The following is a 72,089-nucleotide window of genomic DNA, read 5'->3' as shown; positions in this document are numbered from 1 at the left end:
AGATGAATGGACAAAGAATTATTATTAAGTATCTTTTATATATATATATATATATATATATACAATGAAGGATTATTCATTCATAAAAATAATGAAATCATGTCATTACTTACAGAAAAATGGATAGAACTAGAGATCATCATGTAAAGTGAAATAAACCAGAGAAAGTAAAACATCTCATTTTCTCTATCATATGTGGAATCTAGTCCTTAAAAATGAATGACAGGAGCTGGGCACTGATGGCTCTTGCCTGTAATCCTAGCTACTGAAGAGGCTGAGATCTAAGGATTATGGTTCAAAGCCAGCCTGGGCAGGAAAGTCCATGAGACTCTTATCTCCAATTAACCCCCAGAAAAGTGTAAGTGGTGCTGTGGCTCAAAGTGGTAGAGCACTGCCTAGAGCCAAAGATTTCAGGGGCAGTGCCTAGGTCCTGAGTTCAAGCCCCAAGGCCAACAACAACAAAAAAAAAGATATATCACTTGTCAGATTCACCATATGTTGCATTTACCATAATGTTGGATTCAGTAAGTGTCTATGCTCCAACCCAAATCATATAATAATACTACATACTACATTGTTATCAGTCTTGGCTAGCCTGTGTGGCCTAGGGAATTGGGAATGCAACTGTTTTGTGGCTTTAAGAGCATGTTCCCTACCCAGTGAAGCATGTTAAGCCATGAAAGGAAGGCTGTCTTCAGAAAATGACTTAGAATGGTGTTTTCAGCCCCTTCCTTACAACTTGCTCTCCTCTTTGTTTATCTGATATCCATCCAGAACTCCCTTCCAGAGCAGTAAGCTGCTTGATCCATCTTCTAACTCATGACCTTCCTGTTTGCCGCCCAGCTATAAACTCTATTCTTCCTCCAGCCTTTTTCAGACACAGTTCTCATTTGTTTCAGGCTGTGCAATATAGCTTGAAAATGCCTAGGTATACCACCTTCCATCAATTATTCCTGAAATCTCAGGTCCTGTCATGGAGAATTGCCAAGATCAAAGTTGATTTGGTGTCTTAGTAAACTTCTTCCACCACCATGATAATTGACCACAGACAGACTTTACATTGCTTTCCCATTGTGTGTGTCATCCTTATCACCTCCACATATACAGCTTCTTGTTGGTGATTTTTCTCAACTGAAAACAAGCTAATATCTGTATCTATACCAACTGCTAGATATGTGGACACATTTTCATGCTTTGGAAATGGGCCACAGGAAAATCTTGTCTAAAAGATTCCAGGGCACGACTCCAGGCAAATGGCAGATCTGGTAGCAGAGTGCTTGCTCTGCTGTGAGCCACCAGCAACCAGCTTAAAAATATATTTTTTTTAATCCATGAAAATAAGTTATTTGACAAAGACAAGAGTTCTGATGCTAAGGGGGAATGGTGTGAATTGTGAGAAAGAGGATAGGATGTCACTTCTTTTGAAACAAAGCAGAGAGAAGTTTTAACCTACTGCAATATATTGCAATGCTAGAAGATCTTCATGACCTCAGCCCAAACCTCATCCTTGAGTCTCCAGAGGCTTCACTCCTATTTCTTCAGCAACTCACAGCTAACTTGTATAACTTCCTACCCGTTTTATTACATAGCTTTATTCGTAGCTTTACAGTTTTCGGGCACTGCTTACCAATTGATAGAAGGTACCATGGGATATTTTATGGATATTTCTAGAAAAGTCAATGAGTAAATAATGAATTCACAAGCATAAAGGCATGGTCACACAAAATAATCAAGTCTTTTCTTGATTCCACTTAACCTACCCATAGCATGTTGTGCTGCAGGGGTGAGATTAAGCATGTCTGGCATCAAAACCTGCAGGCAAAGGCAAGGAAAGCAAAGGTGTCAGACATGTGACGGACAGGAACCCTCCACTTGCTGTAGCCATTACACACCAATGACTGGACACTTTGAGAAAACAACCACATCTTCCCTCGGCCTCATTTCCTGCTAGGGTACGCAGCAGCTAAGTACAGATCTGCAAAACTTTAATGTGTGAACACTTAGAAGAACAAGGACACCTTATTACCTAAAATGTCAATATCTCTTCCCATTTGTCAAAATCCAAAGCTGCTAACCAAGAGATATGACCTACGGATGAGTGTGAGATAGGTATTATCTAGAAATAACCATTTTAGATATGGCGACCTACCAGCCACCAGAGTTCAGTGTTTTGGGTAGTGTTTGGTGGGGTTGTCCCTGGTTGTCCCTGATACCACTGATTGGGACACTCAGCAGAACACAGCCCTTGTCAACATGTCATGCTGATTGTGGCAAGCAGAGAGAATTCATTGATGAAAAATTGTATTTTTTTCCACAAGCATGTATCAAGTCTGTACAAGGGACAGAGTATACTTAGAAGACACAAGTACCCAAATTGTCATCTAACTAGGAACCACAGTGAGCTCAGCGCAGAAGGGAAATATCCATATTCCTCTCTTCCATCACCATTTCTTTTGGACTTAAGGTAGTATATTTATAGAAAGTTTATATGTACCTTACCTGCGTAAAACATGATTTGTTGTAGATAACATATGATCTTATAATTGAGCACATAATCTATATAGCTTCTATTTTTAATAACTTGAAAATTAAGAAAGCACTCATCAACTAGAACCCTGTGTATGTCTCCATATGAAAATGTACATATATAATAACCAAGAAAGTACTCCAGTGCATGAAGCAGTAAGGACCTAATTTGATAAACATATCCTCAAAAGTAAATGAAGGTTTCAAGAAACCTGACACATCCAACCCTGAAAGGAATTATTCATAGAAAGAGCTTTGTGAAAATTTACATCAAATTATGAATACAATTATATAATCCAACAGCTATATTACTTGTTCATGATTCCAATATTTTGTTTTCAAAGCTGAGTTCCTGTGAAGAAACAAATCCCAGAAACAATGCTTGGATTAATTCAGTCAATCCATTCATGGCTTCCCTTTGCTTTTTCCCTGGCCCTGGGACCCATTTGGGAGCTCAGAAGCAATTAGTGCTGTCTCTGTGCACTCCAGTTAACCATGGAAGAACTCAATTCACAAAGTCCAACTGTTGCTCACTCATGCCAATTAAAGGACTCTGTGCTTAAATCTGCTCCAAGCCATCTTTTAGAGATGAGCCTTTGTGACCAGAATTCTCAGAGGGCGGGGGGAGGGGGGAGGGAGGGGAGGCGATGAAAATTAATTAGTACTATTCCTAGTTACCAGCAAGGAAGCTGCTCTGCCACTGTGCTTTATGAAAGCTCACCTGGGACTCAAAACTATGCTCAAAAATTGCACTATTTCATCTATTTTCTAAGTTGCTTCTTATAAATGACAGATACTGGCAGGTCAGCACAAACAGGCAATGTAAAATTCAAACATCCAAGAACTAAACATTGGGTAAAACCTTCCATTCACAATACACATCATCTTAACCTTTGTTTTTTTTTCCTTTTTTTTTGAAATTTTATTGCCTAGGTGAGGTACTGAGGAGTTATAGTTACATAAGTAAGGTAGTGATTACATTTCTTGTTGAATTGCTATCCCCTCCCTCATTTTTCTCCCACAAATTGATTTGTGGATCAAGGAGGGGTCTTCAGAAAAGCAAGGGTATGGAATCTGCTTTGAATTTGCTATTGCTGATGACATTTAATGGTGACAAAGGGAGATAGCACTAAGTCCTCTTTATGTGACTTGTTGAATGTCAGAATAAGAGATATTGTATGTTTAAATAGCTATTATTTCTTCCCTGGTGCTCATTTATCTATCTGTATCTACCCTGTGCTGCTCCTTTCCCACACAAATTGGCAAAGTACTAAATTGACCTGTCATGATGATGGAGTACAGTAATGTCTTAATTATAATATATTGTATTGGCTAGAACAAAAAGAGGTTCCGTTGTAATATTTGCTTTGACATGCTGTCACTGCCCAATTGTACTCTACAAAATTGTGAGATTATCACTCACCAAACTTTAAAAACATATGAGGGAGGAAAAGCATAGAAATGGAGGGACAAAGGGTGAACAAAATGCAGCCCTGGTACTCACTAGACACTGTGTTGAAAATGAGCTATACAATTTGTTATTACCTGACATATTTAATTGCAACCCCACTATACCTTTACTCTCTATAGATAGATAGATAGATAGATAGATAGATAGATAGATAGATAGATAGATAGATAGATAGATAGATAGATAGATAGATAGATAGATAGATAGATATGGAATCTCCATGGGGCACGAGGAATCTTATACAATTGACACTGAAGTCCTTTCAACCCATTCAGGGAGAGCAAAGCCTAATAGAGTGATGGAACTCTATGTTCATTCTACAAGTATCATTCTACATTTTTTCTTTTTTAAAGATTTTTATTAACATACATTAATGGTATGAGGCAAGTTTCATTGTGACACTTCCACAGAAGCATAGAGTGATCATTCTCACCTTTCCATCACTCTCCCTCCTCCCTCTTCATAGAACAGTCTCAATAGGTTTCAGTGGCTGATTTCCATATTGCATACAAAGTACATCAATTAGATTCACCTTCGTTCTCCGTCTTGGTTCACCCACCTTCTTCCTGTTAGTACCTGCTCCTGAACAAAACCTGTGTGTGTGTTATATTGAGATGTTTCACCCTTTCACCCTGGTATTTCACACGTGTTTATATATATATATATATATATATATATATATATATATATATATATATATATATATAGTCAGAATAACTCTCTCTAGTGCTCTCTGTCCATCTCTCCTACTTTCCAATTGTTCAATAGTTTGCAGATCCCTTACGACTTCATCCCACAAAGATCCAATGTACTATGATATTATTCATTCATCATCATTCTCTTTCCCTCTTTCTGCACCCTCTCATCCCCTTAAGTAGTCCCAAAGTTTCATATGCCATATGTGTGTGTTTCTGTGTGTGTCTATGTACATATGTATATATCCATGTGCATGTTTTAGCTATAGATTCTACACATGAGGTAAAACATGATATATGGCATTTTAGCAGTCTGGAAACAAATGGACCCAGCAAGGAAGTTCTGCTCTGCTTTTCTCCCTCGCCTGGAGATATTGCCCAGGTATCTGCCTACTTCATGGCCTCAACTCCTTCAAGATTTCTTTTTTTTTTAAGGAGAGACACTTTTAGTTTTTATTCATAATCATAAACTTAACTCTGCAATCCAGCTAGATTTGGAGGGGAGGTAAGGAAAACATGGAACCCAAACAACTGCAGTGAGAGCACAAAGATTACGGGATATTGCAAGCAGATGAGGTGGAAGGGTACACTCCTGAGCTGCAGAAGGAATGGTCTGGTGGTTATGGTAAACCAAATCGAATGTATTAGAGTTGTCCGCAGTCGGTAATGGTGACCTTCTTGCTGGTCTTGACATTCCCGGACCCAAAGCCCTGCATGGCTTCCATGACTTCCATGCCCTCTTTCACCTTCCCAAAGACCACATGCTTGCCATCCAACCAATCAGTCTTGACAGTGCAGATGAAAAATTGCGAACCATTTGTGTTTGGTGCAGCATTTGCCACGGACAAGATGCCAGGACCTGTATGCTTCAGGATGAAATTCTCAACCTCAAATTTCTCTCTGTAGATGGCCTTGCCACTAGTGCCCTTATGGCATGTTTAGTCACCACCCTGGCACATGAATCCTGGGATAATCCTGTGGAAGCAGGAACCCTTATAACCAAATCCTTTCTCTCCAGTGCTCAGAGCACGAAAGTTTTCTGCTGTCTTTGGAACTTTGTCTGCAAACACCTCGAAGCAGATGTGGCCCAAGGGTTTTCCGTCGGCGGCAATGTCGAAGAACACGGTGGGGTTGACCATTGCTGGCAGCTGGTAACCACAAGCGACAGTGGCGTCTGCAAAGCCTCAAGATTTCTTTCTAATGTTACCCCTCTTAGTGGAACTTCCCTAGATAACAAATTGAAGGTTGTAGCTTCTTCCATACAACTACTCCCACCTACTTGTGCCTTCCTTTACTCTATAGCACTTACCACCAATACACTGGACATTTCTGTCCCCCCCCCCAACATATGATGACCTGTAAAATGAGATCAGAGACTTTTTTCAGTTGCATTCCAAGCACCTAGGACAACATAGCTAGCACATAGTGAGTACTCAATAAATATCATTTGGTGAAAATCTCAAAGCAAATAGCCAATTCAGAGTAGGAATAAGGCAAATCTATTAAAGTACCTGTGCATTGAACAACGTGTGTACACTAGTCAATTATTCAATTGTTTGGATTTAGATAGGAAAAGGTAACTTGAGCTTGTTAGCACTGAAGGAATTGGGGCAGGAAAGAGGGTAATGTGGCTAAACAAAGGTGCCACCATTCCTTGGGGTCACTAATGAAACAACCAGGGGCAATGGTATACAACTGATGCTTCAAAAATATTGTACCATTTGTAAGGAAATGGAAATATTAAGCAAAGTCAGACAGGCCCAAAGAACATAGACTGCATGGTTTCCCTCATTTGTTGTACCTAAAATGTGCCGATAAATCTACAAGTAAACATAATGGATGGTAAAAGAAAAATACACTGGGACATGATAAATTATACATACATTCACACATACTGACACCAAAAGAATATATTCTTAGTAGAGGATCACACAGGCACAATAGGTATGTGTATCTGACCACATAAAATAATACTTATTGAAATGAATGGAAATGAGGGTGTTTTGTTGCTGTTTTTGTTTTCTTTATAATTTGTCTTATTTGTTTATCTGTCTTTGGGAGGATTAGCAAGGGCAGCACAGAAATCGTAGGATGAAAGGTAAATAAATGCAGCAGTGACATTCACTAGACCCTCTGTCGAAAATGAACTATACAACTAAGATACAGGTTTACCAATCACCGGAGAGAGAGAGGCAGGAGGGGGACAGGGAGAGGAAGAGAGAAAGAGGAGAGAGAGAAAAAAGTATGACAAAACAATAAAAAATGAACTCACAGACCTATAGCCATCTAATATTTGATAAAGGAGCCCAAAACCCAAGATGTAAGAAATATCACCTCTTCAACAAATGTTGCTGGCAGAATTGGCAGTACATGTGCAGAAAACTGAAGCTAGATCCTTACATATCACCCTGCACCAGAATCAGTTCCAAATGTATCAAAGATCTCAATGTAAGCCAGATACCCTGGAAATATTACAGGAAGAGTTAGGGGAAACACTGTGGCTCCTTGGCATAGGATGAAACTTCTTAAGATCGAGAATCACAACAAATCACAGAAAGACTAGACAAATGGAATTACATCACACTGAAGAAATTCTGCATGGCAAAAGACATAGCTAGCAAGATAAATAGAAAGGCCACTGAATGGGAGAAGAGCTTTACTAGCTATACATTAGACAAAGGCCTCATTTCTAAAATATACTTAGAGCTCAAAAAACGAAACCTTCCAAAAATAAACCCTCAAAGAAAAAACCCCTCATTAATAATAAATGAGCTAAAGACTTAGACTTCTCAGAAGAAGTAATAATGGCCAATATACATATGAGGAAGTGTTCACCATCTCTGGCCATAAAAGAAATGCAAATTGAAACAACATTGAGACTCCACCTCACCCCAGTTAGAATGACCATTATCAAGAAAACTAACAATAATAGATGTTGGCCAGGTGTGGCCCAAAGGAAATGCTACTACACTGTTGGTGGGAATGTAAGAAGCGGTCAACCACTCTGGAAAGTAGTATGGAGGTTCTTCAGAAGATTAAACATAGAACTTCCCTATGACCCAGTAATCCCACTTCTGGACATTTATCCAAATGAACACAAACAAGGCCATACTAAAGCTACCAGCACAACTATGTTTATCACAGCATTATTCACCATAGCTAAGATATGGAACCAACCCAGATGCCCTTCAGTAGATGAATGGATCAAGAAAATGTGAGATACACACATACACACATACACACACACACACACACACACACACACACACACACACACACACACACACACACACAATGGAATTCTATGCCTCCATCAGAAAGAATGACACCATCCCATTTGTTAGGAAATGGAAAGACTTGGAAAAAATTTTAAGTGAAGTAAGCCAGGCCCAAAGAAACATAGGTCTCATGGTTTCCCTTATCTGTAATAACTAGCATATGTCTAGGACACGCAGAAAAGGTCAAAAGCTATGTACATATGACCATATAAGATGATGCTAAGCAAAATAAACCCCAAGATAGAGACACAAGAGGTTTTATCTTTGTTGATGTTGTTTTTAATGTACTCATAATATACTGTGTGATTTTTTTGTTTCTTTTGTATGTTCTTCCCCCATGGAATAACCCCTGTCTTCACTGTATTTGATTCCAGTGCCCTGAATCTTATATATACATTGTTTTTTCTAATTTGGGGAGGGGAAGGGAAACAACAAAAAACTGAAATAAGGATATAGGTTGACCCATTGTAACAATGAGATGTACAAGACACTAGGTTGAAAACAAACTTTACAGTATGGGAGGGGTGGGAGAAGTTGGAGAGGTGGGGAGGTGGGGAGGTAGGGAGGGAAGGGATGGTAGGAGAAAACAAAGGAGGGGGTAACAATACTTGATAGGAAATGTACTCATTACCTTACTCATGTAATTGGAACCCCTTTGTACAGTATCTTTACAATAAAAATAAATATTAAAAAAAGAAGAAGAAAAGAAATGTACTCAGTGCCTTACTTATGCAACTGGAACTCTTCTGTATATCACCTTTACAACAACATTTTAAAAAAAACAATAAATACATTTAAAAAAATAAATGTTAAATAATTAAAATGTAAAGACAAATACAAAAAACTTGCAAAGTTCATAGTAAAGTACTATTGACAACTTAATTTGCCATTTCCCAAAAGACATATTTATCTAAGACTCTGCTGAAATGTTCTCATTTTATTGCATAATGTGGCTATAATCAGTTATAGATATAAACAACATTACCAAGTCTGATTATTTCTTTTATGTGATAGTACACCATCAATAGCAAAACAGACTCAATAGGAGAAAAATATGGTTTCACAATGAATTAATAATCATGTTTGTCCTTTCTACTATAAAGCCTTGCTTTCCTCATCTCTCATTTCTGTCACTTGAGTAGAAAAGTTATCTTGGCAAGAAGTTTTTAAGTCAAGAACTTCATCTCTACTTGCATTTTCTTTACCTTTGATATTTTCCTTTCATGACATATTTACCCTGACAGGATTTCTCAGATGAAAGCAGAGTTCAAGATAGGTTACTACACACATCTAATTAAAGACTTGAGAAAATAGGTCTTTTGATCCAGCAAGAACTCAAAAATGTATTTATTCATTTCCTTCCTTGTATACTAAAACTTGAAAGGTAGACAAATTATAAGCCAGAACATCAATTCATTTTGAGGAGGATGGCAAAATTGGAGAATGGTTAGATCACTGGCTAGGACTTGGCTTCCATGCCAGAAGAATTGCTACACGAATCAAATATGAAAAGGAATGGCAATGGGCTCCGTCCGTTGAAAATACTGTCCATTTGCCAAACTACTGGGAGAAGTAGGGAGTTCTTCCTTCTACTTTGTCCTCAAGCTGAGTGTGCAAATGGAATTGTTAAACTACAAAAACGTTTGGCACTTGGAGAAAAATAAAATGCTTTTAAAGGCAAAAGAATCTTCATAATGAAGCACCACAGTAGTGTCGATGGGGTGGGTGAATTTAAAAAGAAATGGGTTAAAACACAGAATATTCCAGGAAACGTGAAATGAATCTGGGGTGAAGGAATAGGTAGGATAGGAGAGAATGATGGACGGGGTAACAAGAAGCAATGGACACTTAGATGGGTATATTAAATTGTTCCCCCCCCCACTTGAAGTTTAGAAAATAAGACAAAAAAAAAAGAAATAAAGTATACCATATTTACCATCAAGAAAAGACAAAAGAACTTGATTGTACTGGCATTGGGAGGAGAGAAAGTGGGAGACAAATGAGGGAGGGGGTAACAATGTACCCACTACCTTATGTACGAACCCATCTATACATCACCTTGATAAGAAAGTTAAATTTTAAAAAATTCCTGCTATTTTTCATCTGTTATAATAGCTTTGAGATAATATGATGATTCTCTTATAAAAATGTCACAGTTTCGAGGACAATAATTTAAATTTTTCAGACAAATAAGGAATTTCTCTTAAATATACACTTTTTGTGGGGGGGGGGCAGGTTTCCGGTCGTGGGGCCTGAACTCTGGGCCTGGGCGCTGTCCCTCAGCTCTTCAGCTCAAGGCTAGCGCTCTACCACTTGAGCCACAGCGCCACTTCTGGCTTTTTTATTTTTGCTTATGTTGTGCTGAGGAATCGAACCCAGGGCCTCATGCATGCAAGGCAAGCGCTCTACCACTAAGCCACCTTCCCAGCCCTGTACACTTATTTTTAAATGACCAAGTACAAATCCTTTAGCTTGAATGTATGCTATAACAATTGATAATCACAGTAGCTGGCTGAATTGTAACTGGCTATATCCTACCAATATGGCTCTTCAATAGAAAACAGGGATGCAACTTGGAAATGAACTATACAACTTTGAGGGGGAGGGAAATTGGAAGGAGAAAAATTGGAAGAGAATGAGGTAGGGCATGACACTGTTTAAAAGGAAATGTACTCAATACTCATTACTCATGTGACTGTAAACCCTCTCTACATCAACTTGACAATAAAATGTTTTAAGCCCTGAAAATTTATCTGCTATTATTTTGATGTCCCAAACTTTATAATCCAACAGATTCAAAGGTATCCTCTCTGTTCCCTTTCATCCTTGTAGTCACAGTATGGTGGATAATTGCATCTGTTTTTCCCCTGGGCTCCTTTGCTCATTTGAAGATTCTTAGTAAGGGCCCATATAGTGCTTACCATCAAATCATCCAGTTTAGTGCATAAATTAAGAACAAATTAACATTTTTCTGCCATTGACATCTAAGTGTGGTTACTTTACAAATCATCCACTAGTGCCAACTGAATCACAAAACTGTAATAATGGAACAAGTCTAAACTTTATGCTGTTAAAGTCTGACCTCCAGTAAAATTGTATAAGCAGGACTAGCAACTCTGTCCTCTGTTGCTTTCCCTGATGCTTTTTCTTGATCCCCCATTAAGAGGTAAGCAAAAATGACTGATAATAGCTATACATTGTAGCCCCTACCCTTGGTTGATATATACTTAACAGAGAACCAATTTTTAAAAGGTCATAAGAGGAAAGCAATATTTCATTAAGTACCTACAAGGGACAAGGTATATGTATGTATGCACAGATAGACAGACAGAAAAACAGACAGAAAGACAGATAGACAGACAGACAGACAGACAGACAGACAGACAGACAGACAGACAGACAGACAGACAGATAGATAGATAGATAGATAGATAGATAGATAGATAGATAGATAGATAGATAGATAGATAGATAGATAGATAGATAGATAGATAGATAGATAATAGATAATTCTAGATGTAAGCCACTGCTGATTTTCATAGTTATTGCATTAGTTTACATTCTCACCAACACCATATAAGCATTCCTTTTATCCCCAAGCACTGGTGTCTCAAATCTATAATCCTAGTTACTTAGGAGGATGAGATCTGCAGATTGCAGTTCAAGGGCAGCCGAGACAAATAAATCTGGCAAAAAGCAAGAACTGGAGGTATAACTCGTGTGGTAGAGTACCAACCTTGAGCAGAAAAAACTACGCCAGAGCACAAGCTCCTGAGCTCAAGCCCCAGTACTGGCACAAGTTTCTTTTTTTCCCACCTACCTCCTCACCAGTATTTATTGTTGTGCTTTTGATGCACTATATTTCTGAATAATGAAGATGTCATAAAAAATGAATAGGAAGGAATAGTGGGGATGGGGAAAATGAAATTTAATGAGATCAATCTAATTAAAATGCCATGTAAGCCTGTGTGTGATCTACCCTAGTGAAACCCTTTTGAACAATTAGCATACACTTAAAAACTTAATGACAGGAATGTAAAATAGGTCCTGTTGGTATTATGGCTACCTGTGGGAGGGGAGAAGGCTAACAGAGAGGGTGATAGAGTGAATGCAGTTATAATACCTTATGTACATGAGTGAAAAATGGAACAATTGAGCTTTCTGAGATTGGTTTAAGCAGGAAAGTAGAGGATGAGAGTGTCAGAGAGATTGACTCTGATCAAGGTATAGATAGATAGATAGATAGATAGATAGATAGATAGATAGATAGATAGATAGATAGATAGATAGACAGATAGATAGATAGACATATATAGAGATATAATATACATATGAACATATGTATGGTATATATGTGTATATATGTATGTGTGTATATATATATATATATATATAAGGACATGTCAAAATGAAATCCCTATGTAAAACTAATTGATGGCTATAAAAAATTCATATGTCCCCATACAATACAATATCATTATTCATCATAGCCCAAAAGTAGGAACAATCTAAATATTCATCCGTCAATGAACAAACAAAATGGGTTATGCCCATATATGTAACATTTTCAGCATAAAAGATTCACACATGCTTCAAGGTAGATGAACCTTATAAAAGCAAAAGATTCCAAACACAAAGACCACATTTTATGGTTCAATTTACATTAAAGTAGGGCTGGGAAGGTGGCTCAGTGGTAGAGCGCTTGCCTTGCATGCATGAGGCCCTGGGTTTGATTACTCAGCACCACATAAGCAAAAAGAAAAAAGCCAGAAGTGGCGCTGTGGCTCAAGTGGTAGAGTGCTAGCCTTGAGCTAAAGAGCTGAGGGACAGCACCCAGACCCAGAGTTCAGGCCCCACTACCGGACCCAAAAAAATAAAAAAATTTACATTAAAGTTTCTGACTAAGCAAGTCCATACACACAGAATGTAGATTAATGTTTTCTGAGTAGAATATTGGAAAGGACTGGCATTCTATTAGGGGTAATGAAAATATTCTAAAATTAGATAGTAGTGAAGGTCCAAAACTTGATTTACTGAAAATCATTGAACTGTACACATGAAAAACATGAATGCTAAAATGTAGAAATTATATCTTACTAAAGTTGTTACAATTTTAAGGCTAACTGTACATTGCCTAAAATAGCATATATAAAAAATGAAAGGAACACAGAAAAAAATCAAATGATTTTAGAGTGAAATTATAGGAAGGATAAAGTATTCGAACACTAGCAAAAAAAGAAAGCTGATTGCTATAATTGCACTAATATCAGATTAAGTAAATTTAAGGCTATAAGCATAATTAGAGATAAATGGCAACATTTCATGCTGAAAATAGGTCAAAATCCTTTAAATACCTTTGCAACAGCTGACAGAATCGACCAGAAAAAAGTCAGTATACACACAAAGCTTTTGAAGTGCTCAATTAACAAATTTGATGAAAGATGCATTTATAGAACACTACAGCTAAAGGGTTATATTTCACTTTTTTTTCCAATGCACTATTTACCACAAAGCAAATCTCAATGAATTTAAAATATCAGAACCATATGAATAGGTTTTTAAAACAAAGTAGAATTAAAATATAAATTGACAATGGCAAGATAAATAGAAAAAAACCAACTGGATGGATATGAAAAATGATACAGTGCAAACAAAATTACTGCACCCCACACTACAACATGGTTTTCAGGTCTACCAGCGACTCATGGTGTTCATTCACAAGATTAGACCTTCTCCACTTTCCTTACTGGGAATTATCCTTTGCTTTCCAGTCATAATGGCTTAGATTGTTTTCCTTCAGTCTCGTCAGGAGTAAAGCACCTCTACTTGAATTTTTCTGCCTTTCCTACCCTACCCCCACTGAATACCCAAGGCCTGCTTTTAGGTGAAAGCCATGCAAACAAATATAGCCCAAAAGTCACATAGATGCCCTTCCTTTATTTCAAGTTTCCATTGTCTTCCACTATTTGTCTATCTACATTTTTTGTCTTCAGAATCTTCAGGTAGTTATCTTTTTATTTCACCCAGAATGAATAATTAGCAGTGGGTAACGTTGATCTGTTGAGGGGTTATAATAACAATAAAAGCTAGTCATGCTACATTGTGGTTTGAATTTGCTTTTTGATCTGAATACTAAGACCACTACATTCTCATCAGAAAATATTGAGTATATTAGATAGTATAATAGCAAATTTAAAGCTATAAAAGAGAAAAAAAAGATTTGCTCAGAATTTTACCAGTATAGTCCAGTGAAAATATTCAAGAATAAAAGTGTAATATATTTTCAGGAAGACAAAAACTAAGAAAAAATGCAGTATTCCTCAAACCAAAGGAGAAGAAATAATGGAGGAAAGCATATATCACTGACATCAAATTCACAGCATTAAAAATTGTTTACTTCCTGAATTCTTTCAAGTATATAGTGCCATTTGAAGAAAATGCATAACATTTGTTATGTAGGTAGGTATAATCACTATGATCATTGTAACACTAAGGAAGGTTCTGGAGATTAAAGGGATGTATGTGATTAAAAGTTTCTTCATTTTATGTGAAATTATATCAGTAATTTTCAATTAAACTGGTAATGTTGAGATATATAGTTTTTGACTTGCTTTTACAACCACCAAATTAATGGAAGGGCTTTATAATGAAGCAAAGATACTAAGAGATTGATTGATTTGTCCAAGGTCACTTAGCCAGTAAGAACCTGAGTAAAGTTTTGAGCTTATTAAGTCTAAAGCACATTCTCCTCTCACCACAACATGCTGCCTGCTTAAACTAGCTATAATCAAAACTATAATCTTTGAATTTCTATGCACTAAGGCACAGAAGCTCTGCCTAAGGCAAAACAGGAAACACTACTATTTGTCTTAGAAGCATCAGTCTGCTGGCACTCAGACCTGTAGATCACTAGATGTTCTGATGCCCTGATATATTATTTTACATGTGAGGAATACTTTTTAGTATTTCTATGCATAAAATATCATAGGATTTTATCCTCCTTGGGACAGAGCAATTCACAAAATGTTCTCACACTCATTCTGCCAAGTACTCTTCCTACTGCTACCATGAGGTAGAAAACTATGATCTCCTCCCATTTTTACAGACAAGGAAATTATGATTCAGAATATGATTCGCTTAGTCAAAGCTGAAAACTGAACCTATAGCTTTGGTCACAATAGTCTGCCTCTAATTTACTAACATACCCTATATAATGAGACTTGCCATTACATGGGCTGTAAAGGAAAAACTTGCAGATCCTACAAATGATCCCAGAAGAGACAGTTGCTAACTGTAATTAGAAAAAGCAATATTTTCCTACTCTTTCATGTAATAATACCTCTCACACATGAGAATGATAGCCAAGTTCCCACTTATACAACATGACCAATAATCAGTGCAAGTTCTCAGAAAAGAGTACATGGAGAGGAAAGATTGCTCCAGACATAGACTTCCTTTTTTTCTTTTTTTAAATATACACTTTTTATTGTAAAAGTACTGGACAGAGAGGTTACAGTTACATGAGTATGGTAATGAGTACCTCTCCTATGAAGCACTGTTACCTCCTCCTTTGTTTTTCCCCTACCATCCCTTTCCCAACTCCTCCCTCCCCGCCCCAAGTCGTAAAGTATATTTTCAACATAGTGTCTTGTACATCTCATTGTTACAATGGGTCAACCTGTATCCTTATTTCAGCATTTGGAGTTGATTCTGGTACAGGGTGATATCTAAGGATCTAGCTTTAGTTTTCTACAGGTGTTTAACCAGTTTTTACAGCACCTTTTACTGAAGAGACTGTCTTTCTTCTATTCTATTTTTTTTAGCTCCCTTATAGAAGATTAGGTGGTTATAGGTGTGTGGGTTCATTTCTGGTTCTTCAGTTCTATTCCATGGGTCCTCAGGTCTGTTCTTGTGCCAGTATCAAGCCTTTTTGATTACTACAGACATACAAAGCTCTAATCCTTGAACAGAATAGTTGACAATCCACCACATATAGTCCATAGAGTCATGGCACCAATTTCCGTAGGGCAAGACAGCTGGCAGCATACATTAACATGGCCAGATTTGAAACCATGAGCAGCTGGGATCAGAAAATCAGGCATCCAGCTCCAGGAAAAATGTAAAGGAGACTATGGATTGGTAGAAAGGGATTTAAAAGAAAGTTGGTGATCCAGGTACAGGAAAATGAGGCAAAAGCTGAGTGAAACTGTGTGCTTTAGGGGTTTACCTCACTGGCACAGTGGACAAAGACCCCAGGAAGAAAAGAAAGCTCACAGCTCACCTGATGACAAATGACATTTCCTATTGTTTCTGCATCAAAAATGTCTGGGGCTAAAGCCATAGGCCAGAGGTTAAAGAGAGCAAACACTGACAGAACTTTCCAGGGACAGAGAGAATATCCAGTAGTTTACTGAAGAGTAAATAACATGGTTTTCCTATGGCGTCTGATGTATTGGAATGGAGCATTTCAAAGATGTACCATTTTGCTCCTGTAACATCAACTCATGACTTAAAAAAAAAAGAAAGAAAATAAATTTTAAAAAGCACACACTTATTTCCGACAGATTCCTCCACCTCTTTTCATGGGCAGTTCTCTTCGCGAAATTCAGGAGGGAATTTCAACTGAATGAGATTTAGGGCAGAATGTTTGAGGTTGTCTCTCCCTAAGCCACCTAAGTCCTAGACAGAAACAAAAACAATGAGATGAAATCTTGAAAGCAAAACCCCAAGAGATGACTAGCCCAGCACAGACTGGATCTTTTGCCTCTCCTTTTCTGAGAAAATGAGATGGTTTCAGATGGCTTCTCTTATTAACCAAGAGACTATTTGACAGCCATAATTATTTCCTAGGTATCCTTCAGTGTGAGGTGTCTTTATTTTGTGGTTGGCTGAGTCAATCTGGAAGGATGAGTCTAACACTATTTTCTTTGTCACAATGCAGTTGTTCTAATGCAATTTTCAGTAACTGTTTTCTCTACCTCCAAAAGAAAATGTCTTTATTTTAGTCCTTTGTACATTTAAACATTCTTTTGGCCATAAAAGTTCAATGTGGAAAATTTTCACAACCTTTTTTGTTGTTGTTGCTGTTGTTGTTTGTAGGTCGTAGGGCTAGAAATATGGGCCTGGACACTTCAGTTCAAGGCGACCACTTGAGCCACAGAACCACTTCCAGTTTTGTGGTGGTTAATTGGAGATAAGAGTGTCATGGACATTCCTTCCCCAGGCTGGCTTTGAACTGTGATCCTCAGATCTCAGCCTCCTGAGTAGCTAGCCCCTTGAACACTGACCAAGTTCTGAGAGCTGTGTCCACATTAATTTTCACACCATTCACAGATCCTATTTTGCCACCACAAGGATGAGATTGGTGCTTGACAAGATGTGCAGTATTTGATACTCTCAAATTTCTGCCCATAGATTATATTTCATTTTATAGACAAGTAAATCAATCAGCTTGAATAAAAGTTACTACAGTCATTGGAAAACTTGTAGTCACAACCAAAAGTGATTGCACTGGGAATTTGGTGAACTATGTAAATAGTGGCACAGGCGCTATTTCTACAGTGTAACATTTGAGTAAAGTATAAAGAAAATATGTTAACACTTCACTGTTTCAATTATAGGGAAGAAAGAGAATGGAGTTCAAACATTATAGCTTTAGGAGTCACACAAACTTCAATCTAAGTTCTATCATTTCCGAAGTGTGACTTCACAAATTCCTTCCTCTCAGTCTCCATTGCTTCATCTGAAAAGTCGGAAGGGGGAAAATACTTGGAAATGTTGTAAATATGGAAAAAAAAAAGTAAGTATGAAAGGAATTTGAGAAATGCTCTGCTTTTAATGGGTCACATTTGATACATGAGCTAAATTACTGACCTAGCCGGAAATAATCATTCACAGACTTTGCAGTGGGTTAATCACATTTTCTGTTCCAATCATCCTCAAATACTACTTGGATTGCTTTGCTAAGTGCCTTCTAGTCATTGCCTATTTCTTCCTATTTAATCCTGACAACCCCTCTATTGTACAGCAGTTGTACAGTAGCTTACAAGGGTTTTTACAATCAGAAAGACCTGGGTTTGAATTGTGGCTCTTCACTTAAGAGTCAGGCGGCCATGGATAAGCTATAAACCATGATTTAGCTACAGAGTATCATTTTTTCCATCTGTAACAAAAATATAATTCCCATTCCATGGCACTGCTGTGAGGATTTAGTAGCATGTTATAAAGTTACAGACATATAATGGGCATTTAATGTTAGAAGACAGCCTTTGTTTTTACAATTTAATAAGAAAATGACAGATGAATGAGTTTTTACATCAGTTTATCACTCTTCAAATCTAAAAGTTAAAACAAGATTATTAAGAAATATAGTACTAGAGGAAGTAGAGAGAATGAAATGAGATTTTTATCTTGGCTCTTTCCAATATTACTCTTGAAATTTGTACTATTTTAACTTGCATGCGATGCTATTGCTCTGCTTAATTCACTTGCCAACTATTTCAAATAGTTCCTCAATGAGGTTATGTTTACTGGAAGAAAGCATATTGTGACATTTGAATTGGACCATTTTTTAGAGGCTCCATTTTGGCCAAATCTAGACAAATGGAGATGTCATCCTGTAAGCAGTCAAAATTCAACACAGTGGCTAAGTTCATCTGAATGGTTATAATCCTCAACTGTCAATTTGGAGAAATGCTCTAGCTGGCCTCTTCTCAGCAAGAGACAGGGTTTATCCCTGTACTGAACATTTATAAGCTGTCCTTGACACATTGTGCCACATGCCCAGTTCTCATGCACTTGTTTGACTTCCTTCACTCCACACCATTCTCTTTGTTCTAACTGTCCTCATCCACTGGCCCTGACCACCCCAACTTCAAATGGGGAGATGGGGGAGAGAGAAGATATCAAAGGGTACAATGTTTCATTTATGAAATATGTGCTGGTGATACATTTCACAGTGGTGTGATAATAGCTAATAAATTCCAAAATCTCTATAGAGTTTACTTTAAATGTTTTCACCACAAAGAAATGATAATGATGTAAGGTGATGGATACAATGATTACTCCAATTTGATCATTCCATTATGTATATGTGTCAAAACATCATACTGTATCCCAAAATAATATACTATGATCATTTCAATTAAAAAGGTGAAAAATTTTAAAAGAATCACTACCTCAGATGGACCAATGATCTAGCCCATGCAAACTTCATTTCTTGTCTTTGGATTGGCTGGTGTATTTATTATCTTCACACTTATACATTCTGATGGTTTGCAGGTGCAACCCTTTTTGGATTGCCTGGCTCTGTAGAATACTTTGCCCAAAACTGCCCCAACCTATTCTGCCATATTTTGGACTAATCAACCATGCAAAAAGCCCCAATGTGATGACAAATGGGATTCTTTTTTTTGTTTGATTGTTTTATATGCCAGTACTGGGGCTTGAACTCTTGGCCTCTTACTCTCACTTGGTCTTCTGCTTAAGGTTTCCACTTGGACCACACCTCTTGGTTGTTAATTGGAGAGTCTTGGATTTGTCTGCCCAGCATAGCTTTGATCCAAAAATCCTTAGATCTTAGCCTCCTAAATATCAAAGCTTACAGACCTGAGCCACCAGCAGCTAGCATACAAATGGGATTCATACAAAATAAAACTTCCTTTGTAGGCCCCTTCATTCCTCATTTTCCATCCATCCTCCTTACATTGTATCAGTCTCAAGTTGCTTTCCAAGTTGCTTTCGATCACGGCAGTATCTTTTAGCATGTTCAGCTAAGTGGTACAGTGCAATAATATCCACATTTCCACGAATGGACTTTGTGTCTCAATGGGCTTGTCTTCTATTTTGGACACTTTGTATAAATTGAAATACACACACACACAAACATACATGCATTATTGGCCCTTTGTGAATGGCTTCTATGAATTAACATGCTTCAGGGTCCATCTATATTGTAGTATTTATAAATACTTTGTTCTATTTCATGGGTAGTCTACTTTTTTCTATCCAGCCATGAGGTGAGAAACATTGAGTTGTTTCTGCTTTTATGCTATTGTAATAACTACAATTAATATACTTAGAAATAAATTTTGGTTCTTTTATAATTCACAGAACTAGTAGGACAAGTTGCCTTACAATCCATTGTAAAAAAAATTAAAAATCTAATTAGAAAATGAGCAGAACATGAAAAGACATTTCACTGAACAGGATACACGTATGACCAAAACATACCTATGGAGGCAAAAATAAAAATAGTGAAAATAAGTCCAGTACCTATGGCTCATGCCTGTATTCCTAGCTACTCAACTGGCTGAGATCTGATAATACCAATTGGAAGCCAGCCCTGACAGACAATTCCAAGGAATGCTTATTTCCAGTTAACTAGTAACAAGGCCAACATAGAGGTATTGCTCAAGCGGCACAGCTGTAAAGCTGTGCATAGACCCTGAGTTAAAGCTCCAATGTTGTGACCAAAAAAAAAAGTAATAATATTCAATGTTTGCAAGAATGTAGGAAAACTGCATCACTCAAATATTGTTGGTAGAAACATAAAGTGTGTTGCCATGCGGACAAAAAGTTGAGCAAAAATCTAGATGAGCAGGAAACTCTATTTCTTAACATTTATCCCAGATAAATTAAAAGGCTACATCTACACAGATGCCTGTACATAAATGCTTATAGCACATGACCATAACAATCAAAAAACTGGAAACAACCAAACTCTTAGTTGGTGAAACATTAAGCTGTGATACATTATGGAAGACTAAGCACTAAAAAGGAATTTACAATTGAAACCTACATGGATTTCAAGAGCATTGTGCTGAATGACAAAAAAAAGGCCAATCTCACAAAGGTTATCTCCTGAATGAATCTATTCATACAACATCCTCTTTGTAGACACAAAGCAGATAAGTGGCACCAGGAGTTAGGAATGAGTGGGGGAGGGAGGTATGTGATTATAAAGTAGGAACACAAAGGAAATATCAATGAGAACAGAGGATCCCTGAATATTATTTGTAGTGGTGGTTACACACATCTACATATAGTAAAATAACTAGAATATTGTTGGGTCTTCATCCATCCAGCGAAGACGGACGGGGTCCGAGGAAAGGTTAAGTGCGCCGCTTGCCCATTCCCCAGCCTCCCCTAGCCCCAGAGACAGAAGCAGTGGGGAGTCAAGTCAAACAGGAACTCATTTATTACCACACAGCAAGCACTTTTTAAAGCAAAAAACCACGTGGCATGGAAGGGGAGGAAAAGGAACCAACCAATCACTGTAGAGGTCACCCTATCATACACCTAAGCTTTCTATACTTTCCCTGCTGTCCGTGAGCTGTTCACGCACTGATGTCACTTGGCCAGGTTGTGGTATCCAGTCAGATTTTAACATAAACAACTTGGGCTCTGCCCACTCAACTCCCTCTCAGCGCCATCTTTGCTGCCCATGTGCCCCACAGAATATATGTGTTAATATGCATGCATTATATCAATGCCCATTATCTGGTTTTAAAACTGTGCCATATTTGCACAAGAAAGGAACAATGGGAGTAACTACAAGTTACAGAAAATCTCTGTGCACTGATATTGCTATTTCTTATGAGTTTATAATTACTTCAAAAAATTTAAATCAAAGTCCTAAAACTTTCTACATTTTATTAAAACTATCAAGCTATGGATGGAAGCATCTCAACGAATCCTGAGACTATATTGGTTTCATGGAGTCATTTCAAAATCTCAGTGATAAAACTATTTGTAGCTAGAAGAAAGCGGGATATCATCTTTAATGTGTTAACATTTTTAAATACTCAACCTAGAATTCTATAACCTGTAAAAATAGTTTTTTTTCAATGAAAGTAACATGAGGCCATGTTCAAATAAACACAAGTTAAACAAATGTATCATGAGATTTATACTATCAAAATTGTGAATGAAAATTCTTTAGTCGTGAAAATATAACAAATTGGAACCTGGATTCAACACAAAGAAATGGAGAATATCAGAACTTGTGTGTGTGTGTGTGTGTGGTGTGTGTGTGTGTGTATGTGTGTGTGTGTGTATTTCCTTATTTAAAATTTTCTATGAAATTGTGCTGATTGCTTAAAATAAAAGTAATATCGCAATATTAGAATTACAGTATATGTCAAAGAAAACTTTCTAAATATCACAAGGAATGGCAAGTAAATTATGGTACACTGATGAATGTTCAATATTATATATGCTGTGGTATAACATCATATATTAATATATATTAGTATGTAAAAACATTCAAAAAATTGTTTTTTCCTACAACACATATATGTTTATATGTATGAATATGTGTATGTATGGATATATACATGAGAATCCTTTGTGCAAATGCATCCATCCACATATGTATGTGTAAACATCTATGCAAACATTTTCAGAGGCAGGGTCCACACATACCCCCATATGGACACATGATGCAACACAGGTTACACATTCTTGATCATGAGGAAAAACATAAAGGATCCACCCATCATATGAGTCAGAGTAGTACACATGTTAACATATTTTAAGATAAATGGCCAAATGACTCATTCTAATCCTTTTACTTTGAAATCGCAGGATATATTGTTTTCAGGCACAGAAAAAATGGCTCCCTCCAACACATTTTGTTACCAAGGTAAATGTATCCCAATTCAGAATTCATACCCTTCTCTGATTTAGCCTTGAAGCCACAGTGCAGAAGCCCAAGAAATCAGAGGTGATTTTAATAATGACTGTTGCCCATTCTGTTCTCTTGACCAAAGACGCCATTGGACATAGCCCAGAGATCCACTGAGGGAGATGGACATTATTTCCCAGAAGTAAATAGAGCTCAGCTTGTACTTTGGAACAACTGATTAGCCCTTGTCACTTGCACAACCTACTAGCAAAGGTCGTGCAGCGCTTGAATGCAGTCATGGCAGAATCACCAGGCTTTGTCACCATTTGCCTTCTTGGATATCTACTCAGTGCTGAATGTACAGGTTTGTTTCTATTCTAAAAGTACATTGAGTATGATTGTTCAGATATAGAACTGTCCGGAATTGTCTTTTTCCCCAAATAGTGATTACAGGATATGACAGTAACATAAAGGAGTCTAGCAGTCAGCATGTGGCTTGGTAAGTTCTGGCCATTTAGTAGCTGAGCTATTTTCTTCTTCGCTTTTAAGATTAACTAGATTTACAATGGCTGTGATGTATTTTTATTTAATGGACACTGTTGGGCTTATGATTTAACAATGCAATTCCTCTTAGAAAACATTTGTCTCTTCAGTTGAAAAATGTTGAAAGTGGGAGAAAATATCTCTTAACAAAGAAACTGCAGAAATGAAGAACAAATTGTTAGCTTTGAGTTTTTAGACTTACACTTTGAAATCAATAAGAAAATCATCAAAACTACAAGCAGTGATCTTATTTACATGAAAAGTCTTATTTGAAGACACATGACATGTCTCAGAATTTGAAAGCTATACAAGGCTTGTCTCTAATTTTTTTATTATTGTGAAAATACCATACAGAGGGTTACAATTACATGGGCAAGATAGTGAGTACATTTCTTATCAAGCATTGTTGCTTCCTCCTTTGTTTCCCCTTCCCATCCCTTCCCCTCTCCACCCCCCCCACCCCCTACCCCCTACCACCACCACCACCCCCCACCCCACCAAAGTTGTAAAGATCATTAAAAGTATATGCATTGAATTTAAATTTTCAGTTGAAACAGGAAGACTAGTTTTATATTAGCAACTTGCTATTTGTTGTAAGAGTTTTTTTATGGATTGGGTAAGTCATTTTGTTTGTGATTCCACATGCCCCATGTCACAGTTGACATTTGGGGAAACTCAATATTTAGCTTAGCTCCCTAGGGGACAGAAGCAAATCCATGAGTTGATACAGAGAGTAGAAATTTACTTAACAAAATGTATATCACTTTGTTTGGGGGCAACCAAAGTGACTTTATTCCCCAGGGGAAAGAACATAGGGAAGAACGTGGCCAATTACACAAGCAAGTCATTCTCACAGGAAGGATTTATCATACTAACTCATCAACCTACTGAAATCAACTCTAGTAACTGAGAGTGTTAGGATCAGGGGTTCCAACCCTAAGCATCGGCAGAAAACAGACTGGTCCTGTGCCTCCCACTCCAGACATGATGTCAGCTATGGAATCACACTGAAAGGCTGAAATAGTGATATAAGAATGCAAAGGTTAAACTGAACCTAGCAAAGTGGGCAGAGTTAAGAGATTAAGAAAAATACATTGGAAAACTCCCAAAACAGACGATAAAACCAGGTCATTAGACATATGTCATCAGAGTCACATACAGGAGGACAAGGGACTCGAACCCTTTCTTTCAAAGAAATGGTCTGAGGATGAAGGTTATAGGAGGGTGGTACTCCACTGATGACCTCATGTGACAAGAAAAAGGATAAAAAGAAAGAGGAACCAGGACTTTAATACTGGGGCCATAATTGCTAGAGATAATTCTGAAGGGAGGTTGAAATCTATGACTCCCAGATAAATAGTGAAGAAAAAAAGCAGTGGGATTCTGGAGCCATGTGGTAAGAGATAATAGGCCCAGGAGAGGGGCTCGAATTTCCCTAATGATGGATACTATTTACATAGCATTCTCTTCTGTTGTAGAACTGTCAATGGCTTCTAAACTAAAAGGAGGTGATATTATGTGCTCATGGCTGTTACTCTTGGGCATTATTGCATTAATTTGAATTTTTAATTGCTTGGTTAAACCAATTCAGTTTTGTAAAGTGTATGGATGGAAAGTATGTTTCATTCATTCAAACGTTAATGAATTACTACAATATTGCCAGTTACTATGGCAACATAAGAGGGGCATGGGAATCAACTTTTATCTAAAGCATAATGAAGTCAGGTAAGATATTTCAATATATTGATTTTTAAAAGTGTGATCAATATATGTAATAAAATGTATGCCACATGTTAAGGGAATACAGAAAACAGAATACAATAAATGAAAAAATACATGAGAGATAATATTTGAAGATGAGTCACAAGAGATGAATAGAAGCTTACTATCCATACATGTTTTACCTACAGCATTCTTTGTAAACAGGAATCCTTATGTCCAACCATCTACGTCTATAACAATGTAAGTCATTTCAGGAGCTCCATCTGGTTTGAGTATTGACTGTCACGAGTGAGGCAGGAGAACTAAGTAGGACTGGGTCCTAACTTAGGAGATTGGATAATAGAATGCAGTGTGGAGGTATCAGAAGTGTGGACATTAAGAAATATACTTGAGGGCTGGGAAGGTGGCTCAGTGGTAGAGTGCTTGCCTTGCATGCATGAGGCCCTGGGTTCCATTCCTCAGCACCACATAAGCAGAAGAAGCTGAAGTGGTGCTGTGGCTCAAGTGGTAGAGCGCTAGCCTTGAGCTGAAGAGCTCAGGGACAGTGCTCAGGCCTAGAGTTCAAGACCCATGGCTGACAAAAAGAAAAAGAAAAAGAAGGGCTGGGATGTAGCTCAGTGGCAAAGCGCTTGCCTAGCAAGTGCAATATCCTGGGTTCAATCCCCAGTACCAAAAAAGAAAAGACAAAAAAAAAAAAAAGAAAAAGAAATATACTTGAGTTTAGGATCTGTACTCTGGGAACACTCAAATTGATGTGGAGGCCAAGCAAGACTAGGGGCAAGACTGGTCTCCAATCTTGGAGCTATTGGAATTATGTAGAGAAAGTAAAAGGGCCAGAACCTAGAGAGTAGCTACCGAAACTAGGGGGATTTTAATCATATTAAAATAGAACTGATAAGACTTATTATGTCATGTGGGTATAGAAGGTTTAGGGGAAGTATGGAGAGTATGACTGTGAGTCTTGATTATAAAGACACAGCACAGTTCTCTGTGTTCCAATTGTCAGAGTCTAACCTTGACCGTGAAGCGCTAGTATGTGATCTTGAGCAAATCACTTAACCTCTTTGAATCTCAGTTTTCTCGTTTAGAAAAATGAGTAAACAAATACCTACCTCATAGATTATAGTGAGGAATAAAGTGAAACACTGAATGCAAAGATGTGAGCCCAGTGTCTAGCATAGCTGGAAAGGTAATTTCAAATATAGAAGATACATCTGCCTGAAGATGTATATTTGGGACTAAGTGTGGTATAAGCAGTCATCATAGTCATGTAAGAGTATCCAGAGAAAGCCAGGCACCTTTGTCTCATACCTGTAATCCTAGCTACTCAGGAGGCTGAAGTCTGAGGATCATGGTGCCAAACCAGCCCTGGCAGGAATGTGAGATTCTTATCTCCAATTAATCGCAGAAAAGGCCAGAAGTGGTGCTATCGTTCAAGTGGTAGAGCACTAGCCTTGAGCAAAAGAGCTCAGGGACAGCACCCAGGCCCTGAGTTCAAGCCCCATGACCAACAAAAAAAAAAAAAAAAAAAGAGTGACTATGGATCCTGTGCTACCTAATTCAGCGTCTAGAAGTAGTCAATGTTCTTGAAAGGGTCAGGACCACACTAGGGTTTGGCAAGTGATACCTATGTGGCATAAACATACTGTACACACTGAGAAGGAAAGCTACTTTAATAATGTGACCGGGACACGTTATAGACCTCACCGAGCACTGGTCCTGGAAAAGATACATGAAACAAAATGGGGGAATGCTGAGTATGGAATCTAAGAGAAGTTACATTTACCAGCCAGGCAAGGAAAAAGGAATTGATCTAGAGATAGATGAAGAATAATGAAAGCAAAGATGAAGAATCATATTACAGAGAGTTCATGGAAAGTATCCTAAAAAGGGAGAGATGCACAATTAGTAAACGTCCTAGAGCAATCGGGGAATTTATGAAGCCAAACATCATTGAGAAGGTTATTTCTGATCAGGACAATAGTTATTTTTATCAGATACAAGGGAAGACAAAGAACTACAAAAACATCTTAAAGAGCTAAAGAAGGAGAGACAGAGGGCCAGCATGTTAGGAGGGAGGAGAAAGAAATAACCAATGCACATTGTCTTATATAGGGCAATCAAAGATGCAGTGAGGTAGAATTATACCATCAACATACCTGCATTACAGTTGAGAAATTAAGTTTCGAAGATTATGTGATTTGTCCAAGTTCACACAGCGAACGGGAGCCAGATATGTGATTCAAGCTCAGTTCTGCCTGACTTGATTCTAAACCAATTCACTCACACTAAAAATGAATGCAGACCTGGATGATATTTAGGAGTACCCAGAGCTAAGTAAATGGAGTGTTGAACAGAAAGGCAGGCCTAGCAAAGATTAAAGGTATCAATCTTCAGCAGTACTCATAGGCAATTGGTGATCCACCACCTCTGGTTGCTCAGCTAAGTCACAAGAGAAACAAGAGGTAGATGGTGCTGGGCACAGTGGCTCACACCTGTAATCCTAGCTACTCAGGAGGCTGAGATCTGAGGGTTGCTGTTCAAAGCCAGCCCAGGCAGGAAAGTTTGTGAGATTCTTACCCCCAATAAACCACCAGAAAACCAGAAGTGGCACTGTGATTCAAGTGGTAGAGTGCTAGCCTTGAGCTGAAGAGCTGAGAGACAGCGCCCAGGCCCAGAGTTCAAGCCTTGTGACCGACAAACAAAAAAGAAAAAAAAAAGAGGCAGATGTTACACTGTTCTAGAGCATGGGATTGCAGGTCCGGAGCAGCACTGACACGGAATAAGGGATTCGGGGAGTTCCCATGTAAAGAATGGAAGGAAAAACCTAGACCCAATTCAGAAAATTAAGTGGGCCCAAAGCAAAGAAGCCAAGGCACTAGAATGTTCCATAAAGTAAACAGCTGCAGTGAAAATAAGGCAATAAAGTTTAGTTTCCTTTCTTTTTGAAGTAATAACATAGTATTGGCTGGGTGCTGATGGCTCATGTCTGTAATCCTAGCTACTCAGGAAGCTGAGATCTGAGGGTCATGGGTCAAAGCCAGCCCAGGAGGGAAACTCCATGAGACTCAACTCCAATTAACTACCGAAACACTAGAAGTGGAAATGTGGCTCAAGCACTACCCTTTAGCAGAAAGCTCAGTGAGAGTGCCTCCCTGAGTTCAAGTCCCAGGACAAGCACAAAAAAAAAATATTCTCAAATGTCCTGGAAAATTCAACTTGTAAGTACTTGGTCCTGATGGGTGGCATCAGGAATATTTGTGATTTGCTAAATAATGGAACAATTGTAGGCATCTTCTAGAGTTCCTGTTATTCATGAATAAACAAAATATATATATATATGTGGGTATACAAATATATACATATATCTGGGTATATATGTCTAGATGTATACATGTATGTGTATATATACATGCATGAAGAAAAAAAGAAATATATACAAACACAGACACAAAGACACCAAGACAGACAAGGAAAGGAGGTAACAATGAACAGAATTTGAATGAAGGCCTCAATCTTTCAGCATTTAGAATAGTCCCTACAAACTAAGCAGTCATAGCTAAACAACTGAAGGCATTGTGGTTCTGAAGATGGTTTTTATTGCAGTGATTTTCCTTTAACAAGTAGTGAGAGGTGCTAAGGTTGCAATTGCAACTGGATCACAATGAGGCTTTTTGAAGAGATGTTTGTTGCAAGTCATTGGACAACTGCATGTTGACACAGCCTGGCTGGGGTGATGGATCACCTTGCAAGGATCTGCAATGAGTTATTTTCAAATGATGACAAAGTGTGAAGTTAATTGCTTATTTGAGAACTTCCATTTCATCCAAAGTAAATTCAAATATGATTTTTTTAAATGTGACCTTTTATTATTGGAGAGCTCATGACTGAAAGTAAAATTTAATTTAAATTCCTAAATCCCCATGGGTATGCAGTACAATGGTAACATTACAAATTTTGCCTCCACTTACCAGAGAAAAATTGGCTTTAGGATTACATGGATTAAAAACAAAGCCTTTTTAAGAGATGTGTTTAATGTTCATGATAATTTCTTTTTCCAACACTGAGGAAGAGTTCCTTTTAATTTTCAGTTTTTCTTGATCAAGAAAATGCCACCAAAGTTCTGAGTCGATTGAAGAGGTATAACTCAGGGAAATTGGAAGAATTTGTTCGAGGAAACCTTGAGAGAGAATGTTTAGAAGAAAGATGTAGTTTTGAAGAAGCACGAGAAGTTTTTGAAAACACTGAAAGAACTGTGAGTATATCCACATAGCAATGGACCAAACACTTTAATTTAGAAAGAAAGAAAGAAAGAAAGAAAGAAAGAAAGAAAGAAAGAAAGAAAGAAAGAAAGAAAGAAAGAAAGAAAGAAAGAAAGGAAGGAAGGAAGGAAGGAAGGAAGGAAGGAAGGAAGGAAGGAAGGAAGGAAGGAAGGAAGGAAAAGGAAAGAAAAGATGATTCGATCTTCTATATGGTCTAACCTGCTGTCAAGACTTTCTACTTTATTTCTTTTCCTTCTAATTGGTCAGCTTTGATGGCTTCAAATTCTTTGTTGAAGCTTTGTTTTAGATCTTGTATGGACTTCTTTACTTCCTTAATTTGGTGTTCAGTGTTTATTCTCAAATCACTTAGTTGATTGGTTATGCTTTCCTTGGACTCCCATTCCTTCTGTTGGGTTCCATTCAGCATTCCCTTTGTGGTCTCCCTGACTTCCTTCAGCTCTTTGTTAATGGATCCCATGAATGCCTTTAGTGATCTTTGTGTATTCTCATCCTGCTCTCTCAATTCCTGTATTACTCTTTGCTTAGCTTCCTCCCGTTCATGCCATTCTTTTAGTTCTCTTTGAGTGTTCTCAGCCTGCTCACGCCATTCCTGCCTTTCTCTTTGAGTAGTCTCAAGCTGCTCATGCAAATCCTGTATCAGTTTTTGAGTAGCTTCCTCATGCTCATGATATTCCTGTATAAACCTTTGGATTGCCTCCTCTCTCTCGCTCTCACACTCATACAGAGTCCTTTGTAGGTTTTCAATCTTTTCCTGCATTGACCTATTGTTTGTCTCCTCTCTCTCCCTATCACGCTCATACAGAGTTTTATTTGCAATATCTAGTATATGTATGAGTCAAGCAGGAAAGGTCAGATAATGTGATGTTAGGAAAATGAACCCTTAGATATGTATTTAAATGTTTTTTTCTTTCATGCATTTGTTTCTAACTCATTTATAAGATTATTTCTTTGTAGCTTTGTATGTCCCTCCCCCACAGTATAACCCCTGCTTTCACCATATTTGATGTCAGTATAATTTGTGGAGGAGATGGGGAAAAACAAGTCGTTTAAGGATACAGGTGGACCTCATACAACTATGAGAAGTACAAGTTGTCATGTCAAAAACGAACTTTACAACTTTGGTGCGGGGGGGGGAGGGGGGGAGGATGTGGGGGGCAGTCTGGGAAGGGATGTGAAGTAAACAAAGGAGGAAGCTGCAATGCTTGACAAGAAATGTACTCATTATCCTGCCCATGTAATTGTAACCCCTCTGTACAGTATGTTCACAAAAAATAAAAATAATTTTTAAAAAAAGAAAAGATGAAAGAAAGATTGTTCTAGTCAGGTGCCAGTGACTCACACCTGTAATCCTATTTAGGAGGCTAAGATCTGAGGATCACAGTTCAAAGCCAGCCCTGGCAGACAAATCTGAGAGAGTGTCACCTTTAACTAACTACCTGAAAGGTGAAAATGGAGCTGTGGCTCAAGTGATAGATTGTAAGCATTGAGTACCTTGAGTGAAAAAGCTAAGGGACAGTGTCCAGGCCCTGAAAGCACCACAAAAGAAAAAAAAACATTTCCCTTTGGAAATTTAAAATAGTTCACACTTATAATTGCTATAAAAGAGTAAGACTCACTTAAATGCTATCATTAACTTCTTTTCTTTCTCCTTGTAGACTGAGTTTTGGAAGCAGTATGTTGGTAAGCAATGCATTTTATCCTCTTACTGGTGAATGACACAGTGGTTAGAGTTGTATACTTGTATACTTTTCCTCGGCTAAGAGGGCTTAGAAAAATCCATTCAACTCTTTACCCCAAGATCAAATGGTAATGCACTCCAGCTTTATGCTAGTGTGGCAGGTAAAAGTTAGAGGATAAGTAAACACTTCCCTGGGGCTCCACAAAGAATATCATTCCACCTCAGGAAGCTGGAAGGTAGAGGCCAAAATGATAGCATTTTAGAAGTGAATGAGAGTTTACCATCCCCAGTCAAACTAAAGAATGCTGGATGACAAATGTTTATTGCTTGAATTCCTCCTTGCTTTGTTGGCCTACAGGAACCTCCATGACTGCCCCTTTCCCTCCCTTTCCATTGCCTTCCTGACCTTCTTTCCTGGTTTCTGCTTACACAGTGGATTCCTTGCACACTCCAGCAATGCTGTCATGTCAAAGGCCTTAGCTGACCATTCCTTTTAGCAGGCTTTTGTGAGTTTCCTTTAGGCTCAGTCCTTTACCTCTCCCTCATCTCAACTCTTTGGTCTTTGCCCAAAGATTAGTATGTCAGCGAGGCCCCCCAACTTAGACACCTGTACCCTGCTCTAGTTTTTGCACTACAGGTTGAGTAACACTATAGAATAATCAAATGTTTGGTATCTGAATAGTTTACATATTTCTATTTTTCTTAGTTATTAGACTATTTGCAAATATATATATCATTGGATATCTTGAGGATAAGACCCAATGTAAACATAAAATTCTTTTAAGCTTCATATATATGATAATATTTCATACAATACCCTAAATCATTTTGTGAGTCAAACATTTTGTGACATGGAATTTTCCACTTGTGATACCACATTGGTATTCAAAATGTTTTACATTTTGGACTACGGATTTTCATGTTGAGGATAGTAAACCATCTTTTGCCTTCTAATGTAGCATAGCATTTTCCTTTTATTGAATCATGCTTTTAAATTTTTTCATTTGCATAAAGTAATTGTCCAAAGAAGTTTCACAGTGATACTTACATGCATGCATATAATGTACATTGATCAAATTCACTCTTTTTCTTAACATGTTTCCTCTTTTTAATGGTTTTTAGTGAGTTTCACTTTACTATTTTCATAGTCATATATAATACACTTCAATCATATTCACCTCCTAGCATTTTCTTAACTATACTATTTTCATTGATTTTTTTTTCCACCCTCCTAGGTAGCAATCTTCAATTTGGTGCAGAATCAATTTTTTTGTTTATTGTTGGATTTCTAGCACCTAGAAAAATATCTGAAACAGAGGCACACAGTAAATATTTGTCCAGTGGATTCACCAGAAGTCATACAGAAGGAGAAGTCATCCTTTAAAGACAACTAATTTTAGTTATTTAATTTTCAAATTTTCTATATTTCCATTTTTGTCTTGTCTACTGCTAACTTGAAAATTAGCTTAAAATTTGGCAGTAGGATTTTGAGAGGAGGGAAGTTTCATAAATTAGCTTCCCTCAGGCCATCTGCATAAAAAGAGATAAATTAGCCTGGACACTACTTTCACTAAGTTCCATCAATTTGATATCCAATTCTGTTTTCAACAGTTCTGCTCTGGAGACACCACTGAACATTTTCATCCTTCCACAGCCTTGCAATTTCCCATTTTTGTTTTAATTCATGAGAGAAGAAGTACACTCTGCTATATTGTTTGATCTGCCTTCCCTTGTTCTTCAGGATGAGTGTTAGCATACCCATTTCCACTGAGTTCACTCCAACAAGCCTCTTGGTTCTCTCTTCCTACTGAATTAGTCTGTGCTGTGCATGTAATCCCAGCTCTCAAGAAGCAAGGAAGGAGTCTTATGCATTCAAGGCCAGTAGTGAATGACTGAGTTCCTATTGAGTTGCTCTGTAACCCAGGATATCCTGGGCTTGAACTTTGGGCCTGACATCTGTCCCTCAGCCTCTTTTTACTCAAGGCTAACACTTTACCACTTGAGCCACAGTGTCACTTCTAGCTTTTTCTCAGTAGTTTATTAGAGATAAGAATCTCATGGGCTTTACTGCCCTGTCTGGCCTTTGAACCACTATCCTCAGAGCTCAGCCTTCTGAGTAGCTATGATACAGGCATAAGCCACCAACACCTGGCTTATGGCTTATTTTTTTTAAACAATGATAGCTACTTTTTCAAAACCAGTACTTATTGTGTGTTTAACCTTCCAAAATCTTCTTTTCATTACTCAAAGTACTGTTTCTGTCACTATCTACAAGAAAATAAACCCCCAAAAAGGAACCAAGTCCATGCCTCTTTTCACTTGCAGTTGAAATTCCTAATGGCCACAGCAGTGGCCTATGCTAACTACATTTCCCATAAAGGAGGGATGCAGGCTGCTCACTGCTGTCCTATTCCCTACCATGAGCTCATCTACTTGAAGAAGCACCATCACCAGGTCTCATTAACTAGCCTTTGCCAGGTACCTTATACAATGAGGTCCATATAGGCAGTATATGCAGTGCCTATCACATTGAACTCTCATGTAATCCTTGTGAACAAAGTATTATGAATGTCATTTTGCAGCTTTGCAGAGAAGGAAATGGAAGCTTCACAAGGTTAAGGGATTGCTAAAAGGACACTCACCCAGGGATTCATGATGCCCAGGAGAGAACTTAACCCATTGCTTTCACTATGACATCTCATGGTTTTCAAATCCAAACACGGTTACTCATTAAACAGAAACTAGTGGCTTTAAACAGAAATCTGTCACTTGGCAAGCAAGGTCTTGTCTCCTGTTGTCTTTGACCCCTACTGGCTAGGGCTTTGTCTCAGCACACAGTACACACAGACACAACCCAAGGATTATAGGATAAAATGACACTCATTTTGAAGATATGTCTCAGCAAATGAGTTCCTGTGCCGCTGGCTGCAAGCCCAGACCCTTTCAGTGAAACATCCTAAATAATTCAGATTTGTTAGTCCATAATATAAAGTGCAAATGTAGCTCATTTTTTAGACCAGTTCTGAACATCAATAATAATAAACCAGAGATAACGTATTTTGTTTTCATAGGATTGGAACAAATTGAAGTATCTGCACAAAAGCACATTGAATCAAGGGGCAGAGGGAACAAAGGTCTAATTTTTACAGCAAGCTGATTTTCCACAGGCTATTTCTAAGAAGGGGATATTAGCTCTTTAGTCAATGAAACCTGGACACTAGCTTTTGTCTGATATGAGGGAGAATGAGCAGACATCTACAAACTAGGTGTTAGGAAGCTATGCCACAAAGTATAAGTAATAATTGGAAATGCTCATTTGATTTTCCCCTTTCTTTCTTTTTTTTCATTTTTTCTTTTTTTTCTTTTTTAAATTTTTCTTGTGAAAATACTGTACAGAGGGGTTACAATGACATGGGCAAGATAATGAGTACATTTCTTTTCAAGCATTGTAGCCTCCTCCTTTGTTTCCCCTTCCCATCCCTTCCCATCCTCCCCCCGTCCCCCCCCCCAATCCTCCCCCCCCACAAAGTTGTAAAGTTCGTTTTCGACATAACGACTTGTACATCTCGTTGTTGCAATGGGTCCACCTGAATCCCTATTTAAACGATTTGTTTTATCCCTTCCCCTCCACAAATTATACCAACATCAAATACAGTGAAAGCAGGGGTTATATACCATGGGGGAGGGACATACAAAGCAACAAAGAAATCATCTTATAAATGTGTTAGAAGAGGAAAGAAGGATGGCCAATAGACACATGAAGAAATGCTCAACCTCCTTAGCCATAAAAGAAATGCAAATCAAAACAACATTGAGATACCACCTCACCCCAGTTAGAATGGCTATAATCAAGAACTCTAATAACAACAGATGCTGGAGGGGATGTGGACAGAAGGGAACACTACTGCATTTTTGGTGGGAGTGTAAACTTCTTTCTTTTTTTCTTTCTTTTTTTCTTTCTTTCATCCTTATGATCATCATTATTGCTTGCTCTTTTCTTTCCTATATATTGGGTCTTGCTAACGTAGCTCAATCGTTTTCCTTTGGAGCCATTTTTTCTTAGTCTGGAGTACATAACACACTTCCTTTCTGGTTGTATACATCTTTTCTCCTAAGCTTTCTTAGAAGGGTGAATTGAGGCAGAGCACTAACAAGTCAAACAAGGATTCCCTTTCCATCCTGACCCTTCCCTTCTCCCTACACCTTCCTCCTGTTTTCTTACCATTGTCTCCAAATGCTGCCAATAACTCTGCAAAATAGAGAAACTTCAGAAAACAGAGAATGGAAAAAGATAATCTATAGAGCACATTAAATACATTATATATTTCCTTTCATGGAATTGGAGCAACTTGAAATATCTGTGGAAAAGCATATATTTGGATCAAGGGGCAGAGAGGACTAGATCTAATCTTTACCACAAGATGATTTCTCATTTTTATCTAGACCATTTGGAACCTAATTTATAAACAGTAAATTACCTTTAAGCCACAAAAGATGCATCTGGCATCTTGCCTATTTGTCTTGAGTCTTTCCTTCCAATGATACTTAAAACATTAGAACACAATACAAAAAAAATGGATGCATTGGTTCCATGCCTTTAGTTGAACAGAAGCACCATTTGTCTTCTAGCTCAGCCTGTTTCACAACACCTTCAGTAAAGCAGGCCTTGCAGGACACATAACTAGTATTTGTTGAAGTGATCTGATTTCATTTTATTTTGAATTAATTCTCGTATCATTATAATCCTAGGCTGATACAGTATATTTCCACTCACCAATCTTCTCTCTCTTTCCATGATAACATAAATTGTGTGCATACCTTCCTCAGGACAATTTCTGGGACAGTGTAACTCTGAAAACTTTACCTGGATGGCTGTTAGAAAACTCTGAGAGGCAGGAACATCACTTGTCTATAGGTCTTTGGTATCTGGCTTTCGGCAGTTCTACTCTGACCTTAAAATCAAACTCCTATCATCATAAGTCTATCCAGGGGAACCATGGGTATTCTCAGCAATGTATGTAATAATTCAATTTCTTAACCCAACTCAAAGATGGAGATCAATGTGAGTCTAATCCATGTTTAAATGGCGGCAGTTGCAAGGATGATATCAATTCCTATGAATGTTGGTGTAAACTTGGATTTGAAGGAAAGAATTGTGAATTAGGTAAGTAAATATTCTGTTATTCAAAGTTTCCTTTTGAAATCAGATGAAACTGGAAAATGCCATATTTATGTATCATGTTTCTCTTAGAAACATATTTTCAAAGCTTATAAACATTCACTTCATCTGTATTTACATTCTCAGGGTATACATTCAAGAAACTATGTTTAGAGCATTAACATTTGGTAGCTAGTATACAGTGGCAATATGTTTCCATTCACTTTATTTACTAAGCCTTAATATAGCCATATGGGGTCAGTACTATTCTGTAAAGATGGCAAAATTATAGTCCCAATAGGTCAAAATAAGTCATTTGAATGACTGAGCCAATACTTGAATTTTAGTTTGACCAAAACACAAGTTTCTAATGACTGTACTCAAACCTTCAAGAAAACTGAACTCAGAAAACTGAACTTGTGACTAACTTGCTAACAACCTAGGAAGTAGATGTAGGTAACATAGAACTGGGACACGACAGATCAATTATTTCAATAGAATATGAACTGGTCTACACAAGGAAATTTGTTAAGAAAATTCAGGGGTTATTCCTGAGTTTGACCATATTGATTACATTTTTAAAAGGCAACATAACACATCTAAGTCTACTGTCCATCTTCTCTTATAGTCTATAAATAATTTTAAGGTTTCTGGAACAGTAAACCTCAGAGTTCTTTACCTACTGATCATTACAACCGAATGCAATACTATTAATATTGTAACTGTGCAAAGCCCACAGTGCTAAGATGGGACTGAAACCATAGGAAAATAGAGATACAATTTTAGAGAAAGAATTTAACACCATGGGCGAGATGAGTAAGGATAAAGTGTAGAAAATTAGCAAGACCATTGGTAAGGCATTATAACCTTCCATTTGACAGATGAAAAGGACATGAAAGGAAAGGAAATTAAATGAAATGTAGCAGCTGCAGTTGTCCTGTTGAAAATGAGGGAAAAAGTCAACTGTAATGTTCAAAAATCTTTCCAATTCTTAGAAGGAATTCATTGATCATCTTCCTTTGAAATATAAAAGATGTCAGAAGAAAAGAAAAAGTTGACAGAGCAAAAGCATTTAAAAAGAAGAAAAGAGGGAATGCAGGTGGATGAATTAGTCTATCTGGGTTGGACTTACATTTCTTTAGGTTTATCAGTGTGGGAACAAACCAATACCTTGAGTTACCTTTCCTGTGGCTGTGTTATTTGGTTCAACATCTCTATAGTGCTATTTTCATCTGGAAGATTATAATTTCAAATGCAGATTTCCCTATGTGAATTATATCTTGCTATTATAGAAGCATATAGAAATTCTTGGATTACTTACTCATTATTGGTGTAAATAATGTAACCATTAAGGCTGAGGGAATGAATAATTCAATTAGTCTTTTAGTTACAGCTGCAGGATACAATGTAATAAGCTATCTTTATCTAGTTAACAATTCAAATGCTTTAAAAGGAGCAAGAGAATAGCTTCAAGGAATGTAAGTAAACACACAACAGTTCTCCAACAGTGTAGTGAATGTATGAGGTCCTTGTACACAGAGAAAACATGCTAAGTCTACAACTGGCACCGTCTGTATACTTCTGGGTTCCCACATTTCTGTTTGGGCAGGACTCAGGCTATACTGAAGTGACAACCACAATGGACCTCAAAAGCACATTGATCTTTCCCATTTTGGCTCTATTAGCTCAGAAACAAAATGGAAATTGTCTCAGAATGCTCTTTATCTCAGATGCCAGAGGACAGCAACAATGAAGCATATATGAATTCCCACTTAAGCTTATTGCTTCAAGTTGAAGTAAGGACTAATCTCAGAAGCCACTAGAGTATCTGAGCCCCAAGTCTGTTGCTTGACCATGTCATGAAAATATATTTTCTTTTTCCCATGTTCATGACACTTTTTCTAAAGCCAAGACATACAAATATCCAAGGCATGCTTTCTAGTTAGAAGAATGATGATCTGACTAGTAGGTAGCTTTGGCTAGAATAAATACCTTTGTACGTGCCCAGCTATACATCAAATCCAAATTGCTTTCTGATAGAGCAAAGTCTGGAAGAATTTGGTCATCCTTACCTCTTATGAAGTATAATAGGAAGCATGTGCCCTCATTGTGGGCAAGGTGGAAGAAAGTGAACATAAGGACAGAAATGTTCCCTCTCTCTTTCTTTTTCATGTTTGGCAGCACATCTCAGACACCACTGTTTTATTTACTGTGTGATTTGGGGGCAGGAAAAATATTGAGTTTAGCTAAATAACAACACATATTATAATGAACTTGTTAAATAGAACAAATGTTGCTTAACCTGTGGTTGGCAAATCAGGAAAGGTGTATGCAAAATAAAAGATAACAAAATATGATACCTTTAATAAGTCAGCATAAAGGGAAGTAGAAATCGTGTCTATGTTAAAAAGATACCTTAAGATATTGTTCATCTCATAGTCTAGGCATTGAGACCAACCTCAGAACAAGGAAAAGCCATGCTTAGCATATTGGGTAGCATCTAATTGCTCAGGAATTGATGAGTTCCATTCTGACTGTGTGTTAAGTCCTACTCTACTGACTTCTCCTCTGGAGTTCCTTGTTCTATTAGACATTTCCAGAATCATGAGTCTTTTACCTGGGAGTTAAAATAACCTGCTGATTAGGCAGCAATATTTCCTTCTATATGCACAAACCAAGATGGACACCAAGAGCAGCAACATCTATGTTGAGCATATATAGAACAGTGACAAATGAAAGAAAAAGATTGAGGCCTGGTTACATAGCCAAAGATACCAAGTCATTATTAAGACAATCACACAAAGTTTATTCATTCCCATCATACTCTCCCTGGGCAAAAGCAGGCTATTCTGACTATTCACTTCTGTTAACATATCATAATCTCACACTGACTGAACACTTTCTACACATGGTATTTGACTTGGCTGAACACTTTAGACTTATTCTGTAGCAACAGTATGATAACTAGTTATATGAAAAGAGCCAGGGATGTTATCATCATTCATTATGAGAAAAGTCCTAACAATATGTAAACTAAAAGGACCAGTGCCATCTTGTTGGAATCTGCAATTAACGGATTACTAGTGGATTAGTAGCAGGAAGAACTAAAGCTCAGACTGTTTCTTTTGTTCACCCAGTAACAGGTGACTATGAATTAATTATGACATTACTCTATGGAAGCATATATAACACAAAGTTTTACAATTTAGATTCATCACACAAAAAAATTTATACCAGACCCAGCAGGTAGCCAGTGGCTCATGCCTGAAATCCTAACTAATCAGGAGGCTGAGATTTGAAGATTGCTGTTAAAAACTAGCTCAGCCAGGAAAGTCTCTGAGAGTCTTGTCTCCAATTAACTACCAAAAAGCCAGAAGTACAGATGTTGTAGAGCATTAGTCTTGAGCACAAAAAGCACAGGGACAGTGCTCAGGCTCTGAGTTCAAGCCCTAGGTCTAACCCCAAAAATATTTACACCAGGCATGGAGGACTATCCTTGTAACTTCAGCAGTTGGAAGGTGGAGGTAGAAATATAGATGATAGATAAATAGACAGATAGATATAGAGATATAGGTATACTAATATAAATATGTTGATAACACATATATATTTGCATATGTCTATAATATAATACAATATATGTGGTATATATTTGTATGTATATGTACTAATATTTGTATATATGTGTATATTTAAATATACATGTTATAGATATAAAATATTCTCCAAGAGTATAGCTATTCTATTAGCATACTTATCCCATAACTAAGAAAAATCTTATTTTTTAGGCCACGCAATCTTAGAGACAGTGAGGCAGGAAGACTGAGGCAGTAAGGAAAAAAACATAAGATAATAAATTGTCAAAATACTTACCTATAACTGCCACTGATTGCTTGATCTCCTGGGATGTCTCCAAAAAGCCAGATGAATATATCTCAGCATACTCCACCTGACAGGAAAGGAGAGGTGAAAGAATTTGTCCCGGGCACTGGTGGCTCACACCTATAATCCTAGCTACTCATGAGGCTGAGATCTGAGGATCACAGTTCAAAGTCAGCCCGTGCAGGAAAGTCTGTGAGACTCTTATCTCCAGTAAACCACCAGAAAACTGGAAGTGGTGCTGTGGCTCAAGTGGTAGAACGCTCGCCTTGAGCTGAAGAGCGCAGAGACAGTGCCTAAGCCCAGAGTTCAAGCCCCACGACCGACCAAAAAAAAAAAAAAAAAAAAAAAAAAAAAGAATTTGTCCCTCAGCATCTGTCTCCAATTGGTCAAAAGTTCAACCTATGGGGCATTAACTTCCCTAGATGTCCCAGTTGGGCTATGCTTGGACACCCAGATGGTTACATGGCATCCCATGCCTCAGCATCAATAGGGAAACTCCAAGGCAAGAGGTAAATTGTACATAGAACAGAATGTGAGCCAAGGCAATTCAAATCAACACCTATATGAAGTTCATTGACATTTATGTAGAGCTGATCATCACAGTATTGGAAAAAGCCACAGGAGAGGCTGAAAAGAACAAAAGTGGTGCATAGGAGGTGTCAACTCCAATGACTCATTTTCAAACTTCTTATAACTGCAGAGACCTTTGAGCATTTCTATTTAAAAGCTGGACTGTGGTTGAACACATAGGGAAGGAGGAGGTGCCTTATATTCATTCTCTTCCTGTACTGCTCTAGACACAGAAATATGTCCAAGGCAGAACCTGTTTCTCTTGACTCAGAAAGACTCAGCTAGCAAGCCCTACACCATGCTACTTCCTATTATTCAGACTGCATAAGAGAAACAAAGGAAACACACAGGAAATAGAAAATACAAAGTAGATGGCAGGAATAAGCCAATTCTGTCAAGAATCCCAAGTAACATGAATTGGGATTAAACTAATCTATTACTGATAACTTTCCATTTGGAATTAAAATCGAATTGCATACTGTGGACAATAGAAATACTCAAAAAATAATTACACTGAGAGGTTAAACGCAAGAGTTGTAAATGTTAACAGAAACTGCAAAGCAATCTTAATATCAGACAAAATACAATTCAAAGGAAACAGTTTTACCTGAAAAAAATATTTTGTATTCATATCAGAGACATCGCATAAGATAAGGAAGCATAGGTCACTAGAATGTTTAGCACTGTTAATATGTAATGTTTCCACCACTTAGCTTCCTTAAAGGATGCTATATGATGCTTATGTTTGATATATATCCACCTCAGCCAGCAAGCTTCTTTTAGTCTTATATGGACTCTCCAGGACTGCAATTTCTAGGGTTCTCCATATTTTACTTTTGGAGGTAGTTATTAACCTATCTAGCTCAGGAAGTCAAGCATCTCCTTGAATAATAAAGCAACAGAGGATATACTTCAGTAAAGAGAGCTAGTAACAACCTGAAAATATGGAATTGCTTTTATCTTTAGCCATTGGAAGAAATAAGTAAAAACTATAACTTTCAAATGATTATACATTTAGACAATGCAAAGCACATAAATAATTAGAATAAATGCACCAAGAAAGGCTGCTAGATATAGACTCCAGATTCAAATAACAATTATGTGCCTATACTAGTGACAAGTAGACAATTAAATTAAGTGCTTAGGAATAAATAAAAGAAGGCTATACAAGAGCTGGGCAACAGTGGCTCAAGTGGCTGAGATCTGGAGGATCATGGTTTGAGGCCAGCCTTGGCAGAAAAGTCTATGAGACTCCATCTCCAAAATAACCAACAAAAATCCCGGTTGGAAGCATAACTCAATAGTAGAGCACCAGATTAGCAAATATGAGGCCCTGAGTTTAAGCTTCAGTACTAGACAAAGGGGGAAAGAGAAATAACAGTAATAGAACTATAAAGAGAAAAAGGAGGAGGAGAAATAAGAGGAAGCGAAGAAAAGGAATACAAGAGCTCTACACAAAAAATGAAACAGTACTGAAAAAAATTGGGAAGATTAATGGATAGGCTATGTCCATGGATTAATGAATACAATATATAAAATGTATCATTTATCTCCTAAAGTAAATCAATGCAGTACTAATCAAAACCATGGAAGCACAGGATTGAGAAGGTAATTCTAGCATGTAGATATATGAAAACGCAAAAGTCCAAAGAGAGCTCAGATAAATTAGAGGATGAACAAATTTGGAGTATGTATATTGGGGTATGTATATTTACAGGGATACATTAAGATAGTGTGGTATTGACCCAAAGTAGATAAATAGATCCAAGTAACAGAATTAGAAATCCCCAGAATATATGTACACATGCATAGAGACTTGGTTTATGGCAGAGGTACCTCTGCAATGGAGTGGAGAATAGCTGTTTTCAGTAAGCCGTGATGGGCAAATTATAAATTCACATGGGGAAAGTACATGTGTATCCTTCCTCTTACCATGTTTCATAATCGAATCCAAGTGCGCTAAGGACCTAAATATAATATTTTATATTTGTTGTATTTTGTTGTATATATTATGTTGACCTTGGGATAAGCAAAAATCTCTTAGATACAAAAAGCACCCACCTATATATACACAATGGAATTCTATGCCATCAGAAAGAATGACATTGCCCCATTTGTTAGGAAATGGAAAGATTTGGAAAAAATTATATTAAGTGAAGTAAGCCAGGCCCAAAGAAACATAGGTCCCATGGTTTCCTTTATTTGCAATATCTAGTATATGTATGAGTCAAGCAGAAAAGGTCAGATAAGGTGATGTTAGGAAAATGAACCCTAAGATATGTATTTAAATGTTTTTTTTCTTTCATGCATATATTTCTAACGCATTTATAAGATTATGTCTTTGTTGCTTTGTATGTCCCTCCCCCACAGTATAACCCCTGCTTTCACTGTATTTGATGTCGGTATCATTTGTGGAGGGGAAGGGGAAAAACAAGTCGTTTAAATAAGGATACAGGTGGACCCATTGCAACAATGAGAAATACAAGTCGTTATGTCGAAAACGAACTTTACAACTTCAGTGGGGGGGGGATTGGGGGGGGATGGGGGGGAGGATGGGAAGGGATGGGAAGGGGAAACAAAGGAGGAGGCTACAATGCTTGATAAGAAATGTACTCATTTTCTTGCCCATGTAATTGTAACCCCTCTGTACAGCATTTTCACAATAAAAAATAAATTTAAAAAACAAAACAAAAAGCACCCACCACAAACAGCTATATTGATAAATTGGATCATATTAAAAACTATGAATTTCTGTTCAGCAAGACAGAGAGAAAAAGCAAGTCTGGTGGAAGGTATCTGCAATGCAGATATCCACTAACTAGAATGTTCAGACACTGCTGGTGGTGACTTAAATGTGTATTGTCACTTCAGAAAGTAGCTGAGTATATAAATCAAGCATTCATCTCCTTAGTATAAATCTAGTAAAAATGTATGCTTGTATAACCATATCCATTACAATATTATGCATAGAGCAAAAATTGGAAACAATACAGCAGAATTGGTGAATAAAAGTTGCAAGATAAATACAATGAAGTACTACACCGCAAGAAAAATGGACTAGTATTCTGCCAAATCATGTATCTGAAACTCCTAAAATGCCCAATGAAAGACACAAAAGAGTATATATTATTAGTTTCTGTTTGTATCAAGTTCACAAACTAGCACAATTGTTCATTGTGTTAAAAGTCTGTATACTGGTAAGCTTTGAAAAGACATAGGATAGAGCAATTGCAAGGGAAGATGATGAGAGTTTTGGGGGTTTGATACTGTCCCAGCAGTGTTTAAACAAGTATTCAAAAGTAGTGGATCCTTTTCCATATTTGTGTCACACTTCAACAAACAGAAGTTTCATTGCAGCCCGTGATTTAGTGAAAGTAGACTATTTTATCATTTTGTTCTGTATCAAATCAAAGTATTGCTTATTAGTATGTCTTAATGGAAATTACCTTTCTTTCCATCTTACCTCAAGGCTCCAAAGTTTCTTGCCATGAATGCTCCCAGCTTATACTTGAGCCACTCATGAGTCAATAGCTCCGTGTACACTTTAGAAGGATATGTGAAATAATGCTATTGCTATTGATTTTGCTTTATTTCAGATGCAACATGTAACATTAAGAATGGCAGGTGCAAGCAGTTTTGTAAAAATGGCACTGGGAACCAGGTGATTTGTTCCTGTACTGAGGGATACAAGCTTGCAGAAAACCAGAAGTCCTGTGAACCAGCAGGTCAAAATCTAAAGTTTTAGAAGAAAACTTACATTTAGAACTTTTAACATTTTACCGACCTAATGTTATTCCGTAACTTGTAACCTACTTCCTTGTCAAGTCAAACAAAAGATTGGTAGCTTCGATTGAACAAATTAATTTTCCAAATTGTGTCATCTTAGATATAAATCCTATAACTAGCTATCTATTATATTTATAATTCAGCTGAGTGCTGGTGGCTCACGCCTATAATCCTAGCTACTTGGTAGGCTGAGATCTGAAGATCATGGATCAAAGTCAGCCAAGGCAGGAAAGACTGTGATACTTTATCTCCAATTAACTACCACAGTGGACCTGTGATTCTGGTGGTAATAAAGCTAAGAGACAATGCTCAGGTCCTGAGTTAAAGATTCCGTAACAGCATATATACATATATATATATATATATATATATATATATATATATATAATTGATTAAATCACACAGTAAAGTAATATCTCTTGTAGTATCTCATAATACTATAAGACACACAAAATATTGACTAAATAATAGGTTTCATGTAAAAGGAAGTGAATTGTAAGCATGAGTCCAGATAGGCCTGTTAATTTAAAGAAACTCCTCACTGGTCATAAGTCCAGTTTCCATTCTTGGTGTCAGAATGGTTCTAACAGCAAACTGGTTACGTTCTGCTAGGCTGAATAGCACAATCTATACAACAAGGAGAAAAACCATGTTTCCAAGCCATATGAACTTTGCTGCCATGTTGACAGTAGGCTGGTGTATTCACATCTCCACAGGTCACCCTCCTCTAAAAAAAAAAAAAAAAAAAAACAGTGAAACTTATTCTAAGCTCACTGGTGTCTCACGCCTGTAATCCTACTTACTCAGGAAGCTGAAATCTGAGGATCAGGGTTCAAAGCCAGACTTCACAGGAAAGTCTGTGAGAGTCTGATCTCCAATTAACCAGAAAAAGCTAACAGTAGAGCTGTGGCTCAAGTAGTAGAGTGCTAGCCTAGAGCAAAAAGTTCCAGGATAGTGCCCAGACCCTGAGTTCAAGCCCTAAGACCAGCACACACACACACACACACACACACACACACACACACACACACACACACACACACACACACACACACACAAATAAGCTCAGCGGGATCAATTGTTTTTGATAACAAGAGACATTTTGGAAGTAAACTAGACAAAATTATTTTGTATTTCCAAAAGCTGTTATTAAATGGGTGCATTAAAGCATGTACCATTCCTCTGTTAGCAATATACCACAAAAAGGATATTAAAGGAAAGAGCAGAATCCAAGGGAATATATGCTACAAGTGAAATGAAGGCTCCCTCTTTATGCCTGGTTCTTTCATGTACTGTTTTAACACCAAACCACCTTGGGAGAGATGTGTATAAGAGAGTGAGTACACACAGTGTGTATTTAACTTTAATAAAGCTACCTTCCAGTGTGGACAGGTGGCAGAGTAGCTAAACCCATACAGACTTTTCTATGTCAGAAGAGGAAAAAGACTTGTGAACCATCTTCAACTAACATGAGTTATATTTAAGATAGCCTTAGCTTTAGTGGAATAAGCAGGCCAAATCTAAAGAAGCTTTTCAGACTTTTCAACAATAATCGTCCCTTTCAACTAGCCATTGTTGATTGTGTATATTTGTACAAGAATATTTTGAACTAATTCCCTGCTTTCTCAATGGCATGCTGCCTTCAAGATACCCAAGTATCAGGAAGCAGTTAGTTGCTATAGAAATGCTTTCTCTAAGGAACATGGCTGGTAGTACAGTGAGAATCGAAAATGAAGAGCGAAGTGACTTTGTTTGACTATACATTTTTATTATGGTAGTCTTTGATGTATCAGTAGATGATTTGGGGGGAAAATAAATCAATCAAGGAAAAAAGGTGGGTAGGTCCTAGATTAATACAGTCATGATAGTCATAATAATAACCTAGTAACTTAATACAACCAGGTAATTGAATCACAATAATCTTTCCTCAATACAAAAGTAAACTCCAACTTGGAGTCTTAAGGATATTGTCATCTACAAAGCAATCTTGTTCAAGACAAGTAGCAGAAGTGTCATTTACCTAATTCTAAAGTAAAAGTTGCTGGACACTGGTGGCTCATGCCTATAATCCTAACAACTCTGGAGGCTGAGATCTGAGGATTGTGGTTCCATGCTAGCCTGGAGCAAGGAAGAACAAGGGAAGTCTGTGACACTGTTATCTCCAATTAACCACAAAAAAAGAAGCCATACGTGGAGCTGTGGCTCAAATGGTAGAGCATCAACTTTGAGCAAGGAAGTTAACAAGCAGCCCTGAGTGTAACACTCAGTACCACCACCAAATAGAAAGAAATAAATAGCAGTGAAAGTTACAAATCACCAGATTTTCATTCAAGAATGGCACTTGAAAGAAAAAACTTTAGTGACAAAAAAAAAAAAACCCGAAGCTCATCCAACATCGCAACCAATGAATTCTAGAACTCCCAACTCTTTCTAAAAAGATGATGAGTTACAGAGCCAAAGTTTCTTCCCATGAAGATGTTGAAAATGATAATGTAGGGCTGGGAAGGTGGCTCAGTGGTAAAGCGCTTGCCTTGCATGCCTGAGGCCCTGGGTTCGATTCCTCAGCACCACATAAGCAAAAAGAAAAAAGCCTGAAGTGGCGCTGTGTCTCTAGTGGTAGAGCGCTAGCCTTGAGCTCAAGAGCTGAGGGACAGCGCCCAGGCCCAGAGTTCAGGCCCCACGACTGGACCCTCCCCCCCAAAAAAAGAAAAGAAAATGATAATGTAACTAACCTTTTTATTGGATAATATAGTCATTAATTAGATTTTTTTTCCAAAGTGATAGGGATTAAGCTTCATTTTCAGTTTTTGTAATACATGTTCCATTTGCCAATGAGAAATATGAAAATACTATTTTTTCTATTTTTTGTAGTGCCCTTTCCATGTGGAAGAGTTTCTGTTCCATTCACTTCTCAGAAGCACACTCGTGCTGAAACAATTATTTTCAATATGGACTATGAAAATTCTACTGATGCTGAAAGATTTTTGTATAACACCACTGAAGTTTCTGTTCCATTCACTTCTCAGAAGCACACTCGTGCTGACACAATTGTTTTCAATATGGACTATGAAAATTCTACTGAAGCTGAAAGATTTTTGGATAACACCACTGAAAGCACCCAACCATTTAATGACTTCAGTCGGGTTGTCGGTGGAGCAGATGCCAAACCAGGTCAATTCCCTTGGCAGGTACTCTATACTAACAGTGTGTCAAACCTGGGGCTCCATTGGCAAAAGGATAAAGCAGGTAGGAAAGAGAGGCCAAGATCCTAGAAAGACCTATGGGGGGTAAGATAAATGTTTGGGGACATTTCAGCACTAAACAATATGAGAAAGCCCACAAATGAGTGTCTGTGAAGTAGACCTCCATGATGGGATTGCAAACCCTGCATCAGCTCCAGAGAGGGCTGCAAATGGGGTCTCAGGTCCTGGGGTTCAGGGTACCACTTCAGCATCAGCCATTAGGAATGTGGTTCTCACCCTTTCAGTCTATTCAAAGTATATTCTTTACTTAATAAGCTTTCCTAGTGCTTATTTTAAAAGAAAAAGAAAAGAAATCTCTTAGTCCAGAAAATCTGGATTATCTTGAAGGGAATAAAGAAAAGGACTCACTGTTGAGTGCACTCAACCATTTGAGGACCATGGTGCAAAGCCAACTTGGGCAGGGAAGACCAAGAGACTATCATCTCCCACGAACCACCAAAAAAGCCCAAGGGGAAATAGGCAAAGCATAGTGTGTTAGACATCAGCAAAAATCCTAAAGGATGGCACTCACGTGTTGACTTCAAGCCCCATTAGTATTACAAAAAAAGGGGGGAAAGGAAAGAAGGAGGAAGGAAAGAAGGAAGGAAGGAAGAAGGAGAAAAGGAAGGAAGGAAGGGAGGGAGGGAGGGAGGGAGGGAGGGAGGGAGGGAGGGAGGGAAGGGAGGAGGAGGGAAGGGGGAGGGAAGGAGAAGGAGAGAGTGGAGGGAGGGGAGGAGGAAGGGGAGGAGGGAGGGGAAGAGGGAAGGAAGAAAGGAAGGAAGGAGGGAGGGAGGAAAGCAGGGAAGGAGGAAAGGAAGAAAGGAAGGAAGGAGGGAAGGAAGGAAGGAAGGAGGGAGGGAGGGAAGGAAAAAATAAAAAGAGGGAAAGCACTCGTATGGGAAGAAGGAAGGAAGGAATTGGGGGCCCATAAAGAGCAAATGTAGTAGCCTGGTTCACTAGCAGTAGAAATGCAGTATCACACTCCACCGCAGGCATACTGCATCAGAATGACTAGGGGATGGGTCTAAAAGTGTGTTTCAACCAAGCCCTCCAGATGATTTTGATGAGCAGTATATTTTGAAAAACACTGGCCCAAAGGAAAGATAGAAAGAATCTTACAACAGAAAGCAGCATTTAAAGCACCAAAAAATGGATTCATCCTATCTAGATATGCAGAATGACATGGGCACATGGTACAATAAGGTAACCACTAGACACGTGCCATTCATACTTAAGTATGATGAAATCAAAATCAAAATTTACTTCCTCAGTCACCTCTGCCACATATCTTGTATGTAAGAGCCACATGTGGTTGGTGGCTAGTGTATTACACAGTGCACGTATAAATAGTACAGTTCCATCACCACAGACATTTGTATTGAGCAGCACATAAAATAGTTAATTTAAGACTCGGCAGTGGCCACAGTGATAATTTGGTAGTGATTTGAAGGTTGTTTTAACTCCAAAATCTCTACTAACATGTGAACTTCTGCCACCAGAAATTGATAGCTTTAAAGTCTTTCTGATCATCAGGGTAGTAATAATTGAGCCAAGATTAATTAAATGTTTCCAAGTTTAACCAAAGGAATTTTCTGAGACAAACTATGTATCTGTCCAGGATTCTTCACAATGCCAGCCATTTTCCCATGTAATCGATGAGAGATATTGAACACACACCCAGGAATGGAGGAGAACCACACCGATATTGTCAAGAATAGTACTAAGGAGGACAAGAGATTGCAAACAGGATCTAGGCATTTTCTTTCCTTTTATCTTTGTATTTTGAAAACAATATGTATTTAATCTGATCTCATGCCAGTAAAATACGCTAAATGTCCCTTTATACACCCTCTACTTCTACTTAGGTACACCCTGCCAGGACTACTTTTCTTAACCACCATAATCTGTTCCTTCCCTCATCTATCCACATCTTTACTGATCTTTACCTAATTGGCCTTTTTGCATCATTCTTTCTTTGAACAATATCTCTATGCTGTCATTTTTTTCTAACATCTGTGGATCTAATTCCATCTCATTTTACTTGTATTCTCATGCATTTTCATATGTCCAACTTCCACAAATAGGGTGATCATAATAAAAGACCCCACTTGATGACAATTATTCTCCCCCAAGCTAGTGGGATGGACAGCAGAGCTTACGGTGGAGGAGCCATATTATCAGCTAGGAATGTCATTTCCCTTTTTATTCTAGGAATTTTTAATTATAAAATGATTGCACTGTAGGCTTAGCATTGAACAATAAAGACAGTTTAATAAGAATAAAATGGGGAAGTAGTCTCAATTTGGACACATAATCTCTTTCCCACCAATTTCCTTTGGTTTTTACATTAGCACATACTGTTGTCTAAAGAGGTTTCATTGTGATATTTCCATGCATTTGATATACTTAGATTATCCCCCCCATCACTCTTTATTTCTCATTACCCTTTCCATCTCCTCCCTCTTTTAATATTTTTTCCAGTCCTGGGGCTTGAACTGTGAGCCTGGGCACTGTCCTTGAGACTCTTATGCTGCAGGCTAGCACTTTACCTCTTCAGCCTCAGTACCACTTCTTGCTTTATCTGAATAGTTTATTGGAGGGAAGAGTCTCACAGACTTTTCTGCCGGAGTTGGCTTCAAACTGTGATCCTCAGATCTCAGCTTCCTGAGTAGCTAGGATTACAACATGAGCCACCTGTGCCTGGACCTTTTAACTTTTGTTACACTGAGATTCATTATGGCATCATCATATGTATACTATTGAGTCATCTTCACCTCCAGCCACTCCCTTTAAAGCAGGTGCTTGGCAATATTTTAACAATTCAGATGTTTCCTAAGAGAAATTTTAATATCTCTGGTAGACATTGGATTTTCTTTTCAAGCAAAAGACAGTGTTCAATGGTGACTGCAGGTCTGTGAGGATGATATAAATAATATGCATCATTTAACTGCTTTCATGTCCTTCTCATTGTGTTCATACAGTTATTGGGCCTGTTATCTTTTCCCTGTCAAGCGTAGCTAAGAGCACTGGGAAGACTCACATCCACACATCTATTCACAACCTATTTCATCCAGATGAACTGAGATTAGTGACCACAGAAATACACAGCTTTAAGTTCTCCTTGTTTCCAAAGGCAGGGTTCTAAGCAACTCTGTAATAAATTTGAGCAAGGCTCTGCCATACTTTCTCAACTCAGAAGTCTCCCCACATTTCTCTCCATCTGCTTAGTCAAGAAGGGTTGCTAGTTTTAAAAACATGGAGACAAATGGTGGATACAAAAGTCAATGTTAGACCAACATAATATAGAAAATTACAGTACACTGAACCTCTCCCCATTGATGGAAATGCTGGCTTCACGAGACCCTAGCTAGGAATACTAGACTTTAAAAAATAATTTGGCAGTACCAGGGTTTGAATTCAGGGCCCTCCATTTGCTAGGCTAGTGCTCTATCAGTCAAGCCACACATACAGCGCAGAATCATAGTTTTGATCGTAGACCACAACCAACTGTTGTGGCCAAGGCCTCATGAGCAAGCAAGCAAACGTTGGGTTTTCACTTGCCATCCTATTGTCTCTGGCTCTGAAACATGAACTACTCTAGAAATGTCACCTCGAAAAGAGCATTGGAAATGTTCATGCTTCCTAAAAGCCATTCCCTTTTAGCATTGATTCGTTTATCTTGCCAGTTTGTGGCAGTGGGGAATAAAGGGATCAGTCAGGTGAAGAAATCCCACAAAGCAAAACAAGAGTTCACTTCCATCTGGACTAAAGAAAAGTTTCAATGAATTGGGCATGTTTATTTCAGTTTGCTAAAGAACAGCTTTGGGTGAGCTGTCTGAAAAGAGTTGAGGCTCTTGTAAGGGGATGGAGAGGAGGAGGAGGAGAAGGAAATTACTCTTTTCTTGGTGAAGTTCACAGGTGAAACTTGGAGCAAGGCCCTCATTAGGAAACCTCTTTCTAACCACGGTCTCTGTTACTAGGATGGGTCGCTTTGGGAAGAATCGTTGATGGAGCAAATACTTGGGGAATTGTTCACTGAAATTGCTGTTCTGTCAGGGGGGGGGGAGGGGGGCACGGAGGGGAGCCACGGAGGGGACAGATTTGTGCAGGGCTAGAAAGAGCAGGAAGCTGCTTGAGCTCAGAAACCTTGTATGGTCCTGCCCATTTCTTACCTTATTTTAAGGCTTTTGGCCTCCACTGGCTGGGCCAGAAGCAAAGGCCAAAGCAGGCTCGCGGGGCTGGCAACTGTTGCTGCCCTGGAGCTCCCTCCGTTTCTGGATCAAGGCAAAGACACCAGCCAATCAGGAGAAAGATTCCCTTCAGTTTCCTTCCCCATGTCTAGAGGTGAGCTCAGAGCTCTTTGTGCTCCCAGAAAAAGGAAACAGGGGCACAGAAGGGACTCTTCAGGAGAAGAGAGAGCTAAGTGCACTACACAGGAACCGACAGGAGATTTTCTTAGCTATTTAGAAGAGTGAAGAATGGGAGTCTTGAATTTCCTTTGAACACTGGGGAAATCGTCTTGCCTCTAGGATGAGATTGCTTTCGTCAAAGGCTTGACAAAGGGAGAGGTTTGCTGGAGCAACATAGGGTTTCACCTGTGTAAAGCTTTAATTGGGTCTTTGACGATTCTGAGCATGCTCAAACTGGCCCCAAGAAATGCTCTCACCTTTTCTGCATTTGGTTAAGATCTGTCAAGCTCTATCTGTGACAGCCTTGATCTTTTTATTTTCTGTTCTGCCATAGTCTTCAGTTCTCTATGTATTCCACATTTACTAATCTGAAGATTATTCTAGAATACAATAGAAGAAATATGACTCTACTCTCCTTACTGTTGTATCATGAGCATTTATCAATGCTTAGCCATTTTAACCCAGAGAATATATCTAGAAAAACAATCTGTCCATTCCTTATTATATCCTTGGCCTACATATTCAACATAGCTTAACATTTCCCTCCATCTACGCTTCCCTCAGCTTTGGCCTGAAGCGAGCCTTGAAGTTACCTGAGCCTTTGAGCTGTGTAGCTAGCTATGCAGATCCAACCCTTTCCATTTGATGAGAACGCAGCGGTGGCAGACAGCATGCAAACTTACCATATGCATGAATCAGAGCTTTCATTTTGTTAGTGGGAAGAGATGTTATATGAAGGTCTTAATAGTACAGAAGTTTCGTCACTTGGAAAACAAAAGACAACCCTCTATTATTCATAGCTCTGATGATAAAATTTCAATTAGGAGAAATTTAAAAAAAAAAAACACAACATGATATATGTAATCTCACCCAGCCCTGCAAAGCTAGCTTTCATGGAACATTGAATTACCCTCGAAAATTGTCTAATGAACTATATTTATTTCAGTGACCACTCTATTTTGATGGTTATAGTTAACCATTAAAAACCAAGGTGAGCCATATGCTGGTGGCTCACGCCAATAATCCTAGCTAATCAGTAGGCTGAATTCTGAAGTGCACAGTTCAAAGCCAGCCAAAGCAGGAAAGTTCGTGAGACTCTTACCTTCAATTAAGCACCAGAAAACCAGAAGTGGCACTGTACCTCAAAGTGGTTGAGTACTAGCCTTGAGCAGAAGAGGACAGGGACAGCAATTTGGCCCATTAAAGCACATCTTTGGGCATAAGAAGCTAGCTGAACTCATGGACAAATGGTTTGACAGGAGAAATGGTTGTGCAGGAGAAAGAAAGCTCAGTAAAGGGGGTTAATGGGAAGCTAAGGTAGGCAGGGAAGGGGAATAAGGGAAAACTAGGCTGGGTTGAAGGTTGGAAAGAGAACAGGACAGTAGTTGTTCCTCTGGGGTGGGATTGTAATGAAGAGCATGAATGGAGACTGTGAATGTGTATTTTGTAGATGCATGTAGGTGGTATGATATATGTAAATGTCTGTATCAGAAAGAGGGAAAACAGTTTCCCATTAGGCTGTGGCAACCATGAAAATATTAGACAGATCAGAACTCAGATGCTCTGAGCACATGCTGTCCCCTCTTTCCCATCAGGCTCTGAAGTAATGTCTTACAAGATCTTGTCCTTGGCCAAACACACAGCTCATCCTCCAAATAGCTAATACTTAGATGGCTGTGATCCTGAAATGGCCAAGCACACATTGTAAGATCAAGCCGTTTATACTCTCTTTAAATGCAAATATGGCTTAGGCCTTTTCTCTTGGCAAAAGATGTTTGCTAAAATTTCTAACACCAATCAGGGAGTGACCAAGAATGTTCTTCCAGATTAAAAGAACAACAGACATATTTCTCAGTGATCTACTGGAAAGCAGTAGAAGCTGAGGGCAGCAAGTCTTTGGCAGGAGTTAGACAAATGATATCCTAGTCTCCAAGCCCAGGGGCTGTCTGGCCTAAGTATCCTCCTAAGCTGAGAGATGTCCAATACCGCCCCTCCAAAAAAATAGTGGTCACAGAAGCAATAACATGACATCATTCCCTGCAAATTCCACTTGCTTGAACAGATGCATAAAGCTGGAAACATGAAGACCAACCTAGAACCATGTTGCTCAAATGTGCTTGGTGACAAAAAAAAATCACTTAAGATCATCAGAGTCAGCCATAAGGTCATAGAACCAACTGCACATGCACAGGGCACTGTACTTAAGAAGAATCCCACATCAGGGGTTCAAAGTTTTGCATTTGTATTCTGTAACCAAAGTCTGAGGATTATGTAAAAGGGACCTGGAACCTAAGGTTACTGCAGTCCTATCTTTCACTGTCTCCCAGGATAGCTTGTTCACCTTCCCTGCCCCATCCCTGATGGTTTAGTTAGGCCTGCTAGTCTTTCCCAATACCTGTTCAACAACCACTTCAACCCTGTCTATGGGGCGTGTGCTAACTCTTCCCATGGTGGTATCCACCCATTCACCACTGCTGCATTTTACAAGGATCCCGGCTGAGTTTATTGGACATGGTCCATAGACCATCCATATACTGGATGTTCAACAGCATAAATACTGAAGTCAGACAAACAATATTGTACTGTATCTTGACCACTAAGTCACCTTAGGGGATGATGTGGCATGTCCAAACCTTGGCTTGCTCAGATATGAATAGGTAAACTACTATTATTACATAAGAATAGTATCATTATTATCTCATCACTTATGTATCCAAGACCTCATAATACTTGGCCCCAAATAAATACCTGACTGTTCAAAACATTAGGAACAATGTTAAATCTCAGTGGTAGACACACTGGTGTGTATTACACTTTTGTTTATGTGAGACTTTTGTGTGGCTTTAAAACTTGAAAAAAAAAAACCTGCTCGATTAAGAAGGAAAGGAGGTCAGAGGTCTGTGGTTAGTAGCCCCACAAGCCACTTTCCAAATGGAAAGCTTTTACTTAAGTCTAGGGCATAGTTAGTGAATACTAATTTGATTTCAGGACCAAGAGACCTTTCCAAAGAACATGCCCTAAGAACCATCTCTGCCCCACCCTTGAAGGTTTTAATTCCCTCTTTCCCTTGTTTATAAATACATAGGACTACTTGTATCTCAAGAGCCTCAGTTCACAAAGAACCAGTGCGGTCCTGCAAAGGATTTACTGAATGCTCAGTGCGCCCTCTAGTGTTCACACTTCTCAGCTTTTTTTTTTTTTTTTCTGAAAATGTAGCTCAAGCCCTTGCTTACATTGTAAATAAAATTTTCTAAATCTACCTTGACAACGAGGTGGTAAGAATACTCATTGTCCCCTGTGATTGTGCAATGAATATACAAATAAAAGAATGAGTTAGTCTTTTAATAATAGGGTCTATGCTCAATGCAGTACTCAAACACCTTTGTCCACATTGCCCAAAAATCAAGCACAGCTAAGTAGACCTTCTATGGCATAGGCAACTTACATTACAAGCCAAGGGGAACTGAATATGGTTAGGAAAGAGTGGAGGGAGTATGTGAATTCTGCTCCTCACTGCCTGGATGGCTAGAAGCACAGCTCTGTGGAAGTTTTAGACCTTGTTTCATGATATTACACTTTAGAAGGGTTTTTACAAGACTCTTGGGGATGAGAGGGGGGCTGTGAGGGTAAGTCATTTTCCATTTCAAGTGAACTATGTCAAAGAGATTTCCTCATGCAGAGACAGAAGACCCAATCATAACTCTTCATCTTGAGGAGCGGCATCAGCACATTTCCTACCAGAGTGTGTCTCTGTGTCACATCCCAGAAAGAATTCAAGGACTGCAAATCCCCAAAAGAAATCACTCCTCAGATTAGTCTCAGCTTCAATTGACCAGCCCCACTCCTGTCTTATGTGTTCAGTTCTTGTAGATAATTACAGAAAGGCCATTTGAGTTTGTGCTCTAGAAACACTCATTGATGTATAAAGCTGAGGAAATTGTGAAGCTAAGTCTGCACCTTGGCCACCAGGTGTTATGCTTGTTCACAGAGGTAACTCCCATAATTCTTCCTCCTTCCCAGCAATCTATGTTACAAATCTTTTCAGGACTCTTCCATTCCTACCAGCACCTAGAAACCAACTTGTGGTCTCCTCCTATAAATCACACGTGGATTTGTTTTGTTTGGGATTAAATCCATTACGCAATACAATTCTTACTTTTATTCCTGCAGGTTCTTTTGAATGGTAAAATTGCAGCATTCTGTGGAGGTTCCATCATTAATGAGAAATGGGTCGTGACTGCAGCCCACTGTATTGAACCTGGGGATAAAATTGAGGTTGTTGCAGGTAAACAAACACTTCATACTAAGGTCCAATATGTTTGTGGTTGAGTAACTGGGGCTAGAGGCAGAGAAGCCATAATTTCAAAACCTCCATCATTCCATTCTGGGATCCCTAGAGTCCTTTTTGTGAGTCACCTTCATGGAATGTAATTATTTATTGATGCATTAACTTCCCCACAAATCATCTAAGATGCAAATCAGTAAGTTGTGCCTGTCAGTTTTTAGTAATGCCAAGTAGACTTGTGGAAAACCTGTTCATATGAAAGACTGTGACTGAAGATGACATTTATTTTCAACAGGTGAATATAACATTGATGAGAAAGAAGATACAGAGCAAAGGCGGAATGTGATTCAGGTCATTACTCACCAGAACTACAATGCAACTATTAATAAATACAGCCATGATATTGCCCTGCTAGAACTGGACAAACCCTTAACATTAAACAGCTATGTGACACCTATTTGCATTGCCAACAGAGAATACACAAACACGTTCCTCAAATTTGGATCTAGCTACGTGAGTGGCTGGGGAAGGATCTTCAACAGAGGGAGACCAGCTTCCATTCTTCAGTACCTTAGAGTCCCATTTGTTGATCGAGCCACATGCCTTCGGTCCACAACATTTACTATCGATAAAAACATGTTCTGTGCTGGCTACCATGATGGAGGTAAAGATTCATGTCAAGGAGATAGTGGAGGACCCCACGTTAGTGAAGTGGAAGGAACTAGTTTCTTAACTGGAATTATTAGCTGGGGTGAAGAGTGTGCAATGAAAGGCAAATATGGAATCTACACCAAGGTATCCCGGTATGTCAACTGGATTAAGGAAAAGACAAAGCTCACTTAATGAAAAATGCATTTCCAACCTGGATGAAAAATGCATTTCCAACCTGGATTCATTCAGATGGAAAGTGCACCAGCTCTTTTCCCAATGAATCATATGTCCAACTCATATTAGCTTAAAATGCAGGCATTCTATAATCTCTCCACCTGGGAGAATTGCTAGAATTTATATGGTACTAGAGTAAGTAGATTCACAATATAATTACTACAAAAATATAATCCAAGTGAATACCTCTTTAGTCTTGCAAATAGAAGTATAAATAAATATATTTTCAAATTTCCTCAAGTATTTCTTGTTAAATAATTCACAGAGTGGCATCCCAAACACTACATACAACAAAACACTCAAAAGATATGTGTCTAAAGCCAGGTGACTCACTTCTGTAAGCCTAGCAACTCAGGAGGCTGAGATCTGAGGATTGTGGTTCAAATCCAGCCCAGGCAGTAAAAGTCTGTGAGACTCATCTCCAATTAAGCACCAAAGGAGCTGGAAGTGGAGCTGTGGGTCAAATTGAGTAGAGTGCTAGCCTTAAGCACAAAAGCTCAAGGACAGTGCTCAGGCCCTGAGTTCAAGTCCCAGGACCAGCACCAGGAAAAAAAAAAACTGTAGTGCAACACAACAGGAAGATTTTATGATCTGTTATCACTCAATTTGGTATGAGGTGACCTGTGCTGCAACCCAAGGTAACAATCATCTGGAACCTACTAGAATAACTGGGTGTGATGATTGTTAGGAAACTTGAGTCATGACGGTATTAGAATAAAGAATAAAGAAAGAGGGGGAGAAAACGACCTCAACAGACCAGATCAACTTTAATGGAAAGTTAAAGAGCAACGTGACATAAAGAGAGTCAAGTGACATGAGGTTTGATGGGGGCAGGGGTGGAGGGACTTAAATGGGGTAAAGGGTCAGAGCAGGATCGCAGGGAGCTGGAGGGGAGCGGGGACAGGATTGCAAGCAGGTCAAGAGTTCAAAGAAGTTCTGGAGTTTATGGTGCTGGTCTGGCTCTGGGAAATTATTGTTAGAGTAAGACTCTGGCCCACACCTGAGACGATGGGAGAGTGGGCTTTCATATTTAGATTAAGATTGGGGTGGAGAATGGGCTGGAGGGTTTCAGGAAGATCTCTTGGCAGAAGCATAGTCAGTGGGTCAAGCTACATTGAGTCAGAACAAAGCAGATTCCCATCAATGATGTCTTTAGATAAGTCACTCCCCCGTTGGGAACTTGATTTCTCAATCTGTATATTGACAGAGTTCCACAGGATGTTCTCTAAAAACCCTTTGTGATTGTGAGATTCTGAGATTTCTTTTTTTTTTAATTCAACTAATAATCAGAGTGATGACTTTGTACCAAACACCAAAAATTTGACCCAATATGTACGTATTTAGGACTTAAATAAACCAGTGCATGTAAACTGACCATTTCCTACTACTCTATTACACATTAGTTGCACAATAAATGTTATCTGAATCAGAATCAAGGTTTATCTCAGTGTAGCCATTAGTCTCACACTGAGCATCAGGAAAGATCATACTTAAAAATACTGCCTGAGACTTAGGTTTCATGAACAAATGAAATAACCCAGTTCTATTATTGTTAGCTAAAGGAAACAAAGAGGATATGCTCTAATTGTCAACTACATGTTTATGGAGAACACTAGTTCATGCATGAAATGTGTTGTTTCAAATTTGAATGACCACAATTCTATAGCCTCAGTGATCTGTAATTGTGAACACACACACACACACACACACACACACACACACACACACACACACACACATGCTGCCTTGTTGCCATGGAAACCACCCCTTACAAAGGCAGCAGTGGGGAACTGGCCTCACACTTCTGGTGATTGGCCTTCCCTGTCACACAGGGAGGTGTTTGTGGGCCCATTAATCTCTGAACCAAAGTTATTTTTTCCCCTTGAGTTCAAAAATGGCTCGATGCATCAGGAGCCACCTGCAGTATGTTACCTCCATGGAAAATGTGGGACCTTTAAGCTCACCCAAGGTCCAGCCAGGCCAGAGCCAGACTCTTGGCTGGATTCTGCCTAGGGCATTTGCAGTCACTATATAAGATTGTTATTACTTTCAAAATCACTGTAGCTACTTAACCTAAATGGGCTGAAACATGCTGCTATAATATTGGAAGTGACAGATTAAAATAGAACTCTTGCTGAGTGAAGAAAAGTATGTTAATATAGAGCAATCATTTTACCTTACTGTTTAAGCACGGTTGTTTTTGAGCTTTTTGAATATTAGTTATGTTACAGTGGTAGGAGCCAAGGCAGGATCTGATTGTTTGCTCTGCCAACGGTCTTCTTTCCTATTCTTCTGAACTGCAATGCACCAGCTTACAAAATTGATGAATTATGAAGTCCACACAAGTGTGAAGCACTAGTGGCTCATGCCTATAATCCTAGCCACTCATGAGACTGAGACCTGATGATATAGGTTCAAATCTAGCCTGAGTAGGGAAGTCTGTGAGACACTTATCTCCAATTAACCAACATAAGCCAGAAGTGGAGCTGTGACTCACGTGGTAGAGCACCAACCTTGAACCAAAAAGCTCAGGGTCAGTACCCAAGTCCTGAATTCAAGCTCAGTACTGCCCCACCCCCTCAAAAATTATACACAGGTTCTGAATGCTTACAGTTTAAGAATGGCAAAAAGCACAAAGTCCATTAAAGATTTGCCAATCTACTTTAATCTTACAGATGAGGAGATGAAGGCCAAAACAGTGTCAGGATCCAGGTAACAAAATGAAAGAACTAGGAATACAACTCATATTTCCCACTTTGCACAGGAAAGCACTGTGCTTTCAAGGCAAGTACATTTATTCTACTGTCTGTATTTTTAGGGCAGCTGTGGCTTTCTGCATCGATGGCAATACATTCAACCAACCTGACACTAAAAGTTACCTGGCATCCTTATTAGTGATGCTATATTGACCAACAAGTGACAAAAGGAAGACGCCTAACAGGTAGCTTCAAGGCAGAGTGGCAGTCAAATAGGAAGCTGCAGGACCTGACACCGTAAAAGATACTCAGTAAATGCGTGGCATCTAAACTTGTAGTACTGGGGTCTGGAGTTTATTCTAACTGAGAGCATAAGGCCTTCCAGGTGTGACATTTGACTTCAACAACATGCTCATTGGTGTCAGTTGGCACAGAACCATTCCAGTAGCATTTCAACTTTCTTTTTCGCAACCCCACTGAGGAGAACAGGTGTGGTACTCTGAGTTAGCAGGCTACTCAAGAAGCTGTTGTTGGAAGTTTGAAGGGGGAAGTAAAGGCCCTGTGACATTGGGAAGCTAACACTGCTACAGATGTGCACCATGGGAAGCAGACTCCAGCTGCTGACAAGCCTGCCATGAGTAAAACAATAAGGAAGCAGGGCACTTTTTACATGTGAGGTTTAGGCCATTTTAGAAATCTCAGGATTACAACCACAGTCATATGTGTGTTCTGCCCATTATAGAAGGTGGTGAAGGAGTTCAGTAGGCAAAGGAATATAGCAACGCATCCACGTTAGTCACTCCAATCGCATAAAGCCTATTCCTCCTTTTCCCCTAAAGGAGTTTCAGGACAGAAACTACTGCCCTGTCTTGTGAGAGCCAGAAAAGCAAAGCTGTCAGACCCAAAAGGATTGGACACCTGGAAAGCCGTTCTCCCAGTAAAAACTCTCAGAAAGCTGAGAGTTCTCTAGAAAGGTCAACGCACCCAGGCTTAATAGGAATTTAGATTTCTATCCTGGGCATGGGCTAATTCCACTCTAAACTGCCTGGGAGCCTGGGATTAGACTAAGCTTTATGCAAATTATAAGCTGTTTACTGTGTAGCTCTTATCCCAAGATAAAGAAGTCATCTACCACTTGTATATAAAATATTGTCACATACTGATGCTTTTACCTTACTTTCTGCACATACTATCCTAGACAAATGTAATAAAACCCTTGGTGAATGGAACCTTGGGATCTGAAGCCAGCTGAAGGCTGTAGGTTCCCTGGTGAAATAGGGCAATTGGGTCTGGCCACTTCCATCTTGGCCACCTGGTGGATGGTAGGGTCTGACATCTTGTCTTCATGATGGGGGAAGGTGAAGCCCTGCCTCCCAGGTGATGGATGTGCCTGAATCCCTGGAGACAGGGGCGGGGACATGGCTGATAGGTTACTAAACCTGTCAGTTCAGTGCCTGGGCCTGGGAGTTTCCCCTTACCCTGCCCCCTGACCTGGCCCTATTTAGGTCCAGACCAGCTCAGGTGCCATCAGGCCATGCCACATGTCTCGATGTTTGTGTCCTGGCTCCTGGTTCTTGACTCTGGTCATCATGGCGTCCCAATTCAGCTCTGCATTGGAGCTGAATTGGTTTGTGGAAATTGCTTTTGTTCTTTCTTTCCTCTCCAGCCTTCATGATTCAGTTTCCTAACAGTATTAAGTGTGTTTTCTGCCTGCTAGTCTTTGAGACAGGAGTCCACCATGCAGTCATCAGCTTTTTAATAAAGACTCCAAGATTCAACCTCTCAAAATGTGGTTTCTCCCTTTTCTCACCTTATAACACTGGTACCCCAAACCTCAAGTCCATGGTCCAGTCTCCATTACTGCCCTGTCCCCCCGGTTGGGGTGGGTTTCAGCAACTGAGGTGGGTTACAACACTTTCCTTGGGCTCTGGACTACGTTAAGATTTGTAAATTAATCTCAACTTCTAATAAGGGAAAGGTAGCAAACAGGAAGACAAGAAGACCTAGTCTTTCTCAAATATACAATGAGACATTCTTCTAGAACACAGTAAAGTCAATCTCTCTACATCCCCACAGAATGTGACAGAGCACTTACAAACTCCTGGCTAGATGGTTTCATACTAATAGGAGGGCTATACTTTGGGATGAAAGAAAGCTGAAGATATTCCTTAATTCCAAATATTTCCATGCTTAAAGTTTGCTTATTGCAATATTAAATACAAAACCCTAATCTATAAGAATTTACCAACACAGCCACACACTGTTGGCTCATGCTTATAATCAGCTAAGACTGAGGTTTAATGAATGCTCTTCAAATCAACCTCACAGGCAAATGTGAAAAACTCTTTCCTCCAATTAAAGAGTAGTGAAGGCAGAACTGGAGGTGTGGCTCAGTAGCAGATCACCAGCTGTGAGAAGAAAAGGTCAAGCAAGACTGCTGGGCTCCCAGGCACTGGTAGCTCATGCCTATAATCCTAGATACTATGAAGACTGAGATCTGAGGATCATGGTTCATTCAAAATAAGCCCAGCCAGAAAAGTCTCCAATTAACCAGCAAAAAGCCAGAAGTAAAGCTTTGACTCAATTGGTAGGATACCAGCCCCCAGTGAAAAAAGTTAAGGGACTGAGCCCAAGTCCTGAGATCAAAACCCAGTACTGGCACACACACACACACACACACACACACACACACACACACACACACACACACACACAAAGAATGTGAGGCCCTGAGTTCAAGCAACCAATCAATAACTGTCACATGGCTTACATGCTGACCACACAAAGGTAAAAGAGTCTAGTGCTTTACACATGACAAGCCTTAGTGAAGATCTGCATATAAGATTGTGTTCTTCTTATATTATAAAATATGGGGTTTTTTTGTTTCTTATTTGTTTGTTTGTTTTGCCGGTCCTGGGCTTGAACTCACAGTCTGGGCACTGTCTCTGAGCTCTTTTGCTCAAGGCTAGAGCTCTATGACTTTGAACCACAGCACCACTTCTGGTTTTCTGGTAGTTAATTGGAGATAAGAGCCTCATGGACTTTATTGTCTGGGCTGGCTTTGAACCACAAACTCAGAATTCAGCCTCCTGTGTAGCTAACATTACAGGCATGAGAAAAAACTGTTTGTTTTATATTAAATCCCCACTTGAAAAGAAAGAAAATAAATTAGGAATGCAACAAATTTCTGAGAAACTCGTGCATGCTTGTTAGATGAACAAACCAATATATGAGTAGAAGTAAGTACTAACCAAAATACAGCACAAAACTCTCTAGCAACTAAAGTAGGAATGAGATACTTATCTTGAACACATACAGCCATATGTCATATAAAGCGCCACTAATACAAAAGTCAGGCCTCCTCCATTCCCATTCTTTCTTCTTTATAAAAAGGAGTTATCACTAATTTGGAGTAAGTGTAAAATAGATTATCTAGAAGGTGCTGGTTACTGCCTAGCTTTTTTGTCTCCTGTTATTGTATCCTGATCTTGTGTTTGTGATCTGCAGAAGCTAGATTTGCCTCTCTCCAGTGCTATCTCTGTACATTAGGAAGTCATTTTGTTGTATCTTATTTTTATGGATTCAGCTCTTAGCCTCTTTTCATTCTCCCTAGAGTTATTACTTGATCAAACATATTTGTAATGAAGTTTAATATCTCAATCAAATTGCTGTTCTTGGTCATAGAGATTTAATTTCTCCCAACATGTCTCTGATAGTTTCCATTGTCCTGCCAGCTTCCATATACTCTGGATTTAGTCCTAGTTGATGATGCTTAGGAATAGGGTATGATGGCTGTAGTCCTGGTGCAGTGTCTCATGCCTCTAATCTCAGCTACTCAGAAGGCAGATTTCAGAAAGGTCAAGACTTTAGGCTAGCCCATGGAAAAGTGTTAGACCTTGTCTCAACAAATAAGCTGGGTGTGGTAGTGCAAGCATGTGGTCCCTGCTATGAGGGAGACCATAGGTCAGAGGATCATATTCCAGGCCAGCTGCCATTTCTGACCAGCAGATTCCCAGGTGATACATGAAGAAATGCCCATGCAGTGATATGTCATATTTAATATTTTAATATAAACTAATATCCTAAGACCACTATGGGTGAGGAATGGGTTAACTGGCAAACATAGTTAAATGAAAATGTCAACCCCAGCCTCCACATTCATAGGTTCAGATTGGCCTGGGGCTTTATTAAGGAAGTTATAGGAAGATAAACAAAAGGGCACATTCAAAGAGGTTGATAACAAGAAATCAAGAAGCAGTTAAATAAATAACCTCAAACATTTATTCCTTTCATTCCTCCAAGATCACTGCAGAAAGTCCAACACTCACCCAGCCTAAGCAAGCATACAACCAGAGATTTCCACTGGTATCATTAATGCTTCTAGCATACAAAATGGTGGGATTGTTATCATTCAGAAGTCTTACTATATCCTAATAATTTTTACCAAACACATACTATGACATTTTGTAAGTTTCTAACAATATTTTGTTAGAACTGACGTGTACTAATTCACAAAAGCCAATGCCAAAAGCAAAACTTTGGACCATATGAATTTAAAGAGCTTATTTTCTCAAGGAATGAGTTTTGAACCACACAGTACTCAGATTCAGCAGGATTTATGTGAGAGTTTTTCTGCCAGGCACAATATGGACAGTGTGCTCTGATAAGCGGACAAAAGATAGACAAAACTGTACTTCCCTGGCTAAAAGGCAAGCACCTTAGTTATTTAATGGGTAGTTAACATCTTCAGTTTCTCTTTAGTACTTATGTCAGATTTCAGTTTTCCTAGGAAGAAAATGCCTTAATGTAAAGTCTCCCAAGCACATTTTCTAAGACCAGTCATGTACAATTCTTCCTAGCTGCCAGTCAGTGAATTCATGTTAACGACCACAAATCCACTATAATTAAGAGTTAAAATCATAGAAAGTAGTGAATACTACAAATTAGGTTTAAGTAATTTCTTTAAAGAGGCTCATTTAAACATTTGTGAATATACCATTAGAAACAATGTAATTAGTTGACAAAAAAAAACCCACAATTTTTTTGCAATCCTACTGCTCAATTATTCTTATGAATGAGTACCACATGAAAATTAATATACAAAAATTAAGTTGCAGCCAGGTGCTGGAGGCTCATACTTGTAATCCAAGTTACTCTGAAGGCTGAGATCTGAGGATTACCTTTTGAAGCCAGCCAGGCAGGAAAGTCCATAAGACTATCATCTCTACTAAACTACCAAAAAAGCCAGAGTAGTAGAGAACTAGTCTTGAGAACAAAAGCTCAGGGACAGTGTCCAGATCTTGAATTCAAGCCCTAGGAATAGCACACACACACACACACACACACACACACACACACACACACACACACACACACACACACACACACACACACACACACACACACACACACACACACACACACACACACACACACACACACACACACACACACACACACACACACCACATCCAGAATGCTCCTGAAGTAGAAAAATTGAGACAGTAAGGCTTAAAAAATGTTTTCAAATGGTAAATGATAATCATTTTGTGTTATAAAAACATACAGCATTCCTCAAGTGCAAATATTTCTCCCACACATCACATTCACCCATTATAAGTCCATGAAGATTTATTTTATGTCTAGTTTTCTGTCATGTCTCTATTCTTGTTCATAGTGATTTGTAGATGTCTATAAAAAACTGTGGGAAAGCATTCTTGACTGTTATTTTCAGTCAGCATGTACTAAAACTTAAAAATAGAAAATCCCACAGGGATATATGGAAGGTAGGGTGATACAGTTTCACTACATTTCAATCATCAGGGGATAAGACATGTTATTCCAAGTTTCTTGCATTGAATTAAAGTGAGCAGAAAGTTTTGCAGTGTGAAATATTACTGACAGAAAAATATAGAGAGGATAGCATTATGAATAGGCAAGTACTGACATTCATCTACTTCTCTTCCTCCTCCCCCCAGTCCACCCAAATATCTTTCAACTCACTCTTCCTTGCTTTTTATCTTCAGAGGAGGCTATCAACTTTTGGGGGATATTAATTTGGTGTTCATCTGTATCAGAATGTTCGTATATTTCACATGAATATTCATATGCTAAATTTTGAATTCAAATCTGTTTTGCATATTTTATAACAATGCAAACACTATATTGTTTGTATCTGGTCATAATTCTGTGAGAATAGACTCATTGCAATTATTTTTTCTCTTCCAAACAACATCCCTATAAATACTCTGACATTCTGTGTTTGAGCTATGTATTTAGGAGTGCAGTTTTAAGGTTTGATGTCAGTACCTTATATCTGTAATTCTGGCTACTCAGGGGACTGAGATCTGAAGATTCCAATTCAAATCCAGTCCAGGCAGCAAAGCCTGTGAGACTCTTATCTCCAATTAGCCAGTGAGAAGTGAAGCTGTGACTCAAGTGGTAGAGCACCAGCCTTGAACAAAAAATCTAAGAGAGAACATCCAGGCCCTGAGTTCAAACCCCAGTACAAGCACCATATACATATATATATATATATATATATATATATATATATATATATATATATATATATATGTCTACACACACACACACACACACACACACGTATATACACACACACACATAGCTAAAGAAAGCTAAAGACCTACAGAGAGATTTCCCTGAAGAAGAGGTAAGAATAGCAAAGAAACACATGAGGAAATGCTCAACATTCCTGGCCACAAAGGAAATGCAAATCAAAACAACGTTGATATTCCATCTCACCCCAGTTAGATTGACCAGTGTGGAAAATTCCAACAGCAACAAATGCTTGCAGGGATTGAGGGAGAAAAGAATCCTATGGCACTGTTGGTGGGAATGCAAGTTCTTTATCACCACTCTCCAAGGCAGATTGGAGGTTTTTCAAAAAAGTAAACTTTGTAAAGTTCGTTTTTCGACATAATGTCTTGTACATATCATTGTTGCAATGGGTCTATCTGTATCCCTATTTAACTATTTGTTTTTTCCCTTCCCCTCCCCAAATTATACCAACACCAAATACAGTGAAAACAGGGGTTATACCGTGGGGGAGGGACATACAAAGCAACAAAGAAATCATCTTATAAATATGTTAGAAACAATAGCAAGAAAGAAAAACCATTTGAGTCCTTATCTTGGAGTTCATTTCGTCTAACAGCAACTTATCTGACCATTTCTGCTTGTCTCTAACATGTACTAGTTATTGCAAATAAAAGGGATGGGAAGGGATGGGAAGGGGAAACAAAGAAGGAGGCAACAATGCTTGATAAGAAATGTACTCATTACCTTGCACATGTAATTGTAACCCCTCTGTATGGTATTTTCACAATTAAAAAAATTCTTTCTTGTAAAAAAACAAAAACAAAAACAAAAAAAACCTAAACTTTGATCTTCCCTATGATCATTCATCACTCTTGGGCATCTACCCCGAACATTATGAGTCAGGATATGGTAAAGACACTAGCACATCTATGTTCATTGCTGTAGTATTCACAATAACCAAGTTGTGGAAACAGCCCAGATGCCCTACAATAGATGAGTGGATTGAAAAAATGCAGTGCATACACACAATGGAATTCTACTCATCCATTAGAAAGAATAATATGTCATTTGCAGGGAAATGGATGGACCTAGAACAAATCATGTTAAATGAAGTGAAACAGCCTCACAGATACAAATGATGCATGTTTTCTCTCATATGTATAAGCTAGACAACATGAACAGTGCTCAATGCATTTACACAGCAACAAACTAACTAAAGGATGTTATATATAGGAGAGGAAAACAACAGCAAAATTCCTTTGGACAACTGAAGTACTGTTGATCAAAATGAATACTAGGTAGTGGAAACATGTTCAGGTGAGAGGCAAAAGGGAGGGGTGTACAGGGATGGAGGGAGGGAAGGTGAGCACATGCAGTCATTGTATTCAATATACACTGTGTAAAAATGAACCCTGTAACTTGTGGGTAGGAATGCGAGGGGGGAAATAGGAGAGAATAAAGGAAATGGTGACAATGGCCAAGAAGCATTGTACTTATAACTTGACTTATGAAATTGTAACCCCTTTGTACAAGTACTTAATAATAATAAAGTAGTTAAGATATCCAGAGTAAAATATAAAATCACCTCTATTGTTAGATTTCAAAATACTTGAGAGGATTTTCCCTCTTCAGTCATATTTATTATTGTTGCAAAATTATAACTCACTTAACATTTCACTTCATTTGTCATAACTGCTATTAATGACCAAATCGTAACACAAACTATTAACCAGGATAAAACAAACAATCCTATTCTTGTCATGCTGCAAATCTTTCTCTTTTCTGTTCCTCTCCTGCTCCATAATGAGGACTCCATTTGTTCTCTAGACTTGTGCTTGTTTATTTTGACAGTAATCAAATTAGTGAGTCTATTTCTTAAATACATTGATGAAAGTTATCTTTGAAACAATTTATCTTTGTTTGAGGATATTCAAAAGGTTTTTGTTTTGTTTTGTTTTGCTTTGTTTTCTGTTTTTGAAGGTCATGGGGCTTAAGTTTTGGGCCTGGGCACTGCCCCTCAGCTCTTTAGCTCAAGGCAAGAGCCTCTACCACTTGAGCCACAGTGCCACTTCCGGTTGTCTGGTAGCTTTTTGGAGATTAGAGTCTCATGGACTTTCCTGCCCAGGCTGGCTTTGAACCATGTCCTCAGATCTCAGCCTCCTGAGTAGCTAGGATTACAGGCATGAGCCACCGGCACCCAGCTTCAAAAGGTTTTATTTAGATTCAGAATTGACCTTCACAAAAGGAATTGACCTTCAAAGCTCCAACTTTATTGGCAATTCTCAGAACCTATCACTGGGCCTCTTCAGTGAACACATGCTGCAAATTTTGCCCCAGAATTTGATGTGGTCACTTACATATGTGAAAAGCCGATCATCAACCAATAGTGCCAGATGCAGATGAAAATATAACTTGAATATGCTCTGAACTTGAAAGAAATGGTATTTTGAGTTATGAAGGACCAGTTGGATTTTTTTTCCCTTTTCCTTTTCTCGCTTCCCCCACATCTGCCTTGCTGCTGTAGAAAAGACAAAAAAGTCACCCAAGCTGTCAGTTTTATGCATTTCTTTTCAAGCAATATAGAGTTGACATTTTGGCCTTAACGTTGACTTCTTCCTTAGCATTTCTACTGATAGGGCCCCTTGGAAACTGACCATTCCAAACTGATTTGGAGGAGTACTACAATATAATAATGACATTCTTTGCTATTGAATTACTTGAGAGGACCCATGAAGCACTTCTTCTCCAGTAAGAAGGCCTTCACAGTCCAGTACCCTTGATTTTTTTTTTCAGAGAAAGCTTGATTATGACACTGGATTGATTTCTGACAACATCCCCCCAAAAATCACAGAACAGAGCAGTATTTCTTTTCCCCTACACTTTCCAAAATATAGTCTGAAGTTTTTAAGACAATATTGTTGTCCAGATACTGACTTTAACAACCGTGTATATTGTGAGATTCATTCATATTTTGGAAGTATCAACAGTAACATTTATTCTTCAGCCAACGCAGAAAGAAAACTTGAATGCGCATTATAATTTTCATGGAGTAATCTAGAGATGGATTAACTTATTGATTAACTAGTTCACTGATGGCGCTTTGTCAAAAGAGCTCAAGTGAGGCACTTACACTGAGCTTGGATGCTCATGAAGATACCAAAATAGTATCAGCATTTTTAAAATGGCAGATTCAATGAAAGCAACACAAATAGAGATTTTTGCCCCCTCTCTATATTAAGGTGTAAGTGCTAGCTCCCAAAGGCTATGAACAAAACTATTAGATCCTGCATTCTTAATTAATTAATTAAAGAGACCTTTGCAAAAAGCAAGTGAAAATTCACAAAATATCAGGTAGCTAAGTGATTTCCAGGGTTCTGTGAGTTCTATTATTTGGAATTAGACTTTTTTGATGGGTGGAGGTCTTGAAACTTTTTTTTAGAAAAGAAGTCTTTTTTCTTTTTCTTATCTTTAAGTAGTTGTACAAAGGAGTTGCCATTTAACAAAGCATGCATACACTAGATCGTAATCAATGTCACCCTTTCAACATTCTTACCCTTCCCTCTTTACCCATCCATTGCTTCTTAATTTTGTAAGCTATACATTTTCACCCTTTTCATTTATCTACCCCTTTCCCCCAACCCATACCTTTCAGAAGTCTTGAAACTTTATTACTGTGTTATAGATTTGGGTAAAGGAACTTTTAAGTAACAAGATTTTTTTTACCTGGCTTTGTTCAAATCATTCTCTGTTTCTGTCTTCCATGTCTATGTGCCTGTGTGTGTTTCTGTGCCTGTCTCTCTGTCTGTCTCTATCTTTTAATCTCTGTCTCTCTCTGGGTCTCTCCCCCCTCTCTCTCTCAGAATCATAAGCAAGAATGAAGATAAAAAATTATCTGAAAATTCCTATGGTTCCTTTAATATTGTATCACTAATAAATGAGACAAGAGATCTTCAACTATAAATAACACTATGTTAAACTGAAACAAATGCATGAAGGAATTTAAGACGATTTTTTTTTAGAATTAATGCAACTACATTTACATTGTAAGTACATTTACAATGTAATTAAATTTTGAAGACTGAAAGGGAAATTGGTGCTATGTTTTATAGTAACATACTTTTATAGCCCAATAAAACTAATATAGTGAAGTTGCATTGCAAACACATACAGACATAGCATTTGCTGTACATTGATTCAAACACTCAAGATGTACACTTATATCTACAGAATTCAGTATTGTCTTAAATCATTAAAGTCTGTACTTTAATACCATTAAATTAAAATATTTTATATATTTTATTGTAAAAATACTGTACAGAGGGGTTACAGTTAAATGAGTAAGGTAATGAGTACATTTCCTATCAAGAATTGTTACCTCCTCCTTTGTTTTTCCACTACTATCCCTTCCTTTGAATGAAGACATAATCGATCAAAAACTTTAACTCCTAATTCAGTTTCCTAACCACATGATTAGTACATTTAAAAAGTGCCTTAAACCAGGTGCTGGTGGCTCATGCCTGTAATCCTAACTACTCAGGAAGCTGAGATCTGAAGATCTCAGTTCAAAGCCAGCCCACTGAGGAAAGTCTGTGAGACTCTTATCACCAGTTAATCACAGAAAAAGTTGGAAATGGTGCTGTGGCTCAAGTAGTAGAGTGTTAACTTTGAGCAAAAAAAGCTAAGGTACAGTACCTAGAGTTCAAGCCCAGAGTTCAAGCCCCAGTACTGGCAAAAAAAAAAAAAAAAAAAAAAAGCACTTTGATTTCGTTTTGTTGTTGTAGAATTACTAAGTAAAACATTAAATGTATGGAAACTTTTCATGAAAAACTGAAAATTGATCATCATGACTTCCACCAATTAGACATGAAGTTTATAATTTGCAGGTATCTGAGTAAAACGCAACTGGTTTGCTATCCAAATTACCCCATTAAATGATACCCTGTAATTATGGCATAATAAAGTTATTTGAAAGATAAATTACACATAGTTATTGTGCTTATTGTTAATCAGAAAACACATCGTGGAGAAACATTCATTATGCCAATTTGATAATGTAACTTCCAAAAGGCAGAAATTGAAAACTAATGTCTTCATTATAAAAGAGTCTGTCTATAAGTACTACATAATATATCTGTATTATAAAATACTCCAAGCTTAAATTAAATACTGCATGCAACATCTGGCCATATATTTCAAAACAAATGATCACAGTGTTCACATATTTAAAAGAAAGACATTTACTCATGTATTTTTAAAATTTTTAGAATGAAATGCAACTTAGAAAAGCTTTACTAGAAATTTCAAAAGTAAAGGCACTTAAAAGTTGAGGTTTATTATAGGAACACTTCTACTGAAAATGTATTAACATTACTTTGTGGCATATATATCTAGATTTGAGTGCATAAAATACAAGCATTGATACATCAAAACTTGTAGCTTTGGATCCTTTGAATCATAGGACAGCTTTGACCATCCTAAATGCCAATCAAAATGCAAAAGAGTTCCTTCAGAAACAAACTTTCATGGAACATAATAATCACATAGATAACACAAAATTAGATAATAAAGTATCCACAAAGGAGTTGATAGTTTATTATTACTGCATCTCCTGTCTTTAAACTTTTGTTTAGTTACTGAAAATTTACCAAAACAATCCAGGTCAATCTGCTTATAGACTAATATATAAAAGATGTGATTTCAGATTTTCAGATGGAATCTCAGTAGATGGCATGAAAAACTTTAATTGGAAAGAAAGCAGCACTGCTCTTTCACCTTAGGGGAACAAAGCAGTGA

The 72,089-nt window shown here is 38.3% G+C and overlaps 1 protein-coding gene and 1 pseudogene across 2 annotated transcripts; one reads left to right on the top strand and one right to left on the bottom strand.

Moving 5' to 3' along the window:
* Positions 1-5,309: 5,309 nt before the first annotated feature.
* Positions 5,310-5,831, bottom strand: LOC138839324 (peptidyl-prolyl cis-trans isomerase A pseudogene; annotated as a pseudogene).
* A 17,018-nt stretch (positions 5,832-22,849) lies between these two features.
* F9 (coagulation factor IX) lies at positions 22,850-57,274 on the top strand. Of its 2 annotated transcripts, XM_070039640.1 has the most exons (8): positions 22,850-22,960; positions 28,953-29,116; positions 30,800-30,824; positions 35,873-35,986; positions 44,029-44,157; positions 47,090-47,406; positions 56,040-56,154; positions 56,450-57,274. In XM_070039640.1, exons 1-8 carry the CDS (start codon positions 22,894-22,896, stop codon positions 56,995-56,997), a joined length of 1,479 nt encoding a protein of 492 aa, XP_069895741.1. In that variant the 5' UTR covers positions 22,850-22,893; the 3' UTR covers positions 56,998-57,274. The 2 variants fall into 2 exon arrangements, with proteins under 2 accessions (XP_069895741.1, XP_069895740.1); XM_070039639.1 differs by lacking the exon at positions 35,873-35,986 and having other exon boundaries at positions 22,860-22,960.
* The last annotated feature ends 14,815 nt before the right edge of the window (positions 57,275-72,089 follow it).

Source organism: Dipodomys merriami, unplaced genomic scaffold, assembly GCF_024711535.1.
Source record: "Dipodomys merriami isolate MVZ:Mamm:240054 unplaced genomic scaffold, mDipMer1.0.p SCAF_3, whole genome shotgun sequence".
In the NCBI taxonomy this organism is placed as follows: domain Eukaryota; kingdom Metazoa; phylum Chordata; class Mammalia; order Rodentia; family Heteromyidae; genus Dipodomys; species Dipodomys merriami.
This window is presented reverse-complemented; position numbering and strand designations above follow the sequence as displayed.

Coding starts and splice junctions, on each gene's coding strand:
- F9 (XM_070039640.1), top strand. CDS start 22,894: ATGGCAGAATCACCAGGCTTTGTCACCATTTGCCTTCTTGGATATCTA. Junction 29,117..30,799: donor TTGAAAACACTGAAAGAACT/GTGAGTATATCC, acceptor TTCTCCTTGTAG/ACTGAGTTTTGGAAGCAGTA. Junction 56,155..56,449: donor TAAAATTGAGGTTGTTGCAG/GTAAACAAACAC, acceptor TATTTTCAACAG/GTGAATATAACATTGATGAG.